We start from the raw sequence: 65,222 nt of genomic DNA, 5'->3' as shown, positions 1-65,222 counted from the left end.
AGGATTACATCAAGATCACGTCTGTACAGTACACTTGTGTTATTGAATACTGACTGCACACAAGACTGGACTACCAACTGGACAAAGGGGCAACTGGCTTCAGGCCCCGGAGGCCCCAGGTGGCTTTTTCACTAATGTGACTTGCACATTTGTGTGTTACTATGTAACAGAACAGGAGTTCTGGTTCCTTGTTGAGATTTAATGGTATTGTTCGCCCAGCATAATGTACAATATGTCACATTCCACCAGTGAACTTCACCGGCAATCCCATCTACACTATTTAAAAAACTTTTTTTATAAGGAGCCACTACAAATCACATGTTTAGTAATTTGTCTTGCGTCTCTTTGTGTTTGGAAGCCACTAAATGGCCGTACTAGCGCATTGCATGTTAACCCAGGCTCATGTGCCATTGTTTTCTGGCTGCTGCTCAACAAACTTACAATGTACTATTTCAACTCAGAGAAAGTGTTTGCCTTGGGGCCCTGTCAGACTTGTAAACACATCAGTCATTCAGAGAAGCTGTCTACAACTTTTCTATGCAAACTTAACTTTGTGGCCACAAAGGAGTTCATGGGTTTGTGTTGATAGCCCTGTGATAAACTGGTGATTTGCCTGTCTTTATTCTGGTGCCCACCAAGTGCATGCTGGTTACAGACAACACTACAAAAATGAACCTTAACTTAAAGGTTCTATATGTAACATTCAGAAAACCCTTGTTATTAATGACACCTACAGCCATAAAGTGAACTGCTGTCAGCTTCCTGTTGCTCGTGCACATGCTTGTACTAGGCATCATAGATAATATATAAGATGGAGGTAGGCTCTGTGATGTCACAGAGTGGCAGTGCCTGACTCCGCCCTAACCAGTGGCTAATCCACAAATAGACAAAGAGCAGTGCAAGTGCATGTCAGTTTGTGGCAGGCATAGGCTCACCCACCTATCACTCGAAGCGATACGCCCACAGTTATGCATAACTTAAAGCTTTAATAACATTTAAAGGAGTGAGTTTCATAAACATTCTCCCCCCGTACAGTTGTTATGAAGGAGGAAACTAGCTATTTTGGCGCATAGTGTTGGTTTCATTTTTCGGGTTGCCACTTGGTAGACACAAGTAAGCCACCTCGCTGTTGGCCAAAACACTGACGCGACATAAACAAGACTGAACATGATTAACCAGCATCACGTTGAGAGATGAGGTAACTAAAGTTACACTGTCATAAAAACCTTTGTCTGTGTTGTGCTCAGAGCCAGTTGTTTGTTGATGTTAGCGTTAGCATTTCTGAGTTAACGTCAGCACACTGTTGGTGCGTAGGGGAGAGAGGCACTCAGGCAATCGTTGGCGTTCATTGGCAATAAAACAGTGATTAACACATGTAAGTTGCTTCACAACCTTACATATACCACCTGTGAGATTTCCAAGGCCAAGCATGAACTTTCATGATCAAGCACACTATTGAGCCAAAAAAATTTTAACATTTTTTCTAAAATCTTAATGGCGGCATCTTGATAGTTACTACATTCCTCCTGATCTTCACAGCATCACTGCCTTTTTCTATTTAATGGGGTTTTTATTAGCCACATATTGGTTTGTGTGTGTGTTTCACCTCATTACTGCCTTTGTTTTTTATTTGACTCTTAAACCAATAACCCGCCCTGCAACCTGAACCTGGAACAGAGTAGCACCCTGGGTTTTTCCTGTGGAAATCTGATCTCCTGACAGAGGGTTGTCAAAGTTTTCAGTTGAGGCTCAGTAAAGGATCAAATCAACTATCCTGTTACTGTGCAAAAGCAGCCGAAGTGGAGAATAGAAATGATGCCATTCAGATCTCAGGGAAATTATGTAATAATATGTGATGATTATTGTTTTGTTTTATAATGGAAAAAAAAAACCCAATCATATTTCCCTCCCATGGGTTGGCCATCACTATTTGTTGGGAATGTCATGGAATTTTGACAAAGACAATTGGGGAATTTGATAAATCCTTCAAGAAACGATTCACATTAGATGGATATACTGTGTTTTACAATCGTTCCTTCTGCAATAAATCGTGGTTTTCAGCAGTTTGCTTCCATAGAAAGCTGCAGCCCAAAATGAGGAGGCCTCGAAATGAGTACTACTTTTCTGATATGGAAAGCAAACCACCAAGGACGAAGAATCTTAGGATATGGAAGCACACCAATTTACTTTAAATAACTCACAAAAAATGTCTTACATCAGGCCCAGAGTGGGACCCCACTGCCCTCCTCTTTCTGCCAACCACACGCATATAAAACATGATCCCAGCTCTCAGTGGCCTCATTGAACAAGATGTGACATTTCTTCAAGCATGTCTGTCAGACGGAAATCTCTTTGTCAACACCAGGTCTGAAGAATAATCCTTTGGATATAAAACTGTATTATGCAAGATCCTCATATTTTAATCTCTCATTGTTCCATTTCATAGAAAAAAGACTTGCAGACTCACTTTAGCGATTTAATGATCAGGTGCAAACAAGGTCCTCACACAAACTGCGTCTTGTTGAGAGAAGCTGAGGCGCAAGAGGCTCCTAAGTTATTTCAGTTCATATCCAAAAGGTGAGAAACGTGTGATAGTTGTGGAAGAAAAGTAAATGTGTCAGTCTTCAGTCCATATTTGATCGTTCTGAATGTGTGCAGTTTTACTTGATTCCATTTGTCAGTAGCTCACTGTACTTTACTCTTTGTAAATGTGGCTACTCTAAACATATGGATGTTGATCCTTCTACTATTAAAGTTAGTAAAATACCTACATATACATACACACACACCCACATAATGCATGAAGGGATACAGTATGTCTATTATGTATGTATACAGAAACTATCATGGCAAATATAGAGGACAAAGACTAATGAAGTCCACAAAGATAAGGATCACATCCACACATGCTATGAAGTTGACAATTAAATATTTAGGGTTGTAACTGATGATCTCTTTTCTTATCAATTTATCTGTAATATAATAATATCAATAATGTAAATAATCCCAGTTCATTTTGCTCTTGTAAAAAAAGTCTTTTGAAATGCTGTTATTTTGATTCCACACATTCTTTTTCCTTGTCAAAACTGGTTGCCTACATTACCCACAATGCAACCCACCTATTGTTGGTTTGATTGTGTGTTATGCTGGCAGCAGCTGTTGTAGCCTTGAGATGAGGAGCAGCTACAGAGCTCTGGAGAGTTCACTTCTTTTTAACTCCACACATCCAGATTCTTTGTATTTTCAAACTTGTGGTCCTCAGTCCCAACCAACGCGGACTCAAGTGACATCACGTGAGGCAACTTTTTACATACAACATCTGGAGACAGGCTTTTTAAAATCAGTGGAGTTCCCCTTTAAATGCCTATTGTTGCACAAGTTGACGTATTGAGACTTCTTATTTTTTTACAATCATAAAAGACTGATTTAGACTGTTTACTTGTAACAAATGTTTGTCATTTTTGCCTTAAAATGCCTTAAATGAATAATTAAATTCAAAATTGTTGCTTGCTTGTTTGCTTCTGCTAATTTTCTGACAATTGACTAATGTAGTAATTTTTTAACTGTTTAAGTGTGTATGTGACACTGCTGTAGGCGAATGACCCCAGCAGACATGTTGCATTATCTGACGTTAATCTTATCTCAGTGGTGATGTGATTTGTGAATGAGCCTCTTCCTTTGTTTTCTTATAACACTCACAGATAATTATATCCAGCGATAATGAAAACAAATCTCAGGCTGAAGACACAGGGAGATATTATCTTATGTTTAGTGGGTTAATCGGCACGAAAACAGAGTAATTCAAACAGCCCTCTGACAGCCTCAATACTCTACACATGTACTGCTGCTTTTCCACACATCATATGTATTTCATTCATCTTTAACAAGCAAGGAGATCAAATATGAACCACAGCTGGTTAGATATCAGATCTTCCCTTCATGTGTGACTGATTGAGTGACTGAAGGAGACACTGCATTGGTCCAAACCTGTCAGGCTTCACATGTGTCTGGGAAAGCAGCAGCGCTGGATCCTCCCAATGCGTGATTCAGCTCAGTTTCAACTGCAGCACAACAGATTGCCCAAACATCGAATGTCTGGCCTCACTCCAGCATCGACAGCTAGTGTTCTCCTACAGAGAAAGCAGCTGTAATTTAAAGACCGCATAAAGATTTGGGGCAGCTCACTGCCTCAGCTCTAAATGACTGTACTTATGACAACTGTAATTCATCGGCTTTATGGTTTATTGGATGTACTCTCGCAGAAAAAATATAATTGCACTTTACTGTAAACATCCCTCCCCTCTGCCAGTGGGCTTTGAAATGAGATCTGTCTGTGGCAGATGGGGAAACAGAAGATTGTTTGGTATGTAGATGCACCACTCCTATTGTTTAGGTGAGGCAGCTTTGGCCCGCAGCTGAATTGTATTTGTGTGTGTGTGTGTGTGTGGGTGTGTGTGGGTGTGTGTGTGCGTGTATGTGTACATGTATGTGTGGGTCTTTCTTCACATAGTGCAGAAACATGCAGGTTTGGTGAATCAGAATCTGTAAATACCTGCAGAAGACTGTGAATGTACATTAGTCTGGAAGCCGTGTGACTAACCCACTTCTCCCCCAGTGTATACTGGGATAGACTCACAGAGAGCGGGACAAGTGTTCAGTTAAGGGAGGAATAGTTCACAAAATAGTAGCTGACAGTTCACTCACTTCTATTACAGCTTCTTCTACAGAGAAAAAAAAAAAATGTAAAATGTGTATCAGGCCACAGGAGGTCAGTGTTGTACCATTTTAAGCTCCTGTTGCGCTACACAAAATCCTTTGCCATGGATACCATGGACATGACCAGTTCATGTCCTTTGTGTTTTATTTTATGGTTGTTGGGGACCTGAAGTGAAGTTTACACAGTAAGTTCTTCATTTAGAAATCCTATTTTTTAAAAACATTTTTTCTTACATATGTAAATTCATTGATGAAGAAAATACATTTGTTTCAGAGTAGCTTTTGGACCATCATGTAGAGACTCTGGGACAAATGTTTAATGCGTCGTTTTTTCTACAGTTGAATGAATCAAACATGAAAAACATCCTAAATTTGTAGAATGTTTTACAATAGTCTCAGGTCTCCTCCAAATGAATGGGGTGGGGGGGTGGGGGGGACATGTTTCCACAGTATCCCCCCCCCCCTAATATTTTAATATTTGATAATTTGGATTTTTCATATTTTGTGTTTTTCAGTTAATAGTTAAATTACTTAAATAAGACCTAATTAGTATTTTATTTATTTTTATATATTTAGCCAGCAAAAGCCTGGTGGATGTTTAACAAATCATTTAACTATTTATTTGCTTACTTTTCCATATCATTATAAAATTTTTCTACTTTCAGGCCAACAAAAATCTGCCTATCACATACCAATCATGTGTGAGTGTCATTGGTAGTTATATTGAGCATCAATAGCATTGTAATACTGTATATGTTTATACATGCAGTTCATTTATTTTTCACCCAGTTAGCCCCACTTGCTGCAGCATTAATGAGCTGTTTTTATGCTAATGCTTCAGTGATAACATCAACAGAAGAATTCTAATACCTTTGATACCGCAGTGCATTGTGATGATAACATGTCTGTACTTTTGGTGAAGTTATATTTTAAATACAGGATATGTGATGCGCCTATACTTCTTCAACTGGATTTGCTGTTTCAGTCTGGAGCTTGTTCTGTTGCCAGTGCAAGAGGAACCATCACATCCACTGACTTTTGAAAAGTTCCCTGGAAACTTCCTGTCTACCTCTATAAAATGATTTTTCTTTCATTATTTCGTTATTTGAGATTATCTAGATGGATAATCTTCAGTGTCCCCACTCTCTGCTCTGAATCTGCTCTGAATCTGACAGAACTACATTTTTATACTTAAACATTACCAAGAAAATGTTCATTGAGATACACTGACTTCATAATACACCACATTACAAAATGTTCCATGTGGAATGTAATTATTTTAAGTTGTTTAATTAATGCCCTAATTCTTGTGTTATACGCAGGGTTCCTCCATTCACTGTTCTATCAGTCTCTATGGTGTGGTTTTTATGGTGTATAATGTTTCCTACTCTTACATCTAAAAACACTCTATAACTAACATTACTGCCAACGCCAGTCAAAAGAAAAATATTTGATATTTGTCCATTAAATTTAAGACTTTTTAATACCTTCTAATGCCTTTTCATCCTTTTTCAGACTTTTCCAGACGTGCAGATGCACAGTAACTGTTTAAATATTCTAAGCATGTCAGGTTGTTTTCAGCTATGTTAAACTGCTTATATACTCTTTGTTGGTGAGGTTGAGCTAGCTTTTTTTGGCAGACAGGCTGTGCCCATTCTTCCATTTTCATTGTTTGAAATCAAATCTGAGAAGCACATTTGGAGGCGAATGTTTGTTTGTTTTGCATTGGGTATTTGTTAGACATATGCCTGCAGAGATGTGATGTACACAGAATCTCGCATTTTGGGAAAATATGACAGAGAGGGGTTAAAAATCACATCTGTTACAGTGTAAATGCTGCCGGATGTGACTGACTGTTTCTTCTACCTCAGGTAAACGTTCGGGGAAAAACAAGGGCTCTTGAGAAAAAAATCAGCTGAAACAGAAATGTTTTAGCACAGTCTGTGTTTCAAAGACACCAGCTGATGGAAGCATGCCGAGATGAAGTCCCTGTGCATTTTAATGATTCCCCCTGTATTGCATTGTATCCGTTGTGGCACACCAGGGGAAGCAGAGGCAAGATTCACAACCAAAAACAAGCACTAGAGCCAGGTTACAGTGAACAAAAGGAGTATTTATTAACTGGATGGGGAAAAGGGGAAGGGGTCAAACGATAACTGAAGTTTCTTCCCGGTTGGGGTCCTGGGCTCCTCACTTTGGGCCACCTCGGGCCGGTTTCACTCTCCAGGGCCCTAAGTAGCAGGGGGAAGAGAGAGAGAGCGGTGAGCCTTTTAATCACTGTCGGGGGGCAACGGCTCCCCTATGTAGACTATTGTCAGGCTTCCGTGTGATGATCCTGAGGTGCTGCCTGTCTGCTTCTCTGTAAGAGAATGAGCGCTCAGAAACCAGGTGAATATATACTTGCTGTGATTGCTGCAGGTGTGAGTTGAGTGAGTGTCTGATTAACAGATGGGCTGCAGGTGAGACCACTGCCATGTGCCCAGTGGCTGCAAAACACTCACTGGATAGAACACTCCCTCGACCACCTCCCCCAACCTGAGCCTGGGCCTCCACCCCCAGGGCGGGACAGGCTGTGTTGTTTCCCCTGGTTTGCCACACTGTATATTCTTTTGTGTCATGTTCTAAATGCAGTTTTAGGGCCATTTCTACACATTTGTCAGGGACAGATGTCAAAGATATTTCATGTAAAGCTCGATTATCTACCCAGGCCAAAACTGAATACTTTAACTCGCACATACATGCATACTATCATGCATATACATACATATGTACATGTATATACATACATACAGTTATGCCTGTGTGAGCTTGAGTATGTGTGTATTGTCATGCCCTGACTCTTAGGCCATGACAAATGGAGGGACATCCACAGTTTAGCTCCAAATGAAGAATCAATTATATTTATTTACATAAAAGAAAACCAAACCTTTCAGTTAGATGTATGCAATGGATAGTCTGTTAGTCAGTAATGTTTGTGAGTGGATGTGTGAAAAGGTAGTGTTGTATGATGTAAAATAAAAGGTACACCGAAACCAAACAAAAGAAAATGTGGTGCAAGGGGAAATCCAGTGATGTATTGAGACAGAGACAATGTCTGATGCATGCTGGGTTGACTGGCCAGGTGCACTCAGTTGCACTAACGACGACTCCGCCTACCAGCACCTGAAGGGAGACTGAACAGCAACAACCAAAGACGAAACAAACCTAGGCCCTGTTCAGACCTGGTATTAACGTGTCTTCAGCCAGAGGTCCTTCATAGTCCGTATGTGCTGCTTGAGTATGTATGTATATATGTGTGTGTGCTTGAGTATGTATGTATGTATATATGTGTGTGTGCTTGAGTATGTATGCGTTTGCGGGTTTGATCAAAGAAGGAAAGACTTCTCTCTGTACCCCTCTCTCTCTCTTTTCTTGCTCGGTGTGTCTTGGACCAACAGATGAACTTGTGTGTGGTGTTGTTGTAACCTCAGTGTAGAGGATTGTGATGTTTATTACCACTTCAGCGATGTGTGTTGTCTTACTTTCGACTAGACTAGACTGTGACTGTCTGTGTACACAGCAACCTTCAGCCTGAGCTGCATTGTTGGCCGCCATGATGCATTTTGCCTCCACCTGCGTCTTTACTCCTTTTGTGTTTATTGGTGGTTGGTGTGCCGCCTTGTGGTAGCAACTTCTGGTTAAAATGTGGTGCCTACATACTCAAGCACATATATACATACATACTTATGCACAGGGGTGTGGGACTGAGTACCCAGGGCCCCAATGGGTTGAGGGCCCTCGAAAAGCCTGGGATGAAAAGTTGTTCTTTGTTTGCAATTTTTTATTTCTAAGTAATAAATGTTGTAAGCAACTTTAAATTGGCTGAATAAAACATTTGAGTGACTGAACTTTGTATATAAAAAAATAGCGGAGGCTCACTGTCACCCCTTACAAAAGGCCCAAAATGGTTTAGTCCCCCCCTGCACGAGGATTCCCCAAAACAGTAAGGCAGCTAATCAGGAGCTGAGTGACTGCTAATGCTGGAGGCTAATTTGCACCACGACAGTCATGTCTTTCCCCAAGGAAGGGAAATCAGGGTCACAAAAAAAGAAATGAAAGAGAAAAAAAAGCAAGCTGAGGGAAAACAACTCCTCCCTCATCATCTCCTGATGTTACTGAGAATGTGAGACAAGGTGAGCTCATATAGTGACATATCACAGATTATTATTACTTGTTTAAATGTGGTATGAACAGTTCATTAGTGACTAGCCTAATAACCACTACAGATCCATCTGTACAATTGTTTGCCCAATTATTAAAAAAAAAAAAATGTGTGAGATACATGCATCAAGAGAGGAAGGGGGGCCCACAGAGACTGCTTTTGTATAGGGCCCAGAGTTTTCTGCTACACCCCTGCATATGCACACACACATACAAAAATACACACAAACACACACACACACACACACACACACAAAACCCTTTACTGTGATAATGAAGAAAAATGAAGACCACTGAACAGCATAGATTGGTTGCTCCGTAACTCTGACCTTTATTATAGTTGAACGCACAAAGCACATTATTTCTTACGCTCAGTTCAAGTATACTGTTAGTATACATAATGTAGCTGTTCAACATGTACTGTACCCTCAGAAAACAGAGGACCAGTTGGATAGCACCATTATAAAAAGTACAATAAAATAGGATTCACACACAATATTGTACAATGTTTTTTTCTTAAAACGAGGAATAAACCTATACAAATGTAACTTCAATAACATTAAGTATCTAACATGTTGTTTGTTATTTAAATTGTGAGAATAGAAAAAGAATATCTGCAACTTTGACTGTCTAAACATGGAGAAATACTACTGCAGGTGCTCTCTCTGTGAAGAGAAGATGCTATCTGTGCCACAACAGGCTGGAAATCAGCTCTTCTGTTTCCGTGTAAAGACAACATATAAAGCAGCGAGGGGGAAATGGCTGAAACCTTTCCTTTGTTTGAAAGCATGTTACTGTAGAAACGGAACCAACAGAGTGCCACTGGCTGTGGAAGACTGAAGATACACTGCAGCAACTTATAGTCTGAAGTGTCATAAAGCACAAATCAAAGTGATTTTTAAAAGAAAGATCATTATTTTTTTATTATTATTAAAAGAAAGAAGGCTGTGTGGAGAAGCAGCTGAAATGCCCTTAGCCTCTGAATGGGTGTACATGTGCACATGTTTGATTGACAGCTGAGCTGCAAGGGGCTTGGGCACATATGTAAACAAACTTACAAACTCTGGTAACTCTAGCTTGCAAGCTAGGACCAATTGCATATTGTTATCAGTGGTGCTGGTAAATTTTTTAAGCTGTACAATGTCCCGCAGCTGAAAAGCTAACAAGCTATCTACCCTGCAAGCTGCCCTGGTTGTTGGTAGCTCATGCAGCTAAGCTAAACTAAGGTTCACTTTAGTACAGTAGATATGAAGAAAACATTAGCCAGAGAGCTAATGTGGATTGTTGTTCAGCTTTAAGGTCTGGACACACCAGAAAGTGATACAGCAAAATGAATTTGCAGATAAGTTCTACCTGCAAATAAGGTCAGTTTTTACTATTTCTACCTGTGTGACATCTTCGCAATATGAAGTCTTTGGGCTGAGGGGGAACAGACAGGTGGGACAAACAGGGAAAACACTAATACATGTGCAGTGAGTGGGCGTCATCTTGTTGTCTCATGCTCTTACAATACATCCCTGGTTCTGTCGCAGCAGTGACCACACCCGTCAGTGATGTCACGGTGTACTGACACACCCTGAGTACACTTCTACATCACTGCAGCAAGATAAGATGTTAAACCACTGGAGATGTTAAGTTGCTCTTTAAAGATGGTAGGTTTAATTGATATGGGAAATTTTGTAATGACACTGAACAAGGAGAAAAGAAACATGAGATCCCATGTTAGCTTCAAAAACAAAATATTGCTAAATATAAAGAGGAAAGAGTTATGAACATATCAAGACAACAAGACAATGTCTGGAAGATAATCTTCCCCCCAATGACAAATGGTACACAAAGTAAACAAAATTACCCAAATCTGAATCAGAATATTACTTCTAACTAGCTGTTTACAAAAACTGAAAGGATATCAGTCAGTGCTGGTAAAAAAACGAAACCTCTTTTATCACATAATTTTATTCTTGGACAAATTGAGACTGCTCCCAACTCACTTTGCAACACCACCTCCCCCTGATGCATCTGCTCTTTGAAATGTGAAGTTCAGACTTCATGCAGAGCAGATCAAAATGTTATGAAAATATGAAATAAATTTCCCAATTATTATTATTTTGTTAAAAGCCTCGGTGTCACTTTACGGCACTTTAGCATGTAGCATTTCAGCCTCGGTGGATTAGTCTTACAGGGCGACCTGGGAAGTAGCACTTGTAATAAGCACTTGCGATGAACAGGCTGTTTGCTTTTTGAGGACTTGCTTGTGCCACAGCTTAATTTGCACAAACTCCTCAGTGAAGATGTCAAACTGTATTTTCAGCTTAATTAACTGTCATGCAAAAGAAATGTTCATTTCGCCTGTGTGATATACCCTCAGTGTATGTGGACTTCAGTGTGTTGAAGGCACTTTATGAGACTGTGTGGAAAGTGGAAGAATACTGCATTTATTTCCGAACACAGACCACTGCTGTTGCTATTGATGATTCCTTAAAATCCTCAGGCCACCTGGCACAGACATCCAAACTCTCCAGGGTGAGCAGCAGGGCATTGTTAAAGTGCTGCACTTCAAAGAAAACACCTTGTGTAAAATACCTGCCACCTCCCAGCAGGTTTATTTCATCACTCGAAATATTCAAATAAAAACACACAGGGCACACAGAGAGCTTCGCTTTGATCTTAACCAGGGAGTGTTGGTGAGGCTGCAGCTGCCTCTGTTTGGAACGGAGGGAGAATCAAATATTCTTTCTACCGGGAGAAGAAAGGAGGGTGGAGGGTCAAAGAAAGCTGCTGCCACACGGACGAAGGGAACATAAAAAAAAAAGATGGTTTGACCAGGGCAGGGCTAGCAGGAAGAATCCACCACTGATGGAGCTGTGTAGTGGTTGGTGGGCTTCAGACGGTCTCCCCTGCTGGAGGGAACGGCCAGTCGACTCCTCTCCTCTGCTTTGTCTTTACCTGTGGGTCACCTGGTTGTTGAGCAGGCCTGGGAACGTCTGTTCTGTTTCAGTGCTTAAGGAGCCACCTATCAGAGCAGCACAGGCAGACAGTTACAACCTAAAACACACAGTTTCAAACACTTCCACAGTCAAGCCTAATACATGTAGGGGGTTTCTGCCTGCTCAATGCTCAGCCTCCAGTTAGCATGAAAAATACAAATGAATGTGGAATGGTGTGTTACCATAAATATTGTAATATATATAAAATACTAGACCTTGAGAACAGTAATTTGACACAATAATTAATCACTTTAAACCAGGTTTTACGGTCTTTATTTGCGAGGTAGAGATTATAATCTCAACCCCAATATAAGACATTTTGACCAGGATTGAAGCCCCATAATACCATCTCATCTCAAGTAGGAGTTGCAATTGAAAGCCCCAGATAAAGCCAGTAAGAGTACTTAATTATATTATTATAATTATTATTTTTTAATTAATGAACTATCAACTGAGCAGTACCTCAGTAAGATCAATGATAAACAGTTTAAATCAAGCTAAAGCAGCAAAACAGACTGACTGCAGGGTGATGTGGGTAAATAAAAACAGCTGCAGAAATAATAAATCTCAGAACATCTTTAGTGGAATGAATCGAGATGTTTTCATAATACTGATGTAATATCTGAGCTCAGTGAAGGAGAAGTACAACTAGTCTAGTCTGCTAGTGTAGCTACAATAATACTGAGCTGAGATTTTGAGGTTTTCTGACCTCTGGTAGTTACTTAATTAGAACATGCTTGTAATTATTTTCAGTTAGAACATAAGAGTTAGGGGATAATACCATTTTATTACAACTTGCATCTTCTTTCATTTTCTTAGTCATCATTCCTGTTGGTTGTGATAACTTTTTACTTGCCAAAATAATTTTGGAGATATGGGAGCACAGCACAGTCGCTACAACGAAATCTGACTGAACAAGAAACACGAGTGACCAGATGATCAGATCATCTAAACTACTTCATTTGGAGGTAAAACCAAATTAGTTCCCCCCTATAGTTTGGTAATGATACTGACAGTTTTGGAAATAATTTTACCCTTTGTCTTCATCTTCTCTTCCACATGCAATAAGTCTGACTAAGCTGCAGGTTTGTTTAAACCTGACCACTTGTGCTTCTTGCCAAGTATTTTTAACAGTGTAAAATAAGTTCTCAGATCTCCGATATTAAATTGGACAGTACAATGTTACTTCTACTGATAGTAATCGTGCTTGAAACTAACGCTAACATTTTAATAATCTGTAGTTTTACTTTAATAACAAAGTTATGTCTTAATTCTTTTAAAGTTACATTTTAAGACAGACTACTGATGTAATGCCTTGGTGTGTATTTTGTGTTGTGGGTATGTTATGTGTATTTCACTGTTATACATTTTATCAATACCAATCAATCCAACATGACTGCTACTGTGATGCACTGAAATGGCATGAAATAATATCAAAAATAAATGTAGCTACCATATGTGCTTAATAATGACATGTACCATATGTTACAGTTATATTTTGCACTGACCTGAAGCATAAGAGCAGAATAAGCTTCAGTTTTTAGATCATGAGCATCACAGGGACAGTAGCTGTTTCAGATATTCATGTGAATTACTGCGAGGTCTTACCATTATGGCAGCTGTACATCCACACGCGATGGCCATCATATCGACATCTGCATTTCATGATGTTATTGGTGTAGTCTGACTCTGGCACTTCATAGTTGGGATTAATTATTATCTGTGGGAGGAGGCAGATGAAAGATGAATGTGAAAGGCCAGAACTACTGGCAGCAGTGTGCAGAAAATTCCACTCTTCAGTCCTGGAACCTTGAACCTGGAACCTACCTGGAAAATGTAATCTCCAGGTTTGATGTCAGTGATGTCGACCCACTGGCAGTCAATATCGTGTCTGTAGGTATCCCAGCAGCCCACGGTGATACCCTGGTCCCCAAAGTTAGCACATTCATACCTCTTCTCAATACCTACAATGAGACATTAAGAATGAAAGATTAGTTGGTAATTAAATATCAGATTTTGAAATTGCATTGTTATTTTTTCCGGACACGCAAACATGCAAACATTACCCTGACATATCATCATCTATATATTACTATTAATGAAGTTGTTACGGTGGACATGTTAGCAAACAGCTGCTCATTTACACACTCTGCAGACACAGTGTTTCTGACCACCTGATGGATGTACATTCAATATCCTCTTCATTATCCTCCTCTTTGTGTTTCAGTCTCCCCAGCTTCTAGGAAAAATGCCTTCACCTAGTTGCTAGTTGCTAACGGTGTCTGTCCTTTAAAGAACTTGTCAGTCAGTGAATTCATGGGCCAGAAAACCAAAACAAAGAGCTGAAAGATGCTAAAAAAAAAAACTCATTAGATCTGAGGGGAACTTCAGACTAGGTTGACAATTCCCCAAAATGCTGGTGGTGCAGCTTTAAAAGCCCATGACTGACTATGTGAACATTTCTGAGAAGCAAAAGTTTTTTCACGATTTTATTGTGGGTCTGACCTTCATCACACTCTGAGTCCTCCAGGCAAAAACTGGCTTTGTGTCCTTCTGCCACTTTGGTTCCATTGAGGCTAAACAGGTCATAGATCGTAAACACCTCCATGCTGTGATAATGCCTATACACACACACACACACACACATACACACACACACACACACACACACACAGACAGACAGAAATATGGTTATACAAAAGCTAATCAGGCTGTAAATACCACACAAGAGTGCAACAAGAATGGATCTTGTTGTTGTTTACTGTAGCTCTATAGTCTCTGCTGAAGAAAGTGCACCAAAGTTCATTAAAATCAACAGAAAAAAAAATTTCAACTTGGCACCAGTAATGCACAAGATTGCTTTGAGTAGTTTGACTGTGCTCTATAAGTAAGTTCTGCAAGTCAAAGGTGCCAGAGGTTTGATGTGTGGAAAGCTGGTAGCTGTGTGAAGCTGCCAACAGTGAACTCTTCCTCCAGCCAATATAGGAACCACAAAAATGTTGGACTTGCTGCAGAGCTATGTACAGTAACTTAAGCTTACACCACACGGTCAATTACAGGGCAGCAGAATGTATGGAGGGGGAAAACTGCTCCAGGAAGAGGTCATGATGGGGGCTGAGTCGTCTCTTCTTGAATTATGTCTAATTTGAGATGTTGTTTCTGAATCATTCAAATGTCTTCTTCGATTACGTGGTCAAAGTATCGAATAACAACATCTCCTGATGAAGTTCAAATGCAATAATCAATTAAAAAGAATCATTCATAAAAATATCTTTCAAAGGACTTTATGCTTGTGATTTATAATTAAGATGTGATTTATGTTTCTGGAATATCACCGGTTACAAGTGCTTCCATAAATAAATGTCAGCTAACCTGATGTGCCAGATGGTTTGTTACACAGAACCATCTGGGAAAGCTTTGTTGGAAACTCTTTGGTAAAGGGCAGGTGCGATCAAAAAACACAAAAAAAAACAAAAAAAACTTGGCAGGTGATTGGGTGGAGCATATGTCTATCATATGACATAGTAGCTCGGAGCCTGGAAAGATGGATTTCTACTTGTGAGAAATCCAGCTGCCTCACACGGTTAAACGGCAACCTCTGCATCTTCAATTTCCAATATGTTTCAGCGTCCTCATTGTTCAGTAAGATGGTTCTGTATTGTGTAAGTTCTTTTAATATTCATGCTGCCAATATTACATAATTACATTTAAATATCTTTAAATTATTCCCTTTTAATCGCTCTTAATCACCTCTTGGCTTTAGCTCTGTACTTAATGCACACACATGAGAGTGGTATCAATCTTCTTATCTAACTCTTGGAAAGAAAGCAAAACATTTCCATAACCTCATTTCCCCAAAATGTTAAACTACTCCTCTCAGGCAAAGTGAAGAGAATTTCTCTGGAAGGTTTAACAGACGATTTCAGCGCACACAAGGCTCTGGTGTCTGCTAAATGAAGAGAGATCGCTACTAGCCGGTGGACTTATCATATGATGAAATCTGGTATAAAAGAGTCCTTGTGCTCTGTGACACTGACCTGTGACAGTCGTGCCACACCCAGGAGTGTCTGCTGGCTTTAGGCCTGAAGTCAGACTGGCCGTTATTGTGGATCTGGGAGGAAAAGCGCAGAAGGCGGCGGTAGGAGTTGGCGGGAACCTGGCTGGAGGCGGAGGCCAGACAGTTCTCCTCGTAGGCACACTGCAGCATGAACATGGGCCTGTCCTCCATGTAGGTGGTCTGCTCCACCACCTGAGGGTTCAACACCAGGTCGGGAGCCGCTGTGGACAGGAAGATCAAAGACAAAGAAAAAGACATGGAGAAGCCGTTGGAGACAAAACATATTTAAACAAAGAGAAATGGCTCTGGCAACAAAAAAAAAAAAAAAACTCTGGCAAGTGAATGAGTGGTTTCTGTTTCAAACTGCTCTGAAAGGAGGATATTGGACTTTCAGTTATGCAAACATTTTTCCAAGGCAGAGATTCTCCTGTGGCGGAGATAGTTTCATTTGTTGAATTAAAACTTCGGTCTGCGGAGCAAGAGGGAAAGCCTCTCAGTGTGAGTGTTAGCTTAATGCCAAATTGAATGACAGTGACTCTGGTTCAAAGCATAATTAAAAGTGTAAATATCAATTACTTCCTTGTTTTACTGTTTGATTTCTCAGCGCATTTTCTGAAAGCATTCATCTACATCAACACAACACAATTGATGAATGTGAGTGAATTTTAGTGTCTTACTCTCGGAGCAGGAGACTCCGGCGGCGTTGCGTCCTCCTCCTTTCGGGCAGCTGAGGTGGGCGCCGTGGTGCAGGCAGTAGGACAGAGACATCTCTGTACCTGAGCAGCGAACGCCGCTCATCACCACGCTGTCTGCGCTCACCTCCCCCGGCCAGTACCACGTCTCCTGTTGAGAAAACATGACCCTCGGTTCACGGCTGACATCAGGCTAACATCCACCTCTGATACCATGCACTTTGACTGACTACATTCTGTTAACAATGTAGAATTGTTTCATGTGGAAATTCCTCAGAAAAAAGGGAAATCATTTATTTTCACTTTAACTCAATTCACAAGTCACACAATCACAGATTGTCTGACTATTTTGGTCGTGGGTTTCAAACCCTTTCTGTAATAAAACATATGTAAAAGCAAAAATCGTATCAGATGGGTCTGTGGTCTAATTTGTGTCAGGTTAGGGCCTTTGATGTGACAATAATGAGTAGAAGTCACACATTTAAAATGTGACTCCTGTTAATTTATCATCAGTAGACTGAACTTCAGTACCAAAAGCAAACATAATCATTATGCAAATAAGCCTTTTGAAAGTTTTTATTATTATGTCTATTATATTCCTGGGTTATTACTAATGAATAATGTTGAACCCAAATTGAACACTGACACTATTGAGCAGTTTCATCTGAAAAAGGCATCATATTAGATTACACATAGGCTGGTCATATGTTGTAGTTAGGAAATGATAAAAAATCTGTTAAGTAACAAGTAACTATAATTCCAAATCATCTATAAATAAAGAATATTTTACTGTGATGATACCAAGCTGATTTGGGCCCTTTTTTAAGGATATAATGAATTTGTCGTGAGGAAAGGTGATTCTCCACAGTGACCACTAGGCGGCGCACCGTACCCTTCTACAGAATCAGGAGCAATTTTGTATTGATGGTTGAAAGGTTCAACATCAACCACAATATCAAATAGATGACTTGATTGTGACTATTTTTTACAGGAGGCTACTGCACAGAAAGGAATTACCTGAGTATAGAGAGCAACCTGAACTGACTGGCTGTGCAACTTGTGCCCTCATGTCTATAATATATTAATTAATATGTGATGGAGCTATTGGATGAGGAAATGAGCCTAAATGCACCCTCACAACAGACAGTCCCACTCAGTCCCACCATCCTCTCCTCATACAGAAACCACAAAGAGACCCCCCCCAACCCCCCCACCCCCACCTACTGTTATCATAATGATGCTGGACTTTAAACTGTGTTTGTGTCTCCTTTATCTTAATGTCCTGCAGCGGTAAACAGTTAACAGAAGGTTTTTTTTGTTGCTCTTAGCAACAACATACACATGGAAACAGAGGACAGTGGTCCTTAGTGGGTCTGCATGGAGTATATTGCTGCCAATATTAAACATATGTAAACAGAGTCTCAATTTCCTTTCATTTTAATTGTGGTAGTAACTCTACATTTTCACACATGAAAATGAAAACAGCGCTTTAAATTTTTAATTTAGTCATCTATCATTTATAATATTCATAGCCATATAATTTCACAGCTTGCAATCTGCCATATATTATCTAGGAAAAAGATAAATGTAAAGAATGGCAGGCTGACTACAAGTATAAGTGTCTGTGCCAAAGCCACTGAGGCTGATTCCTGTACATTACTGTATATCATGTTAATCTCATTCACTTGTGAAGATTTAATGGTTTTCCAAAATTGCTTTTAGATGGATTCGACCATTTTTTCGACCTACATTTTTTTTCAGCTGCTAAGATTGAAAAGATCCAGCTTAAAATTCAGTCTCATTACTATTCTACTCAGTCTCTATGCAGCAAAAATCAATGTTCCATTCATTACTTTTACAGGCAGGACTGACTGTAGAGACTAAAAAGCTGTTGGCTGCAGTACTTTATTTCAAACTCAAATGAGCTTTGATGAAAATTTCTCAAGGATCTCACTTTGGCTCCTGGATGGAAAAATGCTGAACCGCACATGAAACTGATTGTTAACACCTGTGTTTGGCCACTTGGACACAAGAAACACAGAGTTAACGTGTGACTGTGTGCAGCGCTGGGGCTATAGTATGTGATGCTGGTTGTGTGTCAATAAAACCTGTCCTTAAACCCCTTAAAGAAGACCACACTCTTCACCAAAGATCCCAGGTCACTAGGCAGGAAGGGAAGGAAGGGAAAAAAAGGGAAGCTGAGTTTTGTCTAAGGAGGGAGAGAAGAGGAGAAGAGAGAATATGAGGAAAAACCCTTCTAGAGCGAATCAGGAGAAAACTCTCTGAAATGAAGGAGGGGATGTGGCAGGTTTATTTTCACTGCTGGACCATACACACTGTGTATTTAGGAACTTGGAGGAGTTAGGGTTTTTCTTGGCTCGCTCAGGGGCATTTCAGTGCAGCTGGCAGATAGTGGTGACCCTCTGGAGGCAAGAGTCTCTCCCTTCACAGTCTCCTCTCTCAGCCGGCTCCACAGTGGCACACGAACCTCTCCAGTCCAACTTTCATTGTTTCTTTATCTTGGTGTTTTTTTATATTTCTAAACCCCCAGTGGTCACAAAACAACGTGCTGATATCCATAATTTGTGTGCGTCATTTTCAGTGACATGAATTCAGGTTCACTGTGTTGCTGTAGTCCATGAATAAACTGCTTTGTGGAATGAAAACTAGTATTAAAAAACAAATTTGTGGGATAAAATGCTGCTATGACAAAATAGAGTAATGTTCTTGAAGTTCAACTGTTACCACTAAAGGAAGGAGGTCAGTCACTTAATAAAGTTTCTTGTTGTTTAAATATTAATAAATTTATCCTGTTTTGCACTGAAAACACAAGTGGTTTTCTAAAAGCTACTTTCAATGATGTTTCAAATAAAAATTTGATTTATTTGGGTTTAAATGAAGCACAACTCTGAAAATCAATAACTTCTCAAAACCTCAAATCAAATAACTGTCTCTATACTTTCTCTCTTTGTTTCCTATTAGTAAGAAATTACTTGGTTATTTCCAGAAAACTCCTACAGTTAATTAGTGAGAAACTGTGGACTTGTAAAGTGTTTCCACACAATCCAATCAGTTGATCTTTGAAGACTCTGAAGATCTGGATCTACCAGAAAAGCTCATTTATAAGATTTAGATTTGTATTGCCTAGGTTTGATTGACTGGAAGGACATTGAACACTGTTGTTGTTGTTCTAAACAACATTCGATTAAAAGCTGTAACATTTGAACCAAAAATCTTATTCAATTCAGAACAGACACAAAGAGGCTGATTTCCTCCCAGCCTGGCCGCTGCGACTCGTACCTGGAAGGCATTGCTGGCGAAGCCCAGGCCCAGCTGTCTGCAAACCACCATGGCCTCCATGGTTCCCCAGCCTTCACTGCACACCGTCCCCCACACCAGAGAGCCGTTCTTCTCCACCAGCACCTCCACACGGCCCTCATAGGGGTTACGACCTCCACTCAGACGCAGCTAAGGTCATGAAAAATACAACAGAGGCACCGACTTAAAGATTGAATCCACTCACAAACAATTTCTATTTTTTAAACGGTCCAAAGTTAAAAAAAAAACAGCAGATTTAGATAATGTGTGCAGTAAAGTAGAGATCTGGGTGAGCATGTTGTGTGCGTGTCCATGCAGACATACTGTAGAAGGAACAGCTGATTTTGCATGCAGCATCTTGTATTTCGATCATGTTTCTTAGTGAGTATGTTACTGTGGTGTTGAGACTGACCCGCTCCTGGAAGCCCATAGCAGGGACGTTACATCTGACGGCTGCGTCCTCCTCGTGGCTGCAGCCCAGAGCATCCTTGTTGAAGTAGCACTCTGTAATGGACTTCTCGAATCCTGAGCACTCCACCTCGTTCATGTGCACCGGGCCCATACCTGAAAAACACAGACAAGAGAAAGTGTTTTGAAAGGAAATCAAATGATAATTACATCTGATAGCTCATCCTACAGCTCTGAAATAAAAAAATAGTTCAGTGTCTGCAGGAAAATATGTTAGAACCAACAGCCAGTAAACTTAGCTTAGCATAATGAGCAGGAGAAGCTACTCATCAGCTTTTTTGAAGTTATTTTTTGGGCAGTTTTGCCTTTAATGCGACGGGGACAGTGAGACAGTATAGACAGAGTCAGGCGAGAGAGAGGGATGACATGCAGCAAACGGCTCCAGAGTGGATTCCAACGCCGGCCGCTGCAGTTCGGACTGAGCCTCAGTGGTATGTGCTCCACCAGGTGAAACACTAAGGCGCCCCTGGCTTTAGCTTCTTATTTACCATGGAGAAAGTAAGACAGTGTCACTGATTTTCTCATCTCATTCTCTGCAAGAAAGCAAATGAGAGCTTTTCCACCATGTCCAGCTACAGTATTTCTTTAACGAGGTAAAATAATCAGGATGACACAAGCTGTGTTCTTAATGGAAGGTTAAATAGAAGACAGCAGCGAAGGTCAACTAAGCATGGAAAGAGATGCTCATACATACAACAAGTAGTCAGTTAATCAAACAACCCTACAAGCACAATAACTCTACAGCAGCAGAGTCACCACATTATATCAAATATCACATGAGCTGAAGCCCTTTAAACACCAACTTTAAGCTACTTAACCAGCTGATGAGCTCAGCCTGGTCCAAAGGTCCAGAGACACAGACACCACAAGGAGTTTTGTTGGAATGTAAACAAAGTAAATTTACTCAAATACTGCACTTAAGTACAAATTTGAAGTACTTGTACTTACAGTATTTACATCTTATGCAACATTACACTTCTACTCCTGTCCAGAGAAAAACCACATATCTCCAAATTTGTTGCCTTTGAATGTGTATGTTTCTGATAAACTGAATTTATCTTCATTTTTTAAATGATCCTTTAAGGGTTGAGAAAACTCTCTTACTTCTTAAGTTAAATAAACAAATTGAAAACCACTTGGATCAGCTGGAAAATGCATCATCGCAAAGCTGAAAACAGACTGCGTTTCTCATCTCACGACTCAGTTGACTTTTAAGAGATATGTGGTTCTCACAGGACAGCAGCACTACAAGCGTATGATGATTTTACAGTATATGAGAATATGATGTATTGCCCAAAACTGCCCAAAAGTATATAAAGTAGTTAAAATGAGCTCAACCTTAAATGCAACACACACATTAATGCAGCAGTAATAATAATATAATGTATAAAAGTAAAACACTGACAGGGACCACTTATCTAGATCAGTATTTTTACCTTTGATACTTTAAATACATTTTGCTGATAACACATAATTTAACTCAAGACCTTTACTTGTAGTGGAATATTCTCACAGTGTGGTATCTTAGTACTTTTACTGTAAGTAAAGTACCTGAATACTTCCTCCTCCACTACCCTCACATCACTCTGACACACACAAATGTATCTGTTGCACTACCCCCTTTAAAATGACCGGGAATATCCCTCACAAGATTTGTTAGGTACTGTATCACAAATCATTTTTCGTTCCATACGCAGCGATGTGAAATAAAAATGTAATCAAAAGTGATACAAGATTTTAAGAGTTTAAGAGTCACCAAAAACTTTAAAATGTCTGGTATCCACTAATAAGCCTGGCATTCATGATGATCTTTTCCCCCTCTGTTGTGGCGCACTACTATCATCTGAGTTTTTCTTATTATTTCCATCTGGGTTTTGTTTTTCTCCACCAAGTTACAGAGAGCCACTGATGAGAAATCATGATGGAAAATGATTCTGGAGAAAGAACATTGCCTCTGTTTCAACTTTTTCCATGTCTAATATCACTGGAATGAGCAGCAATGTACAGCATGTCCCTGTTTATGAAAAAGAAAGCTCTTTCTATTCAGAGGTATTATGCTGTGTAGGATTCTTATTGCTATACCCTTTGGGGGAAATATACTTTTTACGTAGTATATATCTTACTAACAGGTGAGCTAGGGCTTTTAAACAATGTGCAAATACAGAGTGTGTAATTTAGAAATGGGTCAGTAGCGCATTTTAATTGGGTGGGAGGTCCCACCTTCCAAACCTGCTTTGCTTGCTGTAAAACTCTCCACGCAGCCTGCCGGTGCTGCCTGTCTCCTCAGAGGAGACCATAAAGTGAGTCTGCTCAGACTGAGAGATTCTATTAGAAAAAGAACTAGTCAGTAAAAAGAGGACGTTTTCTTCTGGACCCACCCCAAACCCTCAGCAAGCAGAAAAACCTGCCTTACACATTTCAAATGATACATGCTCATTCCAAAAAGTGAAACCTGGTCTGGTAAACAAGGATAATTGTGGTTCATTACAGCTTGTGTCTTAGTTTTGTGCTTGTAATAATCAGTTATGATGACACTTTACAAACCAAAGTAATTGCTGATGTTTGGGAACATGGAAACACAGCTATAAAGAAGGGAACAGAAGTGGCCTGCAAAGAGGAACAACTGCCAAAACCTAAAAACCTAAACCCTGCTCAAGTGTTAACACCGAGCCTCTTCTGTCACTCAACATTTCACCTGGGCCCCAATCCAGCTCAAACACTCTGCATTACTCAGAGCCTCCGGCTGCACCCAGTGGCACACACAGCTGGAGTCTTAGCATGAAGCCTACTTTCACTATACTGCATACACCCCAAGTGGGTGGTATGCAGCGTTCATGTTAAAGGTTCTGCATTGTATAAAGGTAGATGTCCATGTGTTGTTTGATTATAAAGCAGGTCTAGGTTCTATATTAATACTGTCAAAGTATCAAAGAGCTCAGTCCACAGAGAAATGCACACAGCCTGTATTCAGAAACTGAGCCTTAAAACAAGCCGTCAGGACTTCTGTAACATTGTGATGTCACAATAAAGCATTCACAGCTCTCAGCCATGCCCCAAGCCCCGCCCACCTGGGCCTACCAACCAAGCCTTGCAGGATTTGGTTCCTCTTCTGATTGGCTCACCCACCTGTTGTAACTAGAGCTCGAGAGAGAAGCCCGAGAGAGGAGATGTAAAACTACATTGAGATGGTTTTTGGTTCTGAAAACCACAAATATATCTTCTTATGGACATCAAAACTTCAGATAAAACACCAGAAAGGTGTCAAACATGGGACCTTTAAATAAAAACTTCCTCTATGTATAGATAGTGATCAATTTCATGCAAAGAACACATTTTCTACCACACATGTGAACAGAGAGCAATGGGTTAGAGGTTTATTTCTCCACAGGCTCCGTCCACAGTCCAGCTAAGCTACGTTTGCCCCGTCTGTTTTTCCCTCTTGCAGTAACTTCAAAACTGAATGCATAAGAGTTTTCATGCGTCCTTTGCAGAGAGATATGCGAGTTCATACCAGCTCAGGAACGGATTCCCATCCTCACTGAACCTGCACTGTGGAGCTAATCCTGTTCCACCAAGCTAAATCACTTTTACCATCAGGTCTGTGAGTTCATGATACTCTGCTCAGCGGCACAAAAGCGGGTGATATGCGGAGGACGGATTAAAGGATAGAATTACTGTCTGAAATGTTTGGGATATGTGGTTTTGCAACACAGTCATAACCTTCCATCACATGCCATGTAGGCAATATACACGGACAGCCGTTCCAACAGTAAAGACTGTCTGTGCACTAAGTACTGTGTGTTTAGTCCAGGCTGTTTTTAGGTTTTCTGTACATGTATGCTGCTCACATTTCACGTCTTTATGTTTTCCCCATTGGTTGCATTATGCAACTGATTATCACACAAGAAGAGGGTGTTGTGGCAGAGTTGGAGGTGGGAGAGAGCAGCACTCCAGCTTAGATTGCAAGCTTGTTATCATGCATTAGTTTAATTAGAAAAGCTCTTAAAAATCCTTAAAATGTTCATTTCCTCAGAGCGTGCAGCTAGGAGAGGCTGGAAAAACACTCAGCTGACTTTTCTTGCACAAATAAAAGTGATGTATAAAACCAGTATACCTTGTCCCAGGCGACCTCCAGACAGGGCTTCCTTGGCCGTACCGAAGCCCAGCTCTCGACACACCACGGTGGCAGACAGCAGGCTCCAGCTATCATCACATATGGTGCCCCACTCTCCGTTTTTCAACACCTCCACTCGGCCCTCGCCTACGATGGCCCCACCGCGAAGACGAACCAGCGCTTGCTGAAGGCGTAAAACAGAGACGCCGTTAAAAGACAGAACTGTAGAAGATGAAACGATCATATTCTAAAACCACATATTTAGGTTACTCTGGTTTCTTTAAAAAAAACAACAGATTCAGCTGAAAGTTCTGAACGTCAACTTTTCCTTCGGTGTGATGAGGAAGCTGAGGCAGCAGACTGGGTGGTTTCATGTTTATAAAACATGCTATTAATGCGGTTCTCCCATTAACTGTTTAGACAAACTGGAAATGTTTAATTTTTACAAGTAAACACATTAGTAGCACAGTTTAATCTGATTTACTGCTATTTGTAGCCACACAGTAAAACCCAGACGTCTAAATGTGTGGCGTCTGGATTGCATCCCCACTCCCACTGTACATCTCTGCCTTATAGTGGTATTAACATTAAACACCATCAAAAAATATCACATAATCCTACAAAACAATAAACAGTATGAGAGTCATCAAAGACTAACTGAACTACATGATGCTTATGATCGTTAATACATGTAACTGGGTGCAACTGGTTCTCGAATATATAGTTAAAGAAACAGGACACCTGAATGTAAAACAGTACAATACAATACGATCACAATATATCATCCAATACGAACACAGAAAAAATGAAACTCGTTACTGAACTGACTGATTTTTCTTTCCTCGATATTTCACAAGATGATTCATTTCGTCCTGGACGGCACTGTGTTTATGTAACTAGTGATGAAACCATTAGTGGATGAACCAATGAGTCAGTCGAGAAAATGAATCAACAGTTTTGATACTTGATTAATCGTTGAAGTTTTTTTTGCACAGGGAACATTTGCAAACATCTGATGATTCCAGCTTCACAAATTAGAATTTTCTGGGTCATTTATTGTAATATTAAATGTGATATAAAGCTCTGGACTGTTGGTTGGGGAAAACAAGCTATTTCAGGACACTGCCTTTGTGATGGGCATTTTTCACAACTTTATGATATTTAAATGTCCCGATAATTAATTCCAGCTTCCTGTTCATCATTCAATCATTCTAATAAGTTCAAAGCCTTAAACAACTTTCACATTGCAAATATGGTGAAACTTAGTATTTACATTCTTTCATTTGTTACTTGGAGGCACTTTCTAACTTTGGTTTAGAAAAGTCCTACGCAAATAATGTTTTACTTACTTTTCTCCCTCACATATGAAACAAATAATTGATTAATAAAGAAAATAATAATATAATCCTCTTTAGTTGTCACCCTAATGGACTTAATGGATGTGAAAATAAAATAAACATCATAAATATAAACATGATGAAAATGAGGAATATTAAGATTCAGATAGAGTAAAGTCAATGTGATGTAACAAGTGGGAGAAAAAAATACATTGTAATGTAATGTATGTGCATCGACGTGTGAGTCAAAGCCTTTAGTGACTTCCACAGAGGCCTGCAGGGAGCTTTGCCAGACAGGGGGTGTCAGCTTTGTTTTTTCCTCATGGTAAAACGTCTGGTTTTAGGATCAAATTCCTGTGAGTCAGTCTGTCTGAGTGTAGTGGAAGATTTGGGATGTGATGTCAGGCACGGCACTCAGCTGTGGAACGTGACACAGAGCAGGCAGGCTCTTTGGAGCCTTCAGACCCATGAAAAATGCTTTATTTAATCTGCCTTTGGTGTCAGGGAGAAGAATTCCTTCAACCCACAGGTGAGGTCAGAGGTCAAGAACTGAACTCCCCTCCCTGGAGCTGAAAGGGGAGTCAAGTGAAGACTTACTAAGGGCTTGAAAATAAAACCCCATGACACTATATTCTTTTTGGTCAGGTCTCTGTGTCTACCCTGCAGGAACATAGCTGGCCATCGACAGCTGTGTTACACTTTGATATTTGGTTAAATGCAGGTTGTGACGTCCGGTGACCAAAATTCAATGTCACGACAAAGTCTCATGCGGAATACTGACGACAGCTGACGATGAGATTCTGTTGGTTTAATGTTGTTTTGTTAAATAACCAAAATCCAACATCTTCCAAACGTGTCATGCCAACTCCATCTTGACGTACAAAATACAGACATTCTAGTTATGAGCAACTCCCAACATCTGCTATACGTCACAAAGTCAATTAGCCAGGGATGGGTTTTGATTTCAACCCGATATTCATTTTTAACATCTGTCTGACGTTACATTGACGTCTAGTACATTATGCATACAGTATGTAGATGTCATCATTTTTGCACACATGCAATACATGACCAAATGTATATGCACACCAAAGCATTACACCCTCATTGACTGTTGAATATGTGATTCCAAAATCATGGACATTAACTTCTTCTGGTTTCAGACTTAACACCAGAACTGGGAACCCGGCTGCCGGGATTTGCCACACTGATGAGGCCTGGCTCGCAGTTGGCGTTCCATTTCATTCCAAAGGTGATGGATGTGGTTGAAGTCAGTCTGTGCAGGCCAGTCAAGTTCTTCTCAAAAATGGAAAAACTATTTTGGAGCTGTCTTTGTAAAAGAAACTGGGAAGAGACTTCCCCAAACTGTTGCCCCATAAAGTTGAAATCCCTCTATGCTTCTCTTATCTACCAATAAGATTTCCCAAACCACGACCAACATCCCCAGACCGAACTAAGTGTTAACTAATACACACCTGGTGGACAACTGAGCAGGAAAATGAAACCATGTGGAAAAAAGGTTGAAACATCATTAAAAGATGATGCGTGACAAAGAAACGAGTGCTGCCAACCTTTTGTTTTTTCCAACATTCCCACACCAAAAGAACATAAAAATACATGGGTGTCCACATACGTACACATAGTGTATTTATTCTAAATATTCTAAACACTTTACTGACACAAAACCAAATCCACAAACAACTGATGCATTTGAGATCTTTTTCGAAAGAGCTGTTAAGACTTGAAGAGTTAGTCCCCTCAGCTATTCCAAAATGAAGACACTGTCGCAAACATGTCAGGAATAAAGAGAGAGAAAAAATTTTCCATCTTGGATTGTCACATCAGTTTTTCAACCCAACTAAAGTGGGATATGTGTAAGATCTGCTCTAATGATGCAGTTTTACCGACTCTGGTTTCATGCTCAGGGACATTTAAGAAGAAGAAAAGTTAGCTGACATTGGCAAGGCTCTCTGGAGATACATGTTTTTCCTTTGCCTGTCCCAAGAATTTTACTACATCATGTCATCCCTGAAACCCTCAGATGATGATAATTCATTGTGAAATGTCCAAAGCAGCTACAGCTGCAGTTCACAGAGTGACACTGCGTTCTGAACGTCTCACCAAAACATTTCAGCAACCCACCCTCCGCATCAGAGCCAGTGAACTGAACTGAACCAGTGCAGTCATTTCCTATATCAGCTTTGTTTACCATTTCAGTTCACTGACAATCATGGACACAGAAGAAAACCTTTACACACTTAAGGGTGTGTGGAAGTGGCTCATTATACGTAGACAATATTATTTCATATTTCTAAAATCTGTGCACAGAGAGTTAAAATACTGCTCCATGCCTGTTTAAGTCAGAACTGGAAAAGCCCCGGTTTCAGTCGAGGGTGTGTATTTTAGATTCAGAATAGCCTAAACTAAACAATGATGACAGATAATAAAAAGGATAAAAGAATAAAAATCATTTTTTGTCAGTTGTCTGAAACAAGTATAAACGCAGCCGTTTCCACAGGGACGGTTACCTCTTGTTTGAAAGCCTTCCTGAATCCCGTCATGGGCGTCGGGGAGAAGGCTCTGCCAGGCACGCAGCTCACCACCACGGGCAAGCCTTCAGCACAGGTGCCATTGGACTTCAGTGATGTGGCCTGGCCCAGTTTACAGCTGGACAAATGGGCTTCATTGCCAGTGCAGTTGACAGAGAAGTCCCAGTATGTGGGCTTCCTCCTGCGAGCAAACATTCTGCACAGATGGAGGAGAGAGAGAGAGGAGAGATTAATTAACTCTTTGGGGGATGAGAGGTCATTCATTTTCAACAAACTTGCTTAACAACTTGTGAGGCTTTATGTCGATCGTGTGTGATGTTCGGCTTGGAATTCTGCAGCCAAGTGGCAAAAAAGTAATTAATGCTGTTTTAAACATATGATGGTTTATGTTTAATCATGTCTGCACTCTTTTCTTAATTCATTTTAGTGCAATTTTTCCCTTTCAGGCAAGTACTGTGTACTGTGTAGATGGGAAAATAGGATTTGAACTTGCTCAGGGCAAAGAGACTGAACCTGCAGATGAATCTCTGCTGTTATACAAACTCATGAAATGCCAGTGTTTCAACTGATAATTAAAACATTAATCAAGATTTTAACTGAAATCCTCACAATGTTATATCTTGACACCATGAACCTAGACCTATGCTAATTACATTAGCATATTGCATAATTAATACCGAAAGCAAAAGGTTAGCCAACAGCTGGAGAGTTCATTATCTTCCATATGAACTTGAACAAACTGGGGTTAATGACACTCTTTCAGGCCTGCTGCGACGCTAATCTCTTGTACGTACAAAAAAAAAAAGGGATTAAAACAGGACAGGCAGCATTTGCTTTTCATTTGGGAGCTGGCGAGTAGGAAGCTGCAGACTGGAAGCTATCCAAGGCCCAATGTTCTAAACCACAGCCAGAGGACTGGCTCTGCTATCTCCTCTGCAATCTGAACACAGCCGTGATGCATATCAGGACCGTTCACATGGCGCGGTGACTGAACAAACTGGTGGTCCTGAGGCTGTGAGAGACGTCTTCTCATCAAAATCTCTTAACCCAGCGTTGATTCACTTGAATGTCACTATACACTTTTAACCTTTTATTTTAAATGGATGATAATGCACATCAATGTGGGCCTTTAAATAAAAGGATACGGCGATTTTACACATCGATGTCAATTTATGTATTCGCCACGGTAACTTCAACACAGCCTTTGAAAACAGTTGTATAATGTCTTTTGTGGCTCTGAGGGAGCTTTGTCAAGTCTGAGACCATAACTCAAGTGTCTTTACAGGAATCATCTCAACTTGGGTTACAAACTCTGGTCTCGGAGTTTAAAACACTATAGAGCCGTCTTACGGGTGGTTTTTGGAACTTGACCCATACTAAGAACAAGTGTGGAGCAGTTAGTGGTTTTTTCAGTAATGAATAATGCAAGGAATTACAATTTGAGATTCACTTACTAATCCAGGAATCCTCTATTATGTTGACATTGTGGGGGTCGACTTGTTTCCCTGTGTTACTGGGAGATTGTTTGGAGAGTTTTTTTCAATTTTGTCTCAGGGAAAATCAGAGGTGTGATGGTGCGTAAATGCAGGCATGCAGTCTGTACCCACCTCCGGTCAGAGGGATTTACCAAATACCTACATAAACCTAGCTACAGATACACATCAGTGCACATTTTGCAGACTACAGGCAATTGTGTTACAGTACAGCCGGCTAATCTGCGGTGTTTACTGCGCGTGGGAGATTTTTGTTCCCTGACTTTAGTCTTTAAGGCAGTGCCTCCCCACAGGCAACATACAGCAAGTATCCTGTTAAATCTGCAGCAAGCCTGAGGCGGGAAAGCTGCCTGAAGGAGACACACGGGGAACAGATGTCTCGCCTGTTGATGTTCCATAACTGCACAACTCACACAGCTCACACAACTACAAATGTTAGTGTCACTGATGTGTATTTCAACACAATATGCATGTTATTAGTATTAAAATTAGACCATATTATCATCCCTATTGTCAGCATCAGTTTTACTATTTAAAAACTGTTTTAGCATCACTGTTTATTTCTTGTGTTTCCAGCATTTCCTTCCCCCTGTGTCTCCTGAGCTCTTCTTTCTCTCTCTGTATGTGTGTGTGTCTATGTTGGTGGCAAGGTGCACCTCTCTCTCTCTCCCAGCTCCATGATCGCTGATCAGCCCCAGTTTCTTCATCAACTCATCACAAGATCGTTGTTTCAGCCGGTTTGGTTAGTGCCCGTTAACGGGCCTCTTTTGTAACGGTGTAATCCTTTGTAATTGTGTAATCTAAGATTTGTTCCTTTCTCGAAGTTAACCTTTGTCTCCCTGTGTCCCAGGATCATCACCTGCCTGCCAACCAATCATACCGCCATCAACCCTCTGCTCTTCGCTGCCTGCTTCCCAGTTCATCATCCTTAGATAATATTCTGGGTTAAAACAATGAATAATTGTAAGTTTGTGGAACGAAACATAAAATCTTCAACTTAGAAAACGAGCCATGAATTCTTCACTTTCATATTTCATAAATACATTCAATTTAAATACGACGTCCTTAAAGTGAGTCCGGTTAAAGCTAAACCAGAAGCTACACAGAGGCACCGTAATCAAGATTATGAAACTGCGGCAGCCCTTGGCGCTGTGTCCTCGGCCGTTTTAATGGACAGCCTGTAAAAACACACTGCACGTTTCATGGGCCTGAAGCAGGAGCAGGAGCAGGCTGACACGTAGATGGAAAGTTAAGGAGCCGTCACGCTCTGCTGTGGTTACCTAAAGCAGAGGAAACTTCCAGCCCAGGCAGACAGTAAATTCAAGGTTAACTCGAGTGCTGGAAGTTTTATGGCACGCTGCGATTAACCTGTGGCCGCTTGGCTGCAAGCTTCTTCGTGTAAGCAAGATTTAGCTCCCTCAGCCACACATTACCACAGCTTTGTGGAATGCACTGATGTTGGATATACAAGAGTCAGGCTGGGCTTCAGTGTATAAGGACATATGATGTCAAACATGTAACGCACACATTGGAAGGAGTCTTGCTAAATTTTGTAAATTTGTGATTGTTGGACCTTTGCTTAAATCTCAGTGTTCAAGGGTTCAGCTGTACACTTCACTGTGAATTGAACCCAGGTATTTTTACGAAATGGTCTCTTTTAACCATAGAAATGAGAGTCAATACATATCTATTACATGTTCATATTCATTTAACATCTTAATATTACAAAAAGTCAGTGGAAGTTCTAGTTCTTAGCATCCTGATGGCAGAGTAGTGAGTGGTCAAGGGGTTAAAAATATATAGCTAATTTAGTTCAGGGCCCTGATGAGCTGACTAAGAAGTCTGAAGTTTTGAGTGTCAGGTTGAGGTTGGAAATGTAACCCAGCACATAGTCAAATCATTTCCACCATGAAACTTGACATCCCTCCTCAGAGTTCACATGTCAGGTGAAATGTTTAGTTTCAGTGAACTGACATGAGATTTTCCTCACAAGGCAGGCCAACCACGGCGAAACAGACATCCGCCCCCAGAGCGCGCAGGAGCTCCAGGTTCACCATGTGTCAGTGGAGTTGTAGAAAAAATAAATTACTTGCAAATTTGGTTTTCTAAATTTGGAATATGCACCACTGCCGCACAGTATCAAAATAAATAAGAAGCATCATTACATCATTCTGACGCCTGACTTGTAGAGCAGTGCTTTCCAGACTCAGGGTTGTTGCTTTCTCTCTCGTGAATATCCAGGTGTTTCAGACCTTTTTGCTGAACTAGTTACAAACCAAAAAGCTTTACTGTTGTTGAAGGACCCTGAGTCGAAATCTAGTTTTAGCAACTTTGCTTTTTAGGTGCTTTAGTTTGAATACTAGGTGTATATTCTTAAAGGCGTGGCCCACCGATTTTACATATTAAAATCTGTATACTCAGGAGAACTGGGGTGCTGGCAGGAGCTTTCCAAAGCCTGAGGAATAACCCTGATGATGTCATTGAGGTTAAACAGGATTTGGGGAGAGGAGTTTGAAAGAGTAGGATCTAGTATTTTTGGAGCTGGATCCTGAGACTAGCATCCTGCAACATACGAGATCACACATAAATATGAAAAGAATGTAGCCTCTGTTTAAGGTGGTGTAGAAAATAAATCTCTGGAGCCACTGACAGTTTCATCAATGTCAGTGCAGCCAGATATCTCCTCGTTTTGATGCACTTTCCTGTAGGGATGTGAGTGTTTGTCACCTCGTCAAGAAACTTGCACTGAAGCCAAATCCAGATCACATATATACATTCATGTTTTTGTATTTATGTTGGGCTGAGGGTGTCTGGTTAACACGTAATTACCAATTTGTGGGTGTGGTAAAGCGATGACCATCTGCACAGAGCTGGATTTTGTTATTATCCAACAATACACCCACTGAGTCACGGCATTCATTCGGTGGCCACATTGTTCCAAACCCTAAATCCCACTCTCCTCTTTGAGTCACCCAGGACCACACATACTGTACTATGGTGGAATACTCACTTGTAGACTCTGGCATTGTACTTCCTCTCCCCGGGGAAGCCAAACATGCCACAGATGACTCTGCTGTTGAACTGGGTCCACTCAGTGTTACAGATCTGCTTCCATTTACCACCATCCTTGACCTCCACGTAGCCCTCGGTTACAGGGATCCGCTTACGGTACGATGACAGAATTGGTCGGATGCGCGCGTCCTCCACTTGAATATCAAGGTTCTGTGGACAATATTTAGAGAAATGTGCACATAGGTCAAGAAACAGTGCAAATGATGCCTGTTGCTCTTATGGGCATGTAAGTTGTCATGGAAACTATGCCCTTGTGTTTTTGTGTAACAACCAAACATTTAAAGTAATTAAATAATCATTTGGTGTGCTTCTAGGTAACTGACATAGTGTATGTTCATGTGAGAATACAGTACATCAGCTCTGCGTAAGTCTCGTGAACCTCCATGTGATGGAGGCATGCTACACATCACATCTGTCGAGCACTTCCTGTGTTACATAACATGCAATCAAAGACGTTTAACCCCCCCCATCCAGACTGTAACCACAGCTGCTCAGCTCTCTGCGCGCTGCTTGTAAATCTTCTCCAGATTGCTCAAACATTTTTACAGTGAATCACCTTATTAATGCTAAACACCGTGACTGACTGCACTGCAACTGTTTTTGGCCTTAAAAGCCAAAGGTATCAAAGGGTTTCCACGGTAATATGTGCAACACATTTTAGTGTCTTGCTGGAAAGCAGCCAATAAAGAAGAAAAATGCTCAAAAACAGCACTGTGAGCAGACATGCAGTTGGAGATAATTAAGACGCTGCGTTTTTTTTCCAAGCGCCTCATGTCTACATCATCATCAACCACAGGCTCGAGCAGGACAGGCTCCACACTCCTGAGACAGAACACAAGTTGTTTTGTGTTGGTGTCCTTGAAGGTTTCACTTTTATGAGTCCAAGTAAGATTGCACGCTTGTGTTCCATTAACGCAGACTATTCTAAGTGATGAATGATGACTACCTCAAGCCATTATTAGGGTTTTTCCTCAGTGTGGGGTCTAGTTGCCATGAAGGGTGGCAATCAGTCGACCTGCCCTGGCTTGGGCCAAGGGTTTTTCCGCTGCACCTCACAGCAAGAAAAAGTAGTTTACCTGTACCAACAACGAGCTCTACTGACGTCTTGACAACAGAAGTATCCTGTGGGTTCACCAGTGGCTGAAACTGATCAGTGAACGGTAAAATACGGCTGATATCTGACAGTATCAGAGTGAAGCTAAACACCGACAGCAAAGATATTCAGGTAGAAGTTACACAAGTCCTGACAGCTGAACACAGAAGCTTCACAAACAGATCTCTCTCTAGTCTCCAGCACTGTTCAGCTGCTGAGGACAGAGGAGACCAGCCGCGCACGTCATCACGGCTTGGCGCGGCACGGCTTAAGCACACCAACCTGGGCTGTTGGAAAAACCCTACGTGTGCAGAATATGACATCTTCACATTTTTGTTGGAGGAAAAATTATATAATCTCCAAAAGAAAAAAAAATGGCTCAGTCTATACATGTCCAATGCTGCCTTTCATGTCTTTCTGGATATTACTACTGGGAGGCTCCGTAGTCAGGAATGTTGAAATTGGCAAATGGCTTTAAACATACAGGATGATCCTAAAAAATATTAGTGTAGTGGTAAGTGTATAACTCGCATAGTCACATAAACAGACTATTTGTAAAGACTTAAAGCTGCACCAATCAATATTTTTCCAACAACGGATGAAATGTTTAATGGTAAAGGTCATAGCGATGAGCACACAGAGAATTATCCACAAGCAGTACCCCTCAAAATCTCTTCTTTTAACCCTCCCACCCCCTGCTCCTCCTAAGGGACCACGAGTTACATAGGGTTCTCTGATTGGTCCAGTAACTGCAGCCGTAGTTACGAAAACACCAAGATGATTTCTTACTTTCTCGTTTCCACCACTTTGTACACACTTATCGACATACACACATATCCAACCAAATGACTGATTGGTTGATTAATTGATTGATTGATTGATTGATTGATTGATGATTCGTGATTGATTACATTAAGATCAACAGCTTTTTACTGTGTTTCAGCCCATAGTTTGGGTTTTTACGGCCATCAGTTTTCATCAGGCCCTGAGGGCTCAACACACTGCATCTTAAGAAAACACATGCAAACAGACAAAACACAAACAACTTCAGAAAAACAACACATGCGCTGCAAATACTCACAACACAACGGAAATGTTTCCAGTGGACACAAACGGTAGAGTGCATACTACGAAGGCGTAATCCAAACCGCGGCGACTCGGCTTCAAGTCCAACCAGTGGCCCTTCGCTGCATCTTACCCTCTCTCTCTCTCCCTGACTTTCCTGTCTCTCTCTCTCTCACTCTCACTATCGTAATTAAAGCAAAAAATAACTTAAAAAGAAAAAAGTGATGAACCCAGCTGGGACGCACTTATTGTTCAACGCCCAATTGTGACTTTTGAAGTTAAAAGCATTGAACGAAGTGCGTCCCAGCCAGGTTCATCACTTTTTACTGTCCCCCTGGAAACACGTCCGTTGTGTTGTGAGTATCTGCAGCGCATGTGTCGTCAAATTGATGAAGATGTTTTCTGAAGTTGCTTGTGTTTTGTGTATTTGCCTGTGTTTTCTTAAGTTGCATTGCTTTGAGCTCTCAGGGCCGCTGTCATTTTCAGCGAGGACAAAGTTTGTGAACATAGTGAAGCATTTAGCAGCTAAAGAGACAGATATTTAACGAACTAACAGCAGTTGGTGGAAGCCAGAACAGAGCTAAAAGGAGAGTGAATATTGGATTACATTTGTCAAACGGCCAGAAACACTTGCTACCTGTCTGATAGATGTGTATAGGAAACAATTTGCTAACGCATTCAGTATAACAACTTTATAAAGCCATATGTTGTGACTACAACTAGTTCTGCTGCTCCAATAAAAATCAAACTGATGCTACTTTAATTGTTCAAAAAAACCCACCTCCTCCACTTCATGTGACAAGGGGGGTAAATTCCAGCAATCACCATAATAAAATGTACATTTATTGGCATTTACTGGTTTAGCTGCTACAAGTTGTCGTGTTAGCATGGACATTTTTGGTCACATATGGCGGACTATCTGCTTAAACAGGCCCCTGCCTGGGCCTCTGAATTACTCAGGGCATTCCCCCTACACCCTGTGGTGCACATGGCTAAGGTGTTTCTGTAATGTAAATATGTATAATATGTCAGCATCAGTCCACTAGAGACACATGGAGGATTTCAGTGTCTGTTTTTTCTGATTAGGTACGTTGATCAATTCCATCAAGTTTCCATCTTGAACTGTGACTTTGATAGTCTAATCAAGAATGAGTGCTTTACCAATAAGCATAGAAGAGAGTTATCTGAGCATCTAAGAAGACAGACTCAGTCTGTATGCTGTCAAAAAAAAAAAAAAAAACCCAAGCCTTTCCTCTCAGACTTTTTGCAGGGATTAAATAAACATGTTCTTCTCCCATAGACCTAACCCACATTCTTGTGCTACGTGACAGTGTAGGCTGAGGGGAGGGAGCTGAGTCTGGCTTGGGGGGGATGCGGGGGGGGGGGGGGGGGGGGGGGTGCACGTTGCTTTGCTCAACAGATGGACTGCCACAAACTCCTCTCATACACAGCCAAGAAGAAGCTAGACATCAAATAATGAGAAAGGAGGGTTTCCTAAATTGGCATTTACCTCCAGGGAAATGGCAGATGCTACCAGAGTGAAAACTACCAATCATCAGTCTTTCTAACCTCTGCTATTTTCTCCCAAAGATAACCACATTAATCATTCTGGTTAGAGGCAACACGGTCTGGACTGCAGAGGATATAAAACTGTATACAGGGTGAAATCATGGAACATGATAATGACTGGAAAAGTGGGGATGGTGACCTTGTCTGGGTTTACTGGATATATAGTACATGACTCAGTGGCAGAAGCAAATAAACGCAAACTGACGAAACATTCAACCAAACAGGACACTGAGGCACTGAGGCATTGCTATGAATATGTGTGTGTTCAAATATCAAGACTTAAAGTTATAATATGTATCTTTTCCACATTAAAATGTTTAAAATCCACTAGACCTATGTTACCTATTTTTCAGTTGTGTTCTTACATTATCCCGAACGTTTTCATCAATTTTCAGCCGTGATTTTAATCATGGTAACTGTCCGTTTCATTTGGTCGCCTGTCAGTGATGTCATATCCCCTACGTGCATGCATCGAACCCTAACCCTAAACCTCCTGAACGACTTCAACGAATCCAAACCGGGAGAAGCTGACAGCAATGGTGGTGAAGACAACGACTCCCATGATTCCACGCTACTTAAAAAAAAAGTTTTGATTGAGAGACCCCAAGCAGCAGAAGTTACATACTGTGCATTTAATGTCAGATAAACAAAACATACTGCATAACATTTTCCCAATCACAGTTTCACTCCCCAGTTTCACTACATACAGGAAAGTTTATTTAAAAACCTGAAAAGAAATACGATTTTTTGAGTATGTTTCAAAGTCAACACATGAGAGACTCAACTTGTTCCTTGGTTGGCTCACGTGCCAGCTCCCCGCCTCCCCCTCCTCATACCTCTCCCATCCATTTAATCTCCCTTAATTAATTTCCTGTTTAGTGCTCAGATCAGTTCGGTCCTCACGTGTCTGTTTGCAGACAAAAAAAAAAAATCACCATTCGACTGCAGAGAAGAAGAGGTTTCTAACATGTGTGCCTTGTTTTGGCACACTCTAGGGAGGAGGGGGGCTTCCTGAGTCTTTGCTTGTCCAGTAAGAGAAGTGGCACAGATGGAAAAGCCATTAGTGGGATGGGTTGAACAGGAGAGGTGAAGGGACCTCATCTGTTGCAACCCAGCTCTGATTCAGAGGCTACTTTGAGGTTTTACTTTTCGTTTTCTATTTTAAAAGTTCCTTTATTGCTTCAAGCCTTAATTTCTCGATTTAAAAAAGCACTACACTCTGGTCATGTAATCTCTTTCACTAAACATTAAATACTGAACTTCCTCATGTGACCAGGAGGCCACAGATACAAGAGGCAACCCTTTCTTTCCTAAAACACTGCAGCTGTCGAGTAAACTCATGGAAATGGAAAACAAGCAGTGGTTCTGTAGGAATCAAATGTGAATCTTATGACTACATCAGTGGTGTACTTACACTCACTGTATGTTAAAGTTGCATTGATTCATTCCTTGACCACTTTAGGGCAAAATAACAAGCTGAACATATGAGCAACATTAGCATTCATTTGGAGTGATGCTTCTGTACACCTGATGAGTAAGTCCAATATTTAGTCTGATTTTATCTCAGTTTTGGTCTCCACCAACTTGTGAGAAAAAATATTTGGCTCTTTAGCTGCTACATGTTCGACCTCCCACATCAACTTGTTGCTAATTTTGTCTGTCTGCTGTTTGGTGCTGGGCAAGTAACACACAGTGGGTTATATGTGTTTTATAGGGGCTATGGGCGTTTTTTTATTGTTAGCTGAAAACAGCTGCCTGCTGTGGCTGGAAATCAGGCTGACACAAAAACAGCTGTAAAACCAAAACAATGAGCTGAAAAATGCTAAAATGCTCTGTAGCTACAGCTGAGAGCAACTGAAAGGTTGAGCGATAATACAGCAACGTGTGACCACTTTCACATTGCTGATCCATTGTTGAAAATGCATTGGTAAAATTATTGATTAGTGCAGCTTTAATATTCCAAGTAGCTAACAAAGGTTAAAACCCTCCATGGAGCGCAGGGGGTCTGCAGAATTGAGAGACAGTTTTCTCAGGTTTACCACTATGAGCAGCACTACTTACATCAAGCAGAATGACATCATCTTTATCGGTGAAAGCCTCAGTGATCAGAAGATGGCAGGTTAAGAGTATGAGAATATTTTACACTCACTCACTCCCTGAATGAGCTTCAGCATTCAGACTGCTGACAAAAACTGCCATGACTTATGGCTGCAATAGGGACGTACTGAAGTGATTTAATGCCAGCTTGTCTAAGGACCACAGGACATAAATATAAAGGAAAGTACAGCTGGGGAACAAGCTATGAATCACATCAAAGCAGGGGAGTCACCACTGGTTTTAAAGGTTGTCACAGAATGATGTAAACCTTAATTAAAGACTAGAAACAACTTAACGAATCAATCACATATTGCTTAATTGACGAACCTACACAGTAATCATTCCCTTATTCTCTCCATGCAAATACACATGAAAACCACCCATTAAATGAAGTTTTTATTAAAAGCAGAGCAGGACTATTTGTTAATGTTACCACGATTGATGATAGAAGTTTTGTGGAATAACTTGCACCATATACTGTAAGTCCAGAAAACTCCTTTTAACTGGTGCCTGTGCCTGGATGATTAAAGCTGCTCTCTCAAGAGTTACCACTGTATTAAGTGCATTTACTGTAACCAAGACTACTGAACTTCTGCTGAACAGTTGCCACTGTGACCTTAAGTGGAGATTACATTACATCTTACTGAATTTCCCCATATTTTCCAAAATTCTCTTACGGGGCCAATGTGTTAGAATTGGTCAACTGTGGAAATCCAACTCGAAACAAACAGGGGGCAGCATATTACCAGAAAGCCGGGGGGTGTCCACGCCTCTCTTAAGAAGCAAGGTAATTCGTTCTTTGGTCTCTCCTCCCCCATCCCCTTCCCCTGTGCCATAGTTGGACTCGCAATCAGGCAGACCAGGACAAATCCCAGTGGGTTCACAGACTGTCAGAAAATCCATAAAGTTTTTGTTCTCCCTGTCATCGTGGTGTACCAGAGAGTGTGCCGGGCTCACTGGCCACTCATAACCAAGTTTTAACCATCACATTCATGTTGAGTTAATGTTAGGTAAAAGTCTTAACCTCAACAAAGGGCAGTTTTTGACATGTTGCCAAACCTGCATGGATTGAGGGAATAGTTTTCCACAAAGGTTTACCTCGCAATCTGATTATGTAACTGTTAGTAATTTTCTTTTGCTGTTGTTGTTGTTAGACTGACGATGACGATTCAATAACCAGTCTGCCCAGTCAGAGAGACAGGGAAGATGTAGAGGCGGCAGAGGAACAAAATATATACGTCTTTGACACCACGTCAAAACCTTTTTCTTCACATTCTGTTGAAAGTCTTAGTTCATTTTTGAATGTTTTCAACTAAAATACTTATATTGCCTCTTAAAGTAAGTTGCTTTAAGGATATCATTCATCAGATGCTGATACCAGACCAAGTTGGGTTGTAGAAACCTCTGAGTGTGCTGCACAGATCAAGTGAGTGTTTTAAGCTCATGAATTCAGCTTTTCATTTCTAAGAGGAACAATGTGTTATTTCTCCTTGTTAAAACAACAATCTGACTTGAACGTGTGGAAGCTCAAATAATCAATAATAATGTTTTAAAGGTTAGGATCCGATTTTCAAAGTAACCAATCCTCTTCTCCAAACTTGCCATCATATAATGCCTTCAGAGCACAATCTCACTGTAATGGGTGGGGGACAAAATTGCTCCAGAAGTCGGCATTAACCAAAATCAAGTGGGTATTTTCCAAAGTTACAGTTGTTTTAGGCCAGAGTAAAGCAAGAAAACATCTATTTTTAGTTTGTCAAATGGAAAGAATCTTGTTGCCTCAGATTTTACAGTTAAAAGTAAGTTGCAAAAATATTCAAGTCATTCCCTGTGAACCACTATTTGTGTTTCCTCTCAGGTGAAACCTTTTTCCATCGTTCTTATGCTGTTGTTCTGAAAACCCTGAAGGACAGGTTCCTTCTAGCTTTACTGGATGAAGGGAAGTCTCTGAAGAAAGGGGGGACGGCCAAAGTCATTGGACACAAACCTCAGCTCAGCCTCTACTGTTTTCAGTAACTACCGTATTGTACATAAGTCCTATACAGGCCACAGTAAAGACTTCACTTGCCAGAAAAAACAAAGTGCATGGAGCTTAGGAACATATGGTTCCAATAGAGGTCTTCAACAACTCTCTCAGCCAGCAGAAATCACCTCACATCCGCAGCAGAATAAGACGCTGGGTTCACATACAGTGTGGTATTTAGTTACAAGCCGTTTTCTGAGAATGTTCGAGAGCCCACAGTCATTTTCAGCTTCGTCTGTTGTTCTCAACATTTTTACAAGTCCCCCTCTTGAAGAACCAGGCCTAATATCTAGTCTTTCTCAAGAGACGGTGATTGCTCCACCAGCTGCGACACAAGTTGAGGATGATGTGTTTTCGCACAGTGTTTACAGAATGCAGAGAATGTTGTGTCGCAGTGTGCATTTCCTCCTTTAGAGTCGATTAAAAGAACCTTTGTTAACTAACCCAAAACAGATGTTTCACAGAGTCGTGACGAGCCCCGAGCTGAAGTGCAACTCATGAAGACAATGATTGAATGGAATTGAACTGTTTTCTATAAAATTAAAGCTTAAGCGACGTTAAAACAAGCGGAAAACAAAGACACTCTTGGATGTGACTGCGGGGTACAAGGATCTGGATGGTAGTGTTGCTGGTCTCATTTTGTGTTTCAAATTAAAAGAATTGCTATCTGTTGACAGCAAAATAAATCATAAACGTTTGAGCTGAAAAAGTTTACAGTGTGACAAACCCAACTAAATAAATACACAACAGATGTTTTAACTGATGAACCAATATTCAGAAATGAATCTACACAGCTGTTTTTCTCAGTTGCTCCTCTGTACTGCATGTCAGTGGTTTTCACCATCAGACAGAGCCACAAACAAAAAAACCTGAGCACACACAGCTGTAACTAAGGCATTAACTTGTGTACATTTGCTAAAATACCTGTATTTGTCCTTTCAAATGTAATTTAGCAAACACATATAGATCATATTATATCTGAATCATATAATGTGTTAGAGAAAGAAGCCTAAATCACTTTTTTAGTCATATCCAGTGAGGTGTATATTCCAAGATGCCAACATAAGTTATCTTAAGAGAACACATCCAACCCAGATCCATTGACAGATTTTAAAACAAGACAAGCCATGCTAGCAGCTCTTTGAATTTTAGTACATATTAGCATATTAGCATTTTTCAATTAGCACTAAAGATGCAATAAGTAGGCTACACCTGCAGCTGATGGAAATGTCATGAGTTTTGCAAGTGATTGGTCATCAACCAAAGTACGAGACAAGTTCAAATTCTCTCTTAAAGATTGGCGCTGGATGAAAAGTTTGAGAAACAGTAGCAGAACTCTAAGGTTTGTGCCAATGTGTGAAAAGTAAGTGAAAAAGTTGAGCTGCTGGAATCGCTTGATGAAATGTCAGAGGATCACTAAAGTTAATACCATTTATCCTCTGGGCAACACTGGACATCCACACCACATTTAATTGCAATCCATCCAAAAGTTAACGAGACCTTTTTGCTAGAAAACAGAAATGTCAAGTATGGTTGAGGATGATGGGACTTTCATTAGCTTTGCACATACCTGGTTATAAACCAAATCATTGGAGAAATTAAAAGTTTGACCTGCAGGTGGCACAAAATGAAAAGTCATGGGATCAACAAAGTTATTTGACTTCTTCCTGGACAGGACATGAAGGTCTGTACTCAAAATTCATAGTTGTTGGGATATGTCAGTCTTAACTAAAGTCACTGAATGATACAACCAACATCATCATTCCTAGCACCACACTAGCTGCTGAAAAATCCACTAACTAGCTTTGAAATATTAGTTTAACAAAACATTTCCAGCTCAGTCAGAATCCTGTGCTTAGTTTTCAATATGGTTTATAATGTATCTGAAAATGTAACTAAGCTTGACTTCAGGACAATCCTTTTGTTATATGTAACACATTGTGACAGAGAAGACAAAAGAAGAACAGCAAATTAAAGGCCCCATATTGTATAAAGGTAGATGTCCATGTGTTGTTTGATCATAAAGCAGGTCTAGGTTCTATATTAATTCTGTCAAAGTATCAAAGCGCTCAGACCACAGAGAAATGCACACAGCCTGTATTCAGAAACTGAGCCTTATAATGAGCTGTCGGGACTTCTGTAACTTTGTGATGTCACAACAAAGCAGTCGCGCGCCCTCAGCCACACCCCAAGCCCTACCCACCTGGACCCACCATCCAACCGTGCAGGATGTGTTTACCAGAAATGTGCTATATTTTTATTCAATCACTCAAACAGTCAACCAATCAGAGGAGAGCCTCAGAGCTTCTCTTCCGATTGGCTCATCGACCTGTTTTTTGCTAGAGCTCCAAAGAGTAACCTAAGAGAGGAGATGTAAAACTACATTAAGATGGATTTTGGTGCTTAAAACCACAAATATATCTTCTTATGGATCAATACTTCAAATAAAACACTGTAAAACAGTAAGGACAGTATTGACCTTTTAGAACTTCTATTCCAATTTTAACATTAAAAAAAACAGTCAGAACAATCAAACTTAACTGTTAACAGTTAAAACCTCGAAATCCATGTTTCTTTAAAAAATTCACCATCTGCAAAAGCAAGCTCCGCCCTGTGTGAGCTGCTCCATCCACTCTGATGTCAGATGACGACTTAATTTTAGAATCTCCAGAGGCTAAACATCCGTCTGCATAGTACTGCGGGAATGTGATGCCTCTGGGTGAAAGCTTTTACGAAACCACAGAAACATCTTCTATCTATCGTATGTGAAAAACAATTAAACAGTTAAAACCATTTTAAGATTGTGACACAAAGGGCAGGCATTTATGAGTCCAAGTTCACAGTACAAATGTGCAGAAGGGTTGACAAGGTGATTTATGGCGCCATACCCCGATATGATTGGAGGTTTACACCAAGGAAAGTGGAAGATTTGACCTTAACGCCTCAGAGGGAAAAAATGACTTAGGAGAGGAAAATGGGAGCTGTAAACTCTGCTTGTGGGGACTTCATTACTTGTGAGAGAGAGAGAGGGCAGTGGAGAATGAAAGGAAGGAGGAAAACAAGGAGAAAAGATGCAGAAAGAAGAAAAGAAACAAAGAGCAGATATCTTGATATATGGTTCTGTTAATCCCCACAGTGAGATTTCATCTCTACCTGTTCAAACACAACGCCCACAGAAGATTTGTCAGGACAGGACCGCAGATCAACAGCGGTAAACTGAGCAGGGCAGCATGGGATGTAGCCTGTAGGCATCTGTTATCAAAAAGATCATCTTCCGAGATCAATTCCAAATTTGAGCTGTGATCACATGTTGTGCTGGTTTTACTGAAGGGCTTTACTTAAAGTTTTGTTTTAGTAGCACAAGGGTGGCGCTCTACTTTCCAATTTCCAATTGGGTAACTTCATCCTCACTATTGAGAGGCTGGAACCAGGTAATATCTGTTTTTTATTTTGTGAAGAAATTACTTTAAAAAGTGACTGGTACATATTCCACAGTGGAAATTAAGGTTAGTAGAGGGGTAGGTAGTAGGAGGTAGTAGAATATAAAAATATAAATGTAATAGAATATAATAAAAATATAAAAAGTTCAACATTACCACCCTTTTTTCACTCCCCTTTCAAAAGCTTTTGATGACTTATAATTGAGGATGTTTGCACTAAAAATGGCTCCAACGATTACAATTCTCAGCCATAATTACATCTCTCCAGACTTCCTACACTGCTGACAGACATTTCTATATGCTCCTTTGTGAAGCCAGTCTCCATTTAAATTACCATTTCCCCATAATGTCAAATGGCTAAGAATATTCCTCTCTCACAGGCTGCTCCTCCTAGATTTTTCTAGCTGCTGTTTATGCGAACTTCATCTGACTGCATCACTGTTCACATCATTTGGATAAATGGGGCAGCCTGTTGGACCACTGTGGAAATGGGAACTGCCAAACATCACATTTCATAAACCCCCGAATTTCTTAATGTTGAGGTTGGTTTGAAATGGAATGTAATGCATGCGTGTGTGAACACAGGTCAGACCTCAGAAACTCTCTGCAGCCAGTTCTACATAAACTGGAACGCCGAGACGAGGCAGCAGACTTTCCTCAAAGCACGGCAGGGAATATATAAATAAACACTGGAGAGATGCCGTGCTAAATATTCCAGAGACGCGGCACTGAACACTGGGTGTCAACCTGCATTGTTTACTGTCCAGCTGACTGAGACACTGTGCTAAATATGGAGTCAGTGGAATCCATGCAAAACTCATGAACTTTCCTGACCACATAAGAACAGATTCATAAAACAAGATGTTTGTTTTCTTTAGGTTTACAAGTTGGTTAAAAAAACTGGCTCAAAATGAAACACCTCTTCTTTTATTTCAAGAATGTGAGAAGACGAAGCACAAGCAGAGAGGGACCTGAGCACACAGGTCAAAGGTCGGCGACACATGCTTGCAAGGCTTCATGTTTCACCTCCCTCTTAGCTCACTCTCTGAGTATTTCCTTTGTGGGTGACTTTGCTGAGGCTGCCATCACCTGAGAAAGCAGTGGTGTCTCCACATGCAGGCTCCTCAGCACTGCCAAAGCCTACTAATCATCCCATACCACACAACCCCCAACGACATGTCGTCATGGCGGCCATTACACACCATAAAGTGCCTGGGTGAGTCACCAGATTACCACTTCCAGATGATAAAACCGGGCCTCGGCTGTGCGGCAGCAGGGACCGGTTGGCTGTGTTTTACATGCGCGGAGATCACGTGACTTTTAGTGAATGGAAAAGCTGAGTCTGATTTTTTTTTTGTTTTTTTCAGCTGCTATCCCAGCTCGACTCCAGACGTCTAGACCTCTCCAGGCGCGCTCTCCCAGGAATCCTAATCTTTACCTTTTGTCTCTGTAAAGCTCTGAGCAGGAAGTCGCAGCTTGAATGGAGAAACTCCACCAATCACACATATCAAGGTCTGTTTACATGTGTTGGGAAAGAACCACTGTGTATGTGAGAAAAGGTTTTCTGGAAGTAGACGACAAAGAAAATGAAAAAAAAAAAATCTGGGGGTGTGGAGAAAGGAAGTGAGCTCGCCAGACCTCTGCAGCCCACTCCTCATCTCTGATTGAGGCCAGAGGTTTTCGAGGCGACATTAGCCGCTACATTAGCCGCTGCTGGCATAACACACCGAAATCTCCAACTAAGAAGTCAGAATTAGAGTTGCACTGTGGGTAATGTAGGTGCCAGGTTTTTACAAAGAAGAATGTGTGAAATAAAAAAGACGACATCTTTGCTTCTATTGTATTGATTTTAATACTTTTTTTTTTTTTGCCCACAAAATATCTGGCTCTGTACCTGCTCAATGCTCCACTAAGTTCACCAGCTAGTCTCTAACTGTGGCTGTCTGGAGCTGAGCAGGCGGTGTACAGACGCCCGATGCGGAAAACAGGTGCCAGCTGCGGCTAAAAACGGACGCTAAGACATCAGAGAGAGTGAACCAAAACTGTGACTGATCTGACACTGACTATAAAGCTCCATGAAGCCGAGGAGAGCTGCAGTTTCAGTTGATAATTCTCGCTAGGGTTCATCATTATGAGGTTAGTCAGGTTAGTTTCCATTCAACAAGTTTTATATGTAGTTTGGATTTTGGCTGTAAAAAACAACCCCTGAATGAAAACAGCAAAAAAAAAATTAAAAACAGAAAAAGAAAAATATGAGAAAAAAAAGATTCTGCACTTGGCCAAGGTGGAAAAGATTAACACAACAAATGGCAATGGAAACAGACTTAGTCAATTAATCGTGCATGAGACTTCTGAAACATTCACTCAAGCCTCTGCTTCGGTGAAGAGAAGAAAAAAGAAACTGACAAAAACTTCAGATCTGAGTGAAGCGTGACCTTCCTCAGATGAAGACAAGAAAGGGATTGTTTCTGCACATTCTCTTTGAGGTTTGACTGGTGCTCTTTTAAAATGGTCACCTTCTTTTGCAACGCTTCAATGGCACCTGATTGGAAAATGAACAACACCAGCTGCTTATCTTGACAAACCGACTCCTAATATTCGCATAACGGCAGCAGCTGGAAACATTTTATATTCTCTTTTTCTAATTTACTCAAAATTCATTTAACATTTGTGATAGATTTCTAAGAAAATCTACTGTAGCTTCTTTCACATCGTTTTCATATCGTTATCTGATATGATAATGCTACACTCAGAGGGAGTGCATCAGACAAGCTCAGGGAGTTTTTCAGTTCCAGCTAACCATAACAATCCTTAAATCATACCGGTGGCTTTCGGAAGAAGTAAAGAAAAGCTCTGCTGAGCTGACCACACATGTTTTGTGGGCATTATGAAAAAAAAAACACTATATCAGTTTTTAAACTCTCCCGAGAAGCAGAGGAGTGGGTCAGAGAGGGAGACAGAGAGGCAGACGCACAGACTCAGCTCTGGTGTGCAGTTTGCTCATAACGTTGGAATGTGGATTCATGAGGCCTGCCCAGTGAGCAGAAAGATAACATTCTGCTTTTGGTGGCTCTTAAAGGTCCGTCAGCTCCAGACAACTGACAGTTATGAGTGCAACACCTAATAATTACCAGTTTAACTTCACTTTCACTGACACACTTTGACTGCAGGCTATTTAGAAAGGAGTACTGGTAAAACACAGAGTCGGGATGGGTTATTGACTTTAGGTGTACGGAGTCGTTTCCAGCCGTATACCAGGAGAGATTTATCATTCAAAGGGAAGTTATGAACGCCATGAAGCCTGAGAAGGGATGTTCTCTTTGTCAGGTCTGAAAGTAAAACTTAAGTGATGTCATCGGGGGTTATCTCAGCTTGAGCTTGCAGTGGACAAGTGTTTCTAGGAAGTCTGTGTAAAAGCTGGGGGTGTGAGGTGTGAAAGATGTGGGAATTCATCATGCAGGAACGGTCTAACGTAAAACACCAACTATTAATTACTTCACTAAATTTACCCTTTAATGCACATGCTTACCTTTGCATGGTTTTGTGTCTGATTGCAATATTTGAACACTGAATAATCCTAAAGAAAAAATAACAAGAAGAAAAATGTGGTGTCTCATAAAAAAATAGGAAAACATATCCTTAAAGTTTCCCCCTCACGGAGCAACTGAGAAAAAAGGCTGCATGGATGAAATGTCTTGTCATTCTCTGCTCGTGCACAGTCAGACATTATAAAACAGGGAGTATCCAGGTTCACCAAGTTAAATTACTGACTTTTAATGCAATTCAACCTGTTTCATGATCACACTGGCCAAACTATGATGGAAAAACCAGCACAGATGATGTGGCCCAGAGCATAGCATGTAACAATAATTCCTAATGATATTAAATGAATGCAACCTGGATTAGTGGCATAGGATGGATGGATGGATGGATGGATGGATGGATGGATGGATGGATGGATGGATGGATGGATGGATGGATGGAAGGATGGATGGATGGATGGATGGATGGATGGATGGATGGATGGATGGATGGATGGATGGATGGATGGAAGGATGGATGGATGGAAGGATGGATGGATGGATGGATGGATGAACTAATTAAAAATGGTTAATTCACGTCAGTTCATTCACACTCGTCTGATGGTGCTGGCTGGTGGTGACAGCAGCATCCCCTCTTTAAGTTTAAAAGTATCTTCAAAAAGCAATCAGATATAAAAACATACAGTATATAACCAACTTTACTGCCTTTGCTTTACTTTTAGAAATAGACAGATACCCTATTATTAATTAAGGCTTTAAACTGATCACTGACTCAGTCCGAACAGAAAAATTTCTTGATTAATGGCAGTGATAATTATCTCCACCAAGGACGTTATGACTCGTGTCTGTCTGTTGTTTTGTTTGTTTGATTGTCAGCAGAATTACGCAAAGAGAAGCGAACCGATCTGCACCAGACTTGTTGGGGGGATGACCCAGGGAAAAACCCAATACATTTTGTTGAAGATCAAGTTAAAGTGGTTTTCACTTTCCTAAACATTTGACCACTTTCATCAATTTCTCAGGGAAATAATGTTTGGACCCTGATGTAAAAAGTAATACATATTTACAGTGTTGAGATCTAAAGCTTTGTAAAAAATTTGGTGCAGATCCAGATAATCATCTGGATCTGACAGATGTGTAGGGTTGTTTGGCCTTAACTCAGGTATGTACTCTACTGAGAGTTCCAATATGCCGCTGCTGCAGTGCAAACCAGGTGTCAAACATTGCATGCAGCTATTCCCTGAATGGTCTTGTCAGAATACGGCTGAGTAACAATTACGTACAGTAACAGGCATCTACGTCTGAGTGACAAAAACCCAATTTGTTCACAGATGGATGAAGGCAACAAACTCCACTGTCTGTGCAGGGCTTTGAGACTTAAGTTGTGTTTGTACAGAAAAACTAAAAGCAAAACAGATCATAAAGCCCAGCTGTCAGCAGCTGACAAGGTGTTAGGAAAACAAATGTCCTTTGGGCAGAAAGTAAAAAAGATGCCATGAAAAAGCTTGGAGTGTGTAAGATTTCAGGAACTGCAAGTTTACCTCTACATGGTTGGGCAGGGTGTTGACAAATTTAAACCCTGGTATCCTCTTGTCGCTGCACACCACGCCTACGTCTTCACTGTGTTTGCAGTCTGAAACACCGATCCCATTGGACGGACAGAGCGCCAATGTCTTTTCTTTGCCAGTGCAGTGGAGATTGTCGAACCAGATGGGTCCTGACGAGACAAAAGAGAGATTCATCAGCGCTTCCATGGGGAGACATTTTCCTTTTATTAGTGGAAACAAAGGAAAAATATATTTCTTTTGAAGGCGAGGCTGCTTCCTCCAAAAACTGTGGAACATCTACCATGAATCATTTTCCAACTAATAATATGACAAATATGTCATAAATTGAAAAATCATGCACACACACAGGTTACATCAGTGATATGTTCGGCCGATATTGGCCTCAAAGTAAAAATCACATCTATGTGTTATTTGTTTATTTATTTATTCTGAGGTATATGATGATGTTTGATGTGTGATTGAGTCAGTATTTGTTATACTGAATGTGTTTCCATGTCTCCGCCCTGACATGAGAAACAATATTAAGGTAACAGTGCTTTACTTTACCTACCTTGTCCTTTCCCATATTTAGAGGATGGAGACCATGAGATGGCTTCCAGGTAGCCCAGCTCCCGGCACACCACCTGAGCGGCGTGGATAGTGAAGTCATCATCACAGACGGTTCCCCACTCGCTGTTGTAGAAAACCTCTACGCGGCCCTCGTTGTGCTTCCTCTTGTCTCCTGCCAGTCGGAGCTGAATCCTAGGCGTGTCTGGTGCCAGCTGCGGGGCGGTGTACTGTTCCTGCTCTGGGTCTGGGTAACCAGGCGGGTAGCCAAGGTGCTCATACTGGGCCAGGGTCAGCTTTAATAGCACTAATAGAGTGACAGTGCAGCAGGGCAGGTAGTGGGTGGCCATCATTTTGGTTGGCGCTGGTGAAAAGATGAAAAGAGAGGAGCGGTCATTAAAATTCCTTGGCAACCATGTCTCAGATATTTGTTCACAACGGTACTTTCTGCTTATTACAGAGGAATCAGACTGAAGAACAAGAATGGGAGGGAACATTCAAGGGATACTTCATCGATTTTACACATAAAAGCCATTTGACAGTCTGAGAAAAGAAACTCTTAATGATGTCATCTTGATTTTGGCATGGAGACCACAAATTTGTAACACAAAGCCTGTGTTACAAAATGGGGACATGGCATTTGGGACTGGGCATATACCAGACAAAGAAGTCTAACAAAATATGTGATCACGCTGCACAATAGGAAATGTAGCATCCAGTGTTTTTGGACTAAAAGTCCAAAAATCTCTGCTTCTTGTGCTTTGGTTTTTACCAATCCTTTTTGGCTGGACCGCAACAGCAGGGGCAGCACTATAATCCCAAATGTATGTGAGTGACTGACTGATCATATTTCTATCATTGGTCACCTGAATGCCACGTGACTGAGTTGGCGTTTCCCCCTTTGGCGCAAACAGTTTCTATTAGGCGGGCGTTTGCAGTCTGCAGTGTTGCAAACTTAGTGCATTTGTCGCTAGATCTGGAGCCTTTCTTTCAAACAAGACTAGGTATAAACCCAGTATATGGCTGGACCATGTATGGGTGCCAACCGTGGGCTCCCGACTGCACCTCCTGTTACAGGCAGTCACCTTGCTGCCCTGGTTTCCTGTGTGCTTGAGAGCTGCACTGAGCCTCACCTCCATTACAGCAAATAAACTACTTTCATTACATGTACTGTATCATTATTAGTAAAGGAGGCGGACGAATAACTAAATATAAGACAGAGAGAGGGAGAGTCATCGCTAACCGCTAAAGAAACGAGCCGATCTGGATAGCAGGTAAACAACAAAAACAACAGCAACAGGAAATGAGACAATACACACAGCAATAAAAGACCGGTTAAGAAATAAAGGGGTTTCTGTCCACTTAAACGCCAAAAGGCTTTTAATTACAAACAGTTACAGGAAGTGTTTGTGTTAAAACGTAATGAAATAACTTTAATACGGGAAATGGGAGCAACAGGGCTTCGCACTAAAATACAGATTACCTGTTGTGGATCCCAGATGGAGTCTGTGCACTCCAACTAAATGCTAATGTTGGTCTCTCTCTGCTAGATGTGTAGACAAGCAATAGTTTGTTAACATGTTTGAACACAACTTTATAAGGTGATGCTATGCTAATGTTTACAGCTTCTTTCCCTGCCCCCAAGTGGCCAAAAAAGTTAGTCAGTAATTGCAGCTTTAACAATAACAAAATTGCAGGCTGTACATAAATGTAAAAACACATTACTTTCTATTCATCTGAGGACCTTTCACAAGATAAACAACCTTATGGTTTTTAAATCAGCAAATGGAAACATTTTCATCCCAAATGTTTCCATTTTCTTTGGATTCAGTTATTACTGTGACATGTCAATAGATGATATAAAGAAGCAAAACATTCATTTATGTGAAACAGTTGCGCAGTTACTCAAACCACAGTGTATCGAGAGGTGATCATTTATCAGATCAGATCAGGAGTCCAAGAAAAGCTGGACTCCAGCTTGAAACAGACACCTGCAGTTACATAACGCCAACCTCCCACAGAGGAATACTGATGTATGGTTGGACCACTGCTTCTATCTCCTACCTTTAAAGAAAAAGAATAAATCAAATTCCCAAGTCAAAGACTGATATAACCAAGAGTTTATGGCCGGACAAAAGCATGACTCAAAAATATGCACACAACTAAAATCCCCCACTGACTCGTCAACAGCTGCGTTTCCACAAACCAATCAAATGTTAAAAGCTCATAATTTTTCTGCTTTTGTGTAACAACATCTGGCTGATGATCCTTCTACTTTCCTCATTGTAACGTGGCAGTGGTTACACAAGCTCGAAACGACATACACATTACACAATGAACAGACGGAATGAAGCCCACAGCCTCTGGGTCTGCGCTCGATGTGTCCAAGCCCAAACAGCGATGTTGTCATTAGAAAAACAGTCAGAATGTACAAAAAACTAAGATTCAACTGAGGCATTGCATAAAGAAGAGAAGCTCATTCCTGAATGTTTCCCACGTCAAGCTCGGAACACAGATGAGCTCTTTCGTGACTTTTCAGGCGAAGGTGTTGATATTCACGAAGGATGAGGATTGGATGAAGCTGCAGTCACTTAATCAATCACAACAACAGATCCAGGATTTTCAGGCCCCTCTTTCCTTCAAAACACCAAATAAAATGTCAAAAAATTCACTGAACCAGAAAACCTTGAAACCCGAAACATGTGCTGCCTTTCGCCTCAGAAACAGAGACAAAAGGCTCTTTAAAAACTGCATTATCTTAATGTCAACACTGCTGCGTTTTAAGAAAGGTTGGAAGGCCTTTTTGTGGCCCATATACAGCACCGCTTTCACCTTTGTGGAAGTCAGACGTGTCCCACCTGCTGCTGGAGGGGATCTATGCAGCAGTTGAAAAGGTCAAAATGTCAGTTTATAAGAATGTCAACTGCTTCTTCTCCTGCCCTTTTCTGAAGCGCTCACACGGTGGCTTCACTGCATGTGGACGCAGAGAGAAGGTTCCAGCACCAAAAAGATTTAGACTGACATTTCCTCTATTCCACAATGCTTTTTAACACCAAATCATTTTACCCAATAAAAGAAAAACAAAGGGGCCTTCTTCACATCAGGAGAATATTGTATTTGTATATAAAAACAATAAAAATACCTGCAATTGATGCAACTTTCTTCTGATGATGTAACAAGGGCTGAAACTACTGATTTTTTTTTTTTTTATTGTTGGTTAACATACATCCGTCCATTATTTTCAGATTAATCTATTCACTGTTTAGTCACCTGAATGCCAGAAACTAAAGGGGAAAAAGCTCAGAGGGCATAGTGATATCTTCAGATTGGTTATTTTGTCTGACTAACAATTCAAAACCAAATGTGTTTTACTTACAGTGGTATAAAACAGAAATAAGCAGCACATCCTTACGATGGAAAAACTGGGACCTGAAAATGTTTTGTATTTTTGCATGATAAATGACAAATAATCGATTATCAAAGTTTGTGATGATTGATCTTCTGATCTTCATTAAGCTTTTAATGTAGGGCTCTCATGTTTAAATACTGCAAATCATGTACAAAACTTAGTCCTGAAAACACATCCTAATCCATATCAAAAAGACACCATGTGGTATCTTAAACCCTGATGGTGAGGGTCAAAGCTGAAGACAATGAAAACCCTGCAGTAACATCACAGCACAGCAAAAAAAACATCACTGCCCCACCTCACACGGCAAGTCCCATTAGCAACACAGCAATGAGGCAACAAGCTCTGGAGACTTTCGCATAGTCAGGCTGTAGTTGGACTTACTTCTCTTGTCGCTGCTCAGGACAGTCCCCTCTGAAGCTGTGCGCTCCTGCAGGCTGCGGTAACAGGCTGAATGCAGCCCAGTGTGTTCAGACCAAAGCCCAAAGTCAGCTGTTTTTTTTTTTTTGCTCCTTCTCTCTAAACTTTCACTCCCTCTCATGCAAATCAGAGCCAGGCTTTGGACCCGAGCTGCGCTGGCCCCGCCCACTGCCGCCCACCTTAACGATGACCTCACCGGAGATGGCCTGGGACGTGGAAATAGCGGATCCGACTTGAACACAGCGCTGATAGTTATGAGAAAGTTAACATGCTGCTTTCAAAGAGTGTCGGAAAAACTGAAAAATCAAAGAACCTTGAAAAAGAGGTTAATGGGAGAACATCTATTTTACTTCACTCTCATTGTGTTGTTGTTCGGCTGCTAGCTCTAAAAAAAAAAAACACACCTGCCATACCTGCCCAGCAACATAAAACAGACACAGTTGGAGACTAGCTGCAGACCATAGTGCAGAATATAGCTGCTAATTTTCTCAGGAATTAGTGGAGACCAAAAGACTAAAATAGAGGGAAAATGCACTTAGATGTATCATAGGTGGCCAAATGAATGCTAATCTTGTCACATATCCCGTGTGTAAAGAGAAAATTAAATAAATAAAATAAAAAAAACTATAAACTTAGTTATTGTAATATTTTTGTTCCATGAAGTTTAGCTTTGGGTCTCAAATGAAACAAAAATAACAAAAAATATTTAAATTCTTTAATCATTTCAATATTCTAATCAATAAATTATGGTTTAATTCACTGATCTATTGTTATTATTAGCATGCTAAATGTAGTTAGCAGTTCAGTTGCTGTAAGCAAGCAAGCTAGCAGTTAGAGTTCATTTCCTGTCCTGCCATGAAAATATGACATTACCTGTTTTTTCACAGATAATGGAATAATCTTTGCATCATAAAAAAGAACACACTGAAAAAGTGATGATAACACGGGTGACTTTTTCCTCAAACTACAAAGCTGTGTCTTGCCACATGTCAGTTTTTCACATTGTTTTATGTCACAACTATTGATTTTATATTTAGTTTGAAACTAATAAATATTTCTGCACATCCATTTCCTCATTTACTTCGTTTCCTTTGTCAAGACCAACGATCCTTAGAGTTAGAATATTTAGAGTATTTACATAATGTATTTAGTATTTAAACCAGCCTGGTAATGCAAGGTACCATAAATTTAGGTTTCATCAGTCTTCAGTGGTGGGTACATGGAGATAAAACGTATTGTATTGTAAAAGTATTGTTGTTTGTGCTCCTTAAATTTTATCTTCACTCCCTCAAAACCCATTAATGGGCCATTGTGAATATGCTTTGTTTGATTTTCAAGTGCTTTTGGCTGGAAGATGATAATTAAGCTGGAGTGTGTTCTTATTTTAGAAATGAGAGGCACAGAGCTGCACTGTGCTTCAAAATGAAGAGAAAGAAATGTCCATCAGGCATGGAGTTAATTGATATTCTAATTGACTTACTCTGAATTACATGTGGTACAACATAAAAGCATAATTAATGTTAATAACACAATATTATACCATGTTTTTTTTTTTCACCAATGTTTCTACTCTCCTGACATTAATTTGTCCTCAATTATATTTCTGAAAGTTCATGAAGGCAACACTTACCTGTGATGTGTAGGAGGACATTTACCTGCCAAACTCCTCTTCATTTGACAGTGTGTGAAAGCAAATATGTGTTGTTCATGACATATGGTTTATCATGTCAAGAGTGCAGCACAAGTAGCCTAGCTCGAAGTCTGAAGTGTGTTCATTGGACTCGACTCGACTCTGCTGCCACCTTGTGTTGTAGGACATTCTCTCTTCCAACATCGGGGCAGCAGCTCAATTTGACCAAGTACAACAAATGTAACTAATAAAATGATGTTTCGGTTAGGTCACCTTCTCTTCCCAGATTTCTTCCTCGTAACATAAACCAGACAGCTCATTAAAAAAAACTCTGTGGTGCAAACTTGGCAGTGTGTGTTGTTTTTTTGTGAACTGGAGGAAATCAGTGTTGTGTGTTGTGAAGACAGCTGTGATTGTCTCAAATGATACAAACCAGATCAAGACTGTAGAAAACTAACAGAAAGTGTTGCTGAAATCTTTTGGCCTCCAGAACACTCATGTGTGAAGTGTCTTCAGGTCATATCACTTATATAAAAGTTTCAGAGAAGAGAAAACGTGAAAAACAGGGGAGTCTGGTTTTTCTTTGTGCTGCTTTGGATGTTGTGTGACACCTCTAGCACTTATCATGCCTTTCATAACACTGGTTTCGTATATTTATAGCTTTCATTGAGACGTTCATGCATCGCATCTGGATCATGTGCTTTCACCCAAAGCCATTGCAGCATCAGTGGAGACTGTTAGAACATCCATTACTACACCACTTCCTTTCATCTGATCAGTGACTGATTATCAGCAGTATTATGTTAACTCCCTTCATCTTCCCCTCTCTCACTTTCTGCACAGCTGAGTTGCAACCTTAATCAGAGGGAACATTTGACACAAGTCTACATCACACCTTGGCAATTCACTGATCCATACACAGATATACTAATTGGGATTATTAGTGCCACCTTATGGCAAGGGATTGATCACCTGCACTGGCCGTTTATGTTTGGAGTTTGCTTATGATCTGCATCCAGATACTTGGAAGCTACTTGGTCCATAAAGAAAACAGGTAGGAATGAGAAAAAATAATCATATCAATATAGCATCACACACATGAAGATAGGTCTAATAGTTCAATGGGGAATAGATGTTTTGGGAAAAACACTTGAGTTAGCAGAAAAGATTGATACCGCTGTGATGTCCGTATGGTAAATATGCCATATGCTATGGTTAGGAAACAGTCAGCTTAGCATTAAAACAGGGAACATAGTATATCTCATTTGCTTAATCTACAAAAATAAAGTGTTATAAAAAAGTAACAAAATGTGGCTTTATGAAGATTATGTGCCAAAAAATGTATTGGCCAGGAGCTGGAGTCTCCAATGTTTTCTGGGCAACATCATGATGACAACGAAACCCAGCAAATAAGTAGTCTGGAATATAACCCTCCATAAAACAAGTGGTTGGTCGGTCGGTCCAACCTTTTGGTCCAGACTGACATACAGTGTCTTCAGAAAGTATTCGGACCCCTTAACTTTTTACTCACTTTATTGTGTTGTAGATTTTATTGTAAATTGATACAATTGTCATTTTGCCAATTAGTCTACACTCAAATAACCTACAACAAAGTTAAAACATATTTTTCTTTTAATGGTCCCATATAGTATAAAGGTAGATGTCCATGTGTTGTTTGATTATAAAGCAGGTCTAGGTTCTATATTAATACTGTGAAAGTATCAAAGCCTCAGTCCACAGAGAGATGCACACAGCCTGTGTTCAGACACTGAGCCTTGAAACAAGCCGTCACGACTTCTGTAACTTTGTGATGTCACAACAAAGCAGTCACCGCGCTCAGCCATGCCCCAAGCCCCGCCCACCTGGACCCACCATCCAACATTGCTGGATTTGGTTTCACTGAGTGTTTACCTGAGATCTGGTATATTTTGTATTTGATCACTGAGAAAACAGTCAGCCAATCAGAAGAAAGGCTCAGAGTCTCTGATCTGATTGGCTCACTGACCTGTTTTTACTAGACCTAACACCGGGATACATTACAACAGTTTTTGGTTCTTAAAACCACAAATATATCTTCTTATGGAAATCAAAACTTCAAATGAAACAACAGAAAAGTGTAAAATATGGGACCTTTTTAAGAAGTTTCCAGGATCACCATATTAAGAATGTGTCCTGTGACGGGACACATGACAGTCTGTCTACATCCTCTACCCGAGACATCTGTTGTGTTTCAGTGGTTTCACCTTCACAGTCCTGTTGAACCCTGCAGTGCATACGTTCACTGCAGACTTCCCCTGGGTTTTTTCTCTACTTCTGTGTTTTGTGGTTTTGGCAAACAATGTACTTCAGCAATAATTTCTTATTAATGGCAACTGTGACAGCTGGACATCCTGTCTGTGGTGGACCAGGGGGTGTCTTAGAAGGGAATCAGTCTAAGCACACCTGTGGCCACATTCTAGGTTCATGTTCTTTGTTATTTTTTGACTATAGACCCAGATCACCTGTCCGAGTTGAGGGAAACATTACAATGAGTCTTGAGAAGGTATCAGCAGCGTCATTGTTTGACCTTCAACAAAAATCTGCAGTAAACATTAAAGCTCACAAGTGAAAATAATTTCTCAGTATGACAATGTAAAAATGTCACTTCTGCTTAACTCACATACAGCATCATTTCATTATAGTTGTAGAGAAAAAATGAAAGCTGTTTCCGTTTTTTCCCTACTACACAAGGCTGACTTTCAGCAGATGGCCCTAAATCTGATGAGAGACAATTTGACTGATTCTTTTTAGATCATTTATTATACAAAGTGCATAACCTGAGAGTTAACGAAAGTACTACACAATATCAATCAATTATTTCTCCATTCCTCTAAAAAGCCCAGTTGTTCCCCCCTTGTTCCCCATCGTCATGTTTTCTTCCGCTGAATCTACAGTTAGGAGGAACAATGAAATTACGCGGTAAATCGCAGGCCGTATCATAAAGCGTTACTAAATATTTACCATAGAAACATTTTTATACTCGAGCCAAAAGCTGCAACAAACAGTTAACAAGACTAGCAGTCTCCAGCCATGCTAGCAGCTCTGTGTGGCTGTACTTAAATACAGTAGCACTTTGAGCTTGTTCACATCAGCATGTTTACCCATTACAGTTCTAGCATGTTCATGCTTAGCAAGTATATAATACAATGTTGCCCATCTTAACTTAGTTTAATGGTAATATACTAACATTAGCTAATTGCCACTAAACACAAGTTGCAATGGGAATTGCATTAATTTTGCAGGTATTTAGTCATGGCAAAGTATTGAACTCACATAAACTTTCACCTGATGATGGTGCAAGATTAAGTCAAGGTTCCAAAGTTTCTGCAGTTCATCCACTAGGGACCATTAATGCCTGCACTTAATTGTATCGCTGTCCATCCAGTAGTTGGCCAGACATTTCACTCTTAAACAAAAATTGATAGAAAGCAGAGACTAATTGGGGAAATATTTCAGTCTAAGTATAAACTTAGTGCTGAGACTGTGCAGGAGTTCCTGATATTCTTTCGCACGAGTTCAGTCCGCCATTTACCTGTTCACCACATGTGCAGTGGACAATATTCAGCCACAATCTATCTACAAATTTGTAATGCTCCTTTGTTGTGTTAATGAGTGATTCTGGATACAGGAATCAAAATCACAAGACCAATCATTTGAAACTGTTATTTAAATGAAGTCGTAGGAAAGTTTTGGCTCATTAAATTCAATGTTGTAGGTTTTAGAGTATTACCATCAGTATACTCACTGTAGTTAAAAAAAATCCTACAGTATATTATCACAAACTTTAACACTTGGGGCCAGTTACAGCTTTACAGCGCGATGTCAAAGCTACAGCGCATCATTGGAGAGCTAACACACCACAATAAAACGTGTCTCATGAAACACTTTTTTTTTTTTTTAATTCTTTGGGCAGAAAGGCAATCTTAAATATAATTTCAAATAAATATTTACAGATGCAGATATTTTTTACACACTCCAGGCAGAGACTGTTGCATTCAGAGTAGAAATTTCTTGGCCTCTTCTGGTGGTTGACCTGATTTTGCATGGCTGGGTGTCATGCAGTGAGCAAGTTTTAAAATCTCCTTAATTCATTCATTTTCCTCTTGAAGCAATGGCTGTAAGGGAGAGTAGATAAGGGTTATTACAACACACTTTGTGAAATTAAATCCTCTAATCTCTTTTAATGCACATATACTGTATTGATAGTCTCACCGTGTAAGCCAGATCCTCAGGCCGAGAGTCCGGTCTCTGCCAGTTATGGTTGGACAAAATCTTTAGAACGACCAAACCGAAGGCTACAATCAAAACTCCTAATGAATTTCCTAACAAAGCCTCAGGTGGAAGTTTAGAGTATGGCTGAGTTCCATTGGCGGTTCCTTTACTGTGGAAAAAAAAATCAGTTGGAGAATTTTCCTCTGAAATCAAAGCATTCATAAAAAAGTAACAGAGAAAAATGGCACTTACAGAACAAAGAAGAGTTTCTCGTTAATTCCAGAGATGCAGGCAGCGATGCTGAGCCACAATATGCTGCCTCCCATCCACACATGGACGGGTTTCAGCAGTTTACGTAGTGATATGGGGGAGCAGGGCAGGAGGAAGCCAGCCACACCCACCACCCACTGGATATGGCAAATGAATGGACACCCACAGATAGAGAGAACAGAGAGAACAAAGGAAAACAATCATGCACACCTTATTGCACTGAAGTGGTTCTGTCTCTACATTTAAACTCATATACCTGTCATACCTGTATGGCGAAAAGGGCTGTGGCAGCAATTCCAATCCAGCTGTGCAAAGAGTAAAGGTTAGGAATGTTGTTGGCATTGTGGAAGTCAAACACAGCACAAAGTCCCACGATCGACAGGACCAGGGCGATGAGCATCAGTGCAGCATGAAGGAGCTTCCAGGGGAGTTTATTCTGACCCCAGGTCAGGGGGATGCGGTACAACACAGCTCCTGCAGGGGAGAGGCACCAACAGAAAAGATAGAAAATGTATTCAAGAATAGAAAATAATCTTGATGTTGCAATTTAGATCTGAAGAGTACAAACATTTAACAAATGTTACAAAGTGGAGGCATGGAATTAGAAAGACAATGGGCATTTATCTGGCTGGAGAAGTCTAAGGGAAGACGCTACTGAGTTGCATTATGGGAAATGTAGGATCAGCATAGCATTTTTGGAGCTTGACTCATACCAAGGGCTAAAAGTTTCTGCATATCGTGTTTTGTTGAAAAACTAAATCACTCAAATACTAATATAAAGGTTAGGGTTACCTAGGGTTACCCTCTGAAAGAAACTACATTTCATTTCAACTGTTTATTTCATAATTGAAGTGACATAATTAACATGTTTCGTAAAACAGAAATAGAGTGATAAATACGAACTCAGTACATGTTTCTGTTAGTCATGTATAATTACAACTTTGCAAAATACTTTCATGAATGTTCATCACATGTGGAAAGTCACAGTACAGGACAATTTTCACTGAAGCCTCCACTTCACATATTTAAAAACCTTTTACACCATTAAATGTCTGGAGTTACATTGTATTTACACCCAATGAGGAAAAGAATTAAGATCATTCATGCATTAATGACCGAATATTACTTTGTCACTCAGGTTTCACATTCATATGCAAATTTAAGAAGCAAAGTTCTCCAAAATCTAGAGATTATCTGCTCAGAGGAGGAATTTAACAGAAGTGTGAAGTTCCTACTACAGAGAGACAGACAGAAGCCATTGTTACAGTATAATGTCCAGATAATATAATGTGTACCATGATGGAGACACATTGCAGGTCCTTACTGAAAGGCATTTACTTAATTTCATCAATGTTTACTTCACTCTAGAGAAAACTGTGACTGCAATCACTAGGTGTGGCACTAAAAAAACAGTCACTGTGGACATTACCTCTCATTTATGTTACTGTAATGATGCATCAAATTATATGTTGGGTCTCTCTGAAACCTGCAGTGTGTAATTATCTTAATACTGTCTGGCTGTCAGAGGGAAGAACAGAAGTGAGAAACAGAAATGAAACTCTGTGATCCTAAATTTAAAAAAGTCACTCACCGATGCCGTACACCACAACCAGACCTGTGACCATCAGGACCGGGTGCCAGTTGAACTGCCGGGCCTTGCCGTCCCAGGCGAACCCGCCGCGCCACTGGCTGTTCCAGACGCACACACACACCACGCAGGCCAGGCCCAGGCCAAGGCACAACAGGTAGCACATGTAGAAGATCGTGATGGACCTCATCCTGGACAGATATGTGGGCTAAATAGATATAGGCAGGACAGCATGGCGGTCAGACAGGGAGAGTGTTGTGTTGCTGATTCAATCCAAACACGAGTTAGTCACCACCCAGTAAACAGTGAGCTGGTGATTTGCAGGTCAAAGGAAGTCTGAATGTCCCTTGTTTAGAACATATGCAGTTTTTAAGACATCTGATAATTCAGTGACTACATTTCAACATCAGACTAAATTGTGCCTGGTTTTAACCTTGGCGTGTTCACTAAATCAGTGTTGAACATCTTCCTGCTCAGCCTTTGTCACCTGCAACGGATAGAAGCAGCAGCTACCAGCCAAAATTGAATGTTAACTAAATTACAAGATACAAGATACACAAAAGGATCAATACCGTTAAGCAATCAAAATTAAAATGCGATAGAAGTGGTTGAACCTCTTTTAACCTGCAACCACCATTGTTTATTTCAGCCTGACATCAAACTCGACATTTTATCATAAGCTTGACATTTGTCAGAGATGTGTTGCATGCCTTACCTTGTCCACAGCTGCTGTAAAACTGAAAGCACTTCCCAGTCTACAATACTGAACTTAACTCCACATCACTGCTTTGTCTCATGATTTTCACGTCAATCATTGACTGATATTCACAGTAGCACTAGCATTGCTCTCACTTCGTGTTTCTCTTGTTCAGCTGAGGTCTCACTTCCACATTTGGCTGTATTGAGGTGGCTGAGGGGGAAGCAGTCTGAGCTGGAGGGGCAGCTGGGAGATGAAGGGCCACCCTGCTGCATCTGCTGCCTATAAATATGATGGAAAGTGGGAGTGAGACACGTTAATCAGTTCGAGTGGAGAGTCAATAGAAGTATCCAATCAACAAAAAACTTTCTCCTGTCAAACAACTATACAGAGCAATATTAGATTTTGGTAAAGATTTGAGTGGACTGATAAGTCAAAGTATTTTTTTTTTTTGCATATGTGATACAGTTAATGTCATGAAACCAGTGGATAAAGGCACAAATACATTTCTGGGAAAATGAACACATCTCATGATTGAATAGGCAGGCTACACCTTCAGCCCAACATTCACGTTGCTCTGACGCACTAGGTAACTATTACAACTTGAGCATTTATTTTCGCGGTTTCTCTTTATACTGAAAACATTGTAAGTATACCGAATGAAAGAGTGTTATTTATAAATTCATAAAACGTCTTAAGTGACGTTGCCGCCAACGCGTTTGCTCTCTCGAAGCAATATTACTTTAAAATTGCTGTTTTTCACATGAAGTGTCGTAAAGTTGTCGTCCTTAGTTGTGAGTTGCTGCTGTATCACGTATGTCACGTATTTAAAAAGCGTACCGTCGTGTACCTCAATTACGAACCCTCCACATCTGTAAAGACGGTCTGACGACTGATAAAATGTCGAGAACAACAGCTGTGTTTACAAAGACAACTTTCGTAACACGAAGAGGTTATTTACCTAACCAATTTCCTTATTGACAACGCAAGTCCTTGTGGGAAATGTGGTTTTATTCGTTACCGGCGTGTCCTGCAGCACTAGGCGTTCACCAATGACTCATCATTATTCAATAATTATGCAATTTAGTTGAATAATTCAAAGTCGCGCGCTGTGTAATTTAATACTACACCCTCCAGTTCTTCTGAAGCTTCTCCTCAGCTATGAACCAGCAGCCTGCATGATGAAAACAAGATGACTGTTGATCAGCCTGGAGAAAACGGGTGTCAACACTCAAAGTAATAAGACTCAGTAGGGCAAATAAATTTTGAATACGCACACACACACACACACACACACACACACACACACACACACACACACACACACACACACACACACGTGCAATCTTAAAACAAACAATAAAGAAATATTTAAATAATGCAACAATAAAGCTGTAAACTATAGCCAATAAGAAAGTCTGGGGTTGTATGAACATATGAATGACTATCACTGAAGATGTAGGAAGAGACTCTACTGCAGGAAGTGGGCCGCCTCAGGAAGGCTGACCTGTAGAGATCTGTTGTCTTTCAGCTCCACCTGGAGGCAGTTTCAGTCAGTATCTTTCTGTGTAGTAGCCTAATTTGTTCCATGCATAATAATATGTTTTTTTCATGCTGCTTTCACTCACTGTCTCCTACTAAGCCAGAAGTACTAAACCTGTACATCAAAGTGTTTTTGGTAATAATAAAAAAAAAGGTTTTCATAATAAAATGCCAAATGTGTATGACTCTCAAGATTATGCAGAGGATGTGACATTAAAGCCACTTTAATTTGAGGTTATATTGTGCTGTTGGTACACTCAGTATTACCAAACAAATTGCAATTAATGAAATTAAAATAAAACAATTGCCACATTGAACCTGGAGCTTTTAATCCCCCTGAGGGTTTTGGGCCCTCTGTTAAGCTGGTAATCTAGTGTTTCATATGTTATCCATGTACATGGTGCAAATGTACTTTAAGTCAGCAGCAATGAAACAATATGTAAAACAATTAGTAAAGACAAATTAGTAAAAACAAATTGCAACATGTAAAACCAACTGATAAGTTACAAATAATAAGACACTAATAGGACAATAAGACTGTCAGAGGTAACTACAAAAGGTGCAAATTAAAAATGGATCATTAATTAAATTTTAAAGCAATTGTTTTAAAACTTGTGCATTACAAATATCTTATGAAGCAATATATTCTATTATTGGTTTTATTTATAGGTGTATTTAACAGTTGCAGAGAACATTAATAAACATTGCTGTAAATACACCAGTGTTAGCCAAGATGCTATTTTTCATCCGTTGTCCCCGAATAGATGCTCCAGAGTCACTCTAAAAAAAAAAGAATGTAAGAATGTAAGATACTCATATTATTTATAAGTATGCAGCACAATAATAATAAGAGAGGAGAATATTAATATTAGTAAAAGCATCATACAGGATACCATTATTCTACATTGTCAGGTACTATATAAATATGAAGCACTCAGTTCACAGGCATTAAAAGCACACACACTTACAGTACATAAAACACATAAATCACTTTGGCACAGTAAAAGCAAGGCCACAGTAAAAGATGTGCGCGCAGGTACATGAGGCCAGACAGTGACAGGTGACAACAGACGTTGAGGTACACAGCACAGACAGATTCTGAACTCAAGGTTCACTTACGAGATTACAACAATAAGCCCCCATTATGGACATCTTCAGCCAAGGCTCCCTGTACTGAATACTTTAAGGACCTTGTGTTCTCGTAGGACTAAAACATGACTGCATTATTTTATTGGACCAAAAAACCTCTCGCCACAAGAGTAGCTTTTCCCGACTGCAGTTGGCCCCACTAACAAGACTAGAGGATCTTGGATCTGTCATGTTGTGTGTAGACCCTGTGTTATTTTACTCAGCAGCTGGAGTAGACAGTAGAAGCTTTAGGGCAGTAAAGATGGTTATTCTCTTTCATACTAAAGCAAGCTTGCCCCAAATCTGCCACAGTTTGCTGCAAAGCAGTGTGCAATTTTTCA

The 65,222-nt window shown here is 40.4% G+C and overlaps 2 protein-coding genes across 7 annotated transcripts; both read right to left on the bottom strand.

The window, feature by feature from the left end:
- Positions 1-9,223: 9,223 nt before the first annotated feature.
- Positions 9,224-53,979, bottom strand: loxl2b (lysyl oxidase-like 2b). Of its 2 annotated transcripts, XM_056377011.1 has the most exons (14): positions 53,740-53,979; positions 49,951-50,310; positions 49,374-49,549; positions 32,942-33,153; positions 28,418-28,634; positions 24,553-24,736; positions 20,383-20,534; positions 19,953-20,120; positions 16,638-16,803; positions 15,941-16,181; positions 14,409-14,524; positions 13,731-13,867; positions 13,512-13,623; positions 9,224-11,929 (listed from the first exon to the last, which is right to left on the bottom strand). In XM_056377011.1, the coding sequence occupies exons 1-14, from the start codon at positions 53,894-53,896 to the stop codon at positions 11,859-11,861; spliced, it is 2,469 nt and encodes an 822-aa protein (XP_056232986.1). In that variant the 5' UTR covers positions 53,897-53,979; the 3' UTR covers positions 9,224-11,858. The 2 variants fall into 2 exon arrangements, with proteins under 2 accessions (XP_056232986.1, XP_056232987.1); XM_056377012.1 differs by lacking the exons at positions 49,374-49,549; positions 49,951-50,310; positions 53,740-53,979 and adding an exon at positions 35,178-35,333.
- Positions 53,980-59,316: 5,337 nt separating this feature from the next.
- LOC130168923 (lysosomal membrane ascorbate-dependent ferrireductase CYB561A3) lies at positions 59,317-63,318 on the bottom strand. Of its 5 annotated transcripts, none has more exons than XM_056375276.1 (7): positions 63,173-63,318; positions 62,367-62,493; positions 61,518-61,722; positions 60,192-60,400; positions 59,909-60,063; positions 59,657-59,825; positions 59,317-59,559 (listed from the first exon to the last, which is right to left on the bottom strand). In XM_056375276.1, exons 2-7 carry the CDS (start codon positions 62,484-62,486, stop codon positions 59,533-59,535), a joined length of 885 nt encoding a protein of 294 aa, XP_056231251.1. In that variant the 5' UTR covers positions 62,487-62,493; positions 63,173-63,318; the 3' UTR covers positions 59,317-59,532. The 5 variants fall into 5 exon arrangements, with proteins under 5 accessions (XP_056231251.1, XP_056231253.1, XP_056231252.1 ...); XM_056375278.1 differs by having other exon boundaries at positions 63,052-63,185; XM_056375277.1 differs by having other exon boundaries at positions 63,062-63,185.
- Between the last annotated feature and the right edge of the window lie 1,904 nt (positions 63,319-65,222).

The sequence above is a fragment of the Seriola aureovittata genome, chromosome 5, assembly GCF_021018895.1.
Source record: "Seriola aureovittata isolate HTS-2021-v1 ecotype China chromosome 5, ASM2101889v1, whole genome shotgun sequence".
Classification (NCBI taxonomy): domain Eukaryota; kingdom Metazoa; phylum Chordata; class Actinopteri; order Carangiformes; family Carangidae; genus Seriola; species Seriola aureovittata.
Note: the sequence above shows the minus strand (reverse complement) of the source record. Positions and strands in the feature narration are given on the sequence as shown.

Excerpts from the sequence above, each read along its gene's own strand:
- loxl2b (XM_056377011.1), bottom strand. The coding sequence starts at position 53,896 with ATGAGAGGGAGTGAAAGTTTAGAGAGAAGGAGCAAAAAAAAAAAAACA. Across the intron at positions 50,311-53,739 it reads CCTGAGCAGCGACAAGAGAA|CGCCAACCAAAATGATGGCC; the intron begins GTAAGTCCAACT and ends TCTTTTCACCAG. Across the intron at positions 49,550-49,950 it reads TAAATATGGGAAAGGACAAG|GACCCATCTGGTTCGACAAT; the intron begins GTAGGTAAAGTA and ends TTGTCTCGTCAG.
- LOC130168923 (XM_056375276.1), bottom strand. The coding sequence starts at position 62,486 with ATGCAGCAGGGTGGCCCTTCATCTCCCAGCTGCCCCTCCAGCTCAGAC. Across the intron at positions 60,064-60,191 it reads CAGCCCTTTTCGCCATACAG|TGGGTGGTGGGTGTGGCTGG; the intron begins GTATGACAGGTA and ends TGCCATATCCAG. Across the intron at positions 59,826-59,908 it reads GAGAAACTCTTCTTTGTTCT|TAAAGGAACCGCCAATGGAA; the intron begins GTAAGTGCCATT and ends TTTTTTCCACAG.